The sequence below is a fragment of the Mya arenaria genome, chromosome 13 (assembly GCF_026914265.1).
Source record: "Mya arenaria isolate MELC-2E11 chromosome 13, ASM2691426v1".
NCBI classification, from domain to species: Eukaryota; Metazoa; Mollusca; class Bivalvia; order Myida; family Myidae; genus Mya; species Mya arenaria.
In genome coordinates, this window is record NC_069134.1 from 40,455,541 (window position 1) to 40,516,488 (window position 60,948).

Below are 60,948 nucleotides of genomic sequence, written 5' to 3' on the forward strand. Positions count from 1 at the left end.
TTAAAATGTTACTTTATGTCACAGTTGCCCTTCTCAACTATTGCTCGTATGGACAAAAGAAACGAATAAAAACAATTAAAACTGACAAGTCAGCAATGTTCTTGATAAAACGGAATGTAGGGACATTCCGTTTTATCAAGAACATTTGTTTACTCTATGGCGGATTTTACTCTCGTGGTGTTTTTTTCCGGAATTTTTGAATTCCAAAATGTATGTGAATTTGTTATTCAAATTCCCAAAATACCTATTTTAGACATATTTCACCGTATTTTTTTAATAAACTGGATACAATTTAATATGCGAAATATTAGCTTCTAACTTGATGGACATATTTGTTTTTGCAGATAAAATCATTTATTAAGATGTATTTTAATGAAGAGACAATAAGGTTGAAAAAAATAAGACTCCGAACTTTATGCTAAAACTGTTGACTGCTACACATTTTATGAGGATATTCTATATTCATATTTAATGATAAACAATCCTCGATCAACACAAACAAAATAAAAGTTCTTCCATGAATTATTGTAAATGAAATACGTAAATGATGGATAAGATTTTCAGCAGTTTAGCCAAACATAGATTTCATTTCATGACCTAAAGTCCGGATCGTGATATATAGGAGTTAAAAATGCGGTACCCTGAAATTACAAGAGCAGTATGCAAAAATACATTTTTTTCATACTTTCCAAAGCTGACACAATTACTCATATTTAAAGACACATGGATTAACTATTATTATTATTATGAAGAAAAATATTAATTGAAACATAAAAAAGGCTATTTTATGTGAAATCTACCGAGCTCTTGCTCTTTCAAGTTAGCATTGCAGAACTGACTGCGATATATCGAGCGATTCTTTTCGAGCAGGTTCGAACCCAGAAACAGAGGAGAGCCATTGCTCGACATGTCTAAGTGTCCTCTGCAAGCATGTTATACTTCTGCATAATTCTTAATTAATTAATTACTAGAAAAAAATATTACCATGCAAGTCTGGCTTTTTCTGTTAATCATGACCTGGATTCGAATGCGTTGATGGACTAACTCAGCATGATCCGGGAATAAATCAAGATTGTTCAATACATCATTCTAAAGGTCTTGTAAAAACCCAACCACTTGCAACATATTTGGATTTTTTATCTGTTAAGGTGGCCGACCAATATCGCCTTATTTGGATGATAAATAATTTAATAGTGAATAAATTTCAAATTAAGCCGAACTCAAGGCTTATGACAAGTGCATGCGCTTGGATGGTGGTGCAAAAGAAAAAAAACCGAGCTCAAAACTTTTCAAAATTGGTCAGGGTCACGGATCGGGGCAAGATCAGAAAAAATGACCTTTAAACATGTTCATAGCGTATTCGCACTCCATTGACTGCTTATTTTCTAATATCGCAGAGTCCGTTAAATTAAGTTGTCCCATGCATACTTTATATAAGGAACTAAACAACATTGCGGTTTAACGACGATTTAAGGTGAAGGTCACCGAGACCAACCGCCCTACCAAATTTCAAAAATATGTAATGTAATTTGATTTCCCCGTTCTGGAGCTGGGTAGAATACAACCGCAAACGTTAGCGACTTTGCACATGCCGCACAACCTGCCCCGACTTCGACCGATAGTCAAAACTCTAAATAATTTAATCAAATGGCTTCTTTAAGTATTTTCTTGTAGCAATAACATTTCAGTACAAATCATGTCTGTTTTATTGCCGTACCAGTGTTCGTTCATCTGAGCGTATGGAAATACATTCGCGAAACGGCACTTTTCATATGTTCCGTCTTCCTCGCCATATTTTTTAAATTGACACTGTTATTCAAAATCAATAAAAAATATTTATTACTTATAACAAGATTGTAAATGTGTATTTAAAAGCAGAAAGCGCATAAAATATTAAATGATTGGTGAATACTTAAAGATTTACTGTGGTCTACTTTAGTCTTATAAGGTAGAAATACCGTGTCTTTATGCTTATTGCTTTCAAATTAAACTCGGTATCCTTAATAAACACATTGTTTTCGACATTTCTTCATCCTTTTTGGAATATTAAAACAATATTATGAATTATGGTTAATCTTATTTGAGAGTAAGAGTGCATCTTTAAAGATGTCTTATTGCGGTTCGTTTTATTAAACAGTTTTAGTAGATTAGAATGTATATCTTCCTTTTATATTTACGTTGGCCATTAATATATACCATAATTTATTCAGCTGAACCCCGTTGACTCGAACTCCTCGTTGGCTCGAACTGGATGTAAAGGACCGATTTATTAATACTAAATGTAAGCATTCCCGCTTATCTCGATGTATTTTCGCCGTTTCCTGGGAGTTAAAGCCAACGAGGTTGGACTGGATGCGTTCTTTCATACAAACACACTTCCAGAGCTCATCATTTAATATTGTTTGTCTACAATTTTTGGTGAACCGGCGCATAGACCTTCGCCAAGACTATGTGATTATTTTTCATATTGTGAAAAGTTGACGACGACAACACACGCTATGCACAATATATATGTTTCTGATATATTTTCTTATTAAAGGATGTAAATAGGAAAATACGTAGTTCAAAGTTGGTATTTATTTTTCAAATAGTAAAAATATACTCACAAAAAGAAATATAGTGACATCGAGAATACTGTCAATATATCCAACATTTATAATTCACAAACAACTTTCATAGTAATTGACATTTTCCAAAAAGTTGCAAATCATACAAGTACAATGATATTTTGTTATATTTTGATAATGAACTTGTTTTCATTTTTGGCCTCCTCCATCCCCTTACAGCCAACCCTTTCCTCCTTTATAAAGTAATTAATACAGTGCCACACACAAGTCCCTTTACACTCACATGTGGTTTGACAGGACATATATATCTTTTTTAACATTGTATCTGAATAAAACACTACTGATTATAATTATGTTATGACTATGTCTACATGTTAAAGCAAGTAAAACGCTCTTCTACTTAATCAAAACAAATAGATCATTGACATTTAGAACATTTTTTTGTACCTCACCTTTAAAGCTGCTCTCTCACAGAATGACATTTTTGACTGTTTTTCTATGTCTATGAATCAGCTAACTCACAATATAACATATCAGAATTGATTGAAAAACGCATTATAAAACGCTTTTAGCAATAAAACATACATTTTCAAATGTAAATTTGAAAAACTGCAAAATCTTCTACCACTGGTTTCAAGAGACTTACTCAAAAATTTGCGAATTCAAAGACAAAAAATAACATAAAAACGGTCAATCTGTGAGTTTGCAGCTTTAGAACACTGTAAAAGGACTTGTGTTGGAACTGTATGAAAACAATAACTTTTTAGTTATTAAGATCAAAATTAATCAAAAGTGTATCCTATAAACGTGCAGAGCTGAAATGATTTAAATTTAACGAAGTTCTGAACAATCAGCACATTGTCTATGTACTGTTAAAGAAAAAATGGTCTTTCAAAATTTTAGTCAAACAATAACAATATTATTACACTCTATTTCATACAAAGTTTGTTGGCCAAAGATACAATCTATAATCTTAACATTTGCTAGTACATGTACATTCAATATGTAATATGCAGTAGATGAGCTAATAATGTTAACAATGATAATCTAAGATACAATTGGTATTATGTCGAAAAGGTTCTTTGATAGACAAATAGATGTATTCGGAAATGAAATATTGTTGTGGGCTAGCTCTGGCCCTACGTGTATTACAGTTCTGGCGCGGACTTTAGGCTGACATCCGGGTGATAAGTCACAAACGATAATAACCGTTAAAATATTTATTCTGTTTACTATGTTAACATCAACAAGAAAACATGCATGGTAAAACCGTCGTTTTGAGAAAGGCTAAAATGTTGTTATTGTTTATGACTAAAACAGTTTTATTTCCCTGTCAATCAAACACTAAAACAGTCAGCCATCAAGCGCCTTAAATTGATAAAATGTTAATAAAACTTTAGCAAAATCTTATAAATTACTTAAACGTTGTAAAACGGTTCCACTTATTATTTAACTAATGTTCTTTAATATTTCTTGATTCTTTTATGCTATAATTACTTTAAAAAAATGCCGAGATGTTAAACGCAGGCTTCCGCCACGAAAGAAAACTGGAGAACTCCTGAGCAAAAATCTACGCTCCTTATATATGCGTGATGCAGACTACTGCATCGACTCGTAGATCGACACCAAAAAAACGCATCGACTACAGCTGATCGATCTAGGAAAATGCGATCGATCGCCTAAAATTGAATCGACTAGTAAAACTTTGATCGGTCTAAAAATAGAACCGCTGAAAATATGGCGATTAAGATAGTTATGCTAGAATATACATTTTCGCCTTAAGTTTTCAGCGCTAAAGCAAAGCAAAACAACAATACAAGGTAAAAATATCAACCTCTAGAGTTTAAACTTCGCGGTTATAGCAACCTTGGTAAAAGGATGTGACGTAAATGTCAAATATCAATGAAACAAGATGGCTGACTGACTATGATATTGCAATAAGTTGCTATGAAACAGACAAAATTACGTGATATTCCTCATGTTTTAAAAGTAAGAAGCTTATGAAATGAAGTCATATAAGTCTGTTACACAATATAGCTAAGTTGCTTGCATGTTCTAAATCGGAATATACGTTGGATTAGCAGGAAACAGTAAACGAAATGCCGGGTGGGGTAATTCTACAGAGTAAACTCGTGTCTATAATTGGGTTTAAAATTAAGTTACCCCATCACGGACAACAACAAATTTGACATGACAACTGTGAGTACTTTGATAATAACACTTTCTCTTAATATAAATGTACAGTCAGTGTCACAACACCGGGGCACATCATCACCCCTGCCTTTAAAGGGCAAGCTCCTGCTGCCTGTTTAACTTTCAAGCGAGAGTTTTTATAACTATATGGAACTGTAAATTTATAATAATAATAACTGTTCTGTTCATATTGTTAATGCCTTTTTGGCTTTGTCACAACACTCTTTATGGTTTGTTCTTTGCTGACTGGTTTCACAGGGACCATTGTGGACATCTTCCTCTCGATCCGATAGACCTCACCTTTTAGCGCCTCGATGGATGACTGTACGGCTCGTGTGTTCCTGTCCATGCCTGCTATCATGCGGGTTGTGCACGCCTGCATGGTCTCCTCAATGATGCGTGCCAAGGCTTCCTGGGAGGGATCCCCTGCCGTCTTTTTTCGTTCTGGGGAGCCCGCAGGTAGCTGTGCCGCCCTCTTCATCCCTGGCTTGGGGGTCTGGTCTAGGCCCAGGAAGATCGGGTCCGCCTCATCTAATGGACCAGGCAACAGGAAATCGCTGATCCTTTCATCAAAGAGAGGGGTTGTTGGCGTATGCACTGCCGCCACCCTGGTTTGCGTGGTACCATTGCTCTCCAGTACAATCTATAATCTTAACATTTGCTAGTACATGTACATTCAATATGTAATATGCAGTAGATGAGCTAATAATGTTAACAATGATAATCTAAGATACAATTGGTATTATGTCGAAAAGGTTCTTTGATAGACAAATAGATGTATTCGGAAATGAAATATAGAGCAATCTCAGCTTTCAATGATCTGTCTATTAAGTTGTAGTGACAACACTAAATGAATTTAGAGACTAGATGTAAAGTCAATGCTAATATTTTTTTAAACACTTTTTAACATTTGTTTCTTGTTCTTTGATAATTATTATCACTAAGATTCTTTATAAGATGATGTCCAGAGAGAAAGATGAACTAAAGCAGTAAGTCGACACTGGTTTGGTTGATTCTCCCTGCTGTCATGGTAATAATGTGCTGCTCTCTGAAGAGGATTGAGGAAAACACAAAGCAGATGTTCAAAAATATATATCAAATATTCACATTACTTAAGACCAGCTAAGGCAACTTGCAACTTTTTCAGGTAAACCTGTCGCTTCCTCTTATTCCACTCATGTAAAAAATACTGTAAATAGAAGCAAAAATGAGATTGATTCATCTGGCGGGCTGACTTTTTTATACACTGAATAAAGCTATTGAATTGCTCACAAATTTCAGAATTAATGCTTTCAAAGCCCTGAAGCCTTGATGAACGGAAAGCAACAGAACACTTGTGGGCATAGCCATGAAAGATGTCATGAAAAAATCTTACATTTCTGAAGTAACCACTCTCCCGATTTAAACAATACTCCTGAAGATTACATGCAAAGTCATAAAATACATCAGAAGGAGGTTTTACCAGGTGTGAATACAGTGAAGCTGCTGGGTCTTTTCTTCCTTCTGCCCTTGTCATATGGAAGCCATAGCAGTGACCATGGTCTGCACAAAACCATAAAAACAAAGTACTTGTTCCTGGAGCTGAGACATTTACCTTGGTGAAAAACTTGTTGCATCGCTCAAAGTCATGAGCAGCATCATCATGGTCAGCATTCTTTTTGTTGACATTTTCTTCATCAATTGTAAATTTCCTTATGTCCCTTACCTTCAAACCAGACTGATTGAAGTAGTATGCACGGCCATATTTCTCTGGATTATATGTACCTGGTTGTGGAATGGCTTCTTCTGAATCATTGCAACTAACATCTACTGACCTATTGCTAAGATATTGAAGGAAAAGTTTAAAATCATCTGGAATAAGATTACCATTGCTTAACATAGACTCACCAATCAAATCATGGAGTTCAGGTGCATACTTTCTCATTTCAGTCATGCCAGAATTAAACCTAATGTTTAGTGCAGATTCACTATAATTACAATCATTAATTACCTGATCAAAGTCCTGACAATATCTTGCTGGCAAAAGACTTGTGACTGAAGCTGTTGTTGCCAACATCTTAAGAACAAAGGCATAAGCTGTCATTTCTAAATCAGACATATTTGAATTGAAACGTTCAAAGGATGGTTTTACCGCATCTGGCAGGACTAGCAACACTGCAGCAACTTTTTCAGAATCATCATCATTGCCAATTATTTCTCCTAATTGTTTCATAGAAAGGTAATCTAAATTGGTTCGAATAGAAATCAAATCAGCTTTATTAATTTATCTGACGTTTTGTAGGAAACATCTGTCCATGCGTCTATGTAATGTGCGTTGAACTGGAATTGAAGAATCTGGAATACTAATTTCTTCAAATGTGGCATGTCTGAATCCAACACCAACCCTAGTGCCATCACAACACAGTCTTTTTGGCTCAAAACCACATACCTCACAAGGCTGACGAAAGTCAATCTTCATATTGCTTGCCCAACTAAACCACCACCTAATAAAAACACTAGCGTCCATAAACTTTGCATTTGGGTGACGAAATTTGTAGAAGGCATCCTTTACCTGGCAAAATCCCGAAAATGTGCATCCGGTATTACTCATAACCATTGAAACATACTCCCATCCAATTTCATCACCAGCTGCTGTTTCTGAAGAAAGCACATGAAGGCATTCATCCTTACCCTCTTGCCATGTTAACTTACATGGATTTACCAAACTACAACATAACCTACTATAAACCATACATTTGACCGGAGCTGTACCTGTATAAACAGTCAAAGGTACTGGACGCTCCTTCAAAGTCTTACCCTGATTGTTCTCATCTAGCCACCCAGCGCCGCAATCACAATTACCTTCAGGAACAGATGGAGATAGCTCTACCCCATACACACATCCGTTTGCATCTCTCTCACGATCAGGAGTTGACCAGGTGTCACGATTGCAGGTATTAAGCATCAACTTACTGCTTCCTTGCTCACAGGGAAGATGATTGCTCTTTGCAGGAAAATTCCAAAGCCCGGTTTCTTCTTCAAAATAGTGTAAACTCCTACTACTACCACCACCACCACCACTATCACTTGGCCCAGTACTACTTTCAACTTCAAACGTTTCTAACCTTTCAACTTCATCACCATCATCAGTAAAATTTGCCACTGGAGTTATTGTAACCATGTCACAGTCTGAACTATCTCCATCACCAGCATCAACTCCATCCTCAAGAAGATCAAGCCAGTGCTCTGATTGTGATTTTAGAACAGACAGATGTTTACAAACCTTTGATGTGAGCAAGTTGCCGACATATTTCTTATGACCCTTTCCTGCCTTGCACTGGCCACTGTCACAAGTCACTATGTAGGTTCCCTTACTTTTATTAAAAGTTAACCTTACCATAACTGGCAAGCTGTCTTCACCAGCTAACACATAATACTTACGCAAATTCTTACCTTTGTACATTTCAACTAGCGAATTACCTACATACTGTAATCCTTGGTGGTGCTTGTAAGAGAATTGCATCTGAAGCATATCGACAAGGCAAAGTCTCAATTCAAGATGTCACAGACTTTTACAAATATGCTCATGAAAACGAAAAATTTATCTCTTACATCTTCTACACACAGGCTGACTATGACACTGCTGCTGCCAAAGTCATACGTGGAACTATGAAGCTACATGCAGTTCGGTCTGCAAAAGGTCAACTTATGTCACGGAAAACTTCTTGTTACTTAGCTAAAGAACTTCAGCGAACACATTATACATTACCTTTTTGGATGTGTTTAATGTGTTGTAAACATCAAAAAAATAAATATCAACATTAAAGTTATGGAAGCCAGAACTATTTGTTACTGTGATGTTTGTATGGAAGAATCCTGTAACACCTGGACTATTCATGAGCTCAATAGCAGTACAGATGCGGCACACAACAAAAATACTGCCTCTTATATCATAAAAGGAAATTACGTTGTCGCCATTTACGACGATGACTGGTATATCGGACAGGTGATTGATACTGATGGGTCGGGCGAAACCGCAAAAATAAATTTCATGACTAAAAAAGTGTACAGGGGCAAAGTTCAGTTCAGTTGGCCATCACGAAAGGATGTTTTGTGGGTTGAATCGAACAGAATTGTAATGGAAGCCAAAGAGCCTGCGCCACCTGATCGATTCCGTCGTTTCTTCACGCTGTCTTGTGCTGACCATGACGAAATAAGGGTAAATGTCAGCTGTAACTATTTCGAGAATCAGACAGCCTGCAACATAAATGTGTTGAGTATTACTTATTACACTCATGACATAATGCTTAAAAGAAATCATGTTGATTCCACCGTTGTACTTGTTACGATACTGTCAATGGATTTTTGCGCGTTCAGTTAATGTTTGTATGGTAACTTTTCCTGTGTATGGACCAGACAAATAATATAAGAATGTGTTCTAGATTTACATTTTATTCCACAGATACGTTATAAGCAAACCAAAAAACATATATAGACTATAAACAATTCAGAATTAATGTTTATTGACTTTAAACCATTCAAACCATTTTCTATCTGTTAATGTTACTATTGTTTTGACAAAATAGTTATAAAATGTTACATTGTTTTAGACTTTTAATTTGATTGCAACAGATAGGTTATGTCTACATTATACTTCATGTTAATGTTTAAAAGAACAAAGTTTTATGTATCTAATACAGATTTGATCTAAACAAACGCTTTCTTTGTTTTTCATAATATATTTGTTTGTTTAATTATAAATATAAACTGAAATAACAAATTGGCATACAACAACTGATACGTTACATTTTACACATCTTGTAAAGCGTTTTGTTAGCTTCAGATTGATATGTAAATCGCAATGACTACCAATTACAGTTCAAAATTATAGACTTAGTCTTACAGTTTTGCGTATAACAACGCTTTTAAAATGCTTCATGTTGATATAACCAATGAAAAATTGAGGCAATTATAAATGTGTTAATAAAAATCGACCCATGCATGTACAAAAGACAACATTTTTTTTCACTATCTATTTAAATTGACAAAGTTTTTATTTGCTAACAATGAAATTAAATTAACATTTTCAAGAGTTTGACATGCCTTATATCCTTATATGAAAATGTTCATAAAACTTCATATGTCATGTAACGTATCTGTCGGTTCTTTCAGCTGGTCTTGCTACCACAGTAACACAGTAAATTACCGTAGATTAACTAAATTATTTCTCAAAGGTGCCCTTCAAATATTAGTCTTTAACATGAAACATGAAAACATGTTATTTAAAGACATGACAAACTGGACCAAAAACCCATGTCGTTTAGGACCTGTATATGGAGAATGAACGATATAATAAAAAAGACGGGCCAATTTTATGACACTCATACATTCTGTATTTCTTATCTGCCTTAATCTAGCCATGCGTACAATAGATAGCTAAAATTGAAGGGTAATCCTACACCTCAAATGAGGTGAGAAATCGAAATAAGCCGTTTCGTGATCACGCATTGGTGGTGTCCTTTATAATCTTTAAAGTAATTGTCAGCGGTAAATACGTGAGCATAAATTAAGTTAAAATTAAATGATAGACACTTTCACATTGCATTGTTTTATAAAGAAAACTCGTATTTGTTGATATTTTGGAGATCACAGATATCTACTTTCGAAATATGCGCCACAGTTCGTAGCCGTTCGTAGCCAGCATCGGAATTGATCATTTTCATTATACATACATGAAGCGCCCGTATGCAAACAACCGATAGCGTCCTTCATTCAACTACCGACATGATTAAAATAAATATTTCTACCAGGGTCATTAAGGGTGAAGTTGCTTTTTAATGTTTATATTTACTTAGTTCTGCTATAATTCAAAAAGGCATGTTTAGCCAAGTATTTTCTTGACAGGCGACACGGTAGCCCAAAGAACTGGAGCTTCTTTACGCCTCAGACACATACATACTTTTGTGCATATTTTGTCGCCTCGAATTTTACAGGGGTTGTCTATCATATAAATCCAAGTAAGTTTAAAAAAAACTTCAGTATATTTCGTCAGTATGGGCAGTAATGTCAGGTGCGTCCATGCTTCCCGGTTCATTGTTTTGAGTGGAAAACGTCCTCGATTCGGTGATTATTACCACTGTTTTCTATATGTTTCAACGATAATTTTTAGAAACGACCTTGTGCACCGAATGAAAAGCAATTGCTCGTTTACGAAGACGCTTGTTTTAGATCAAAATAATGTCGGTATTAAAATATCTCGTGAAAACAAGCATGTTCTTACTAGGCTTCCCGACTCACTCAATGCATTTTTTGCTTCAAAACAACTATTTAATACCGTTCTCTTGCGTACAAACCCAACCCGAAGCTTTGTTTTGGTCATTTACAGTATTGCTATTGTTTTCCGAATGCAGACAGCCAATTTTGGAGTTAAATCGGCTCATTTACGATAATGCTTGCTGGTTCATTTTGTACATTTTTAGAACCTAGGTTCATCCCAAATCTGGAAGATCTATTGCATATTAAAATAACGAATAAAAGGCGTCGATTTTTAAAATGCATGTATATGTTCTAAAGCACGTCTAAGAAGGGTAATTTTGTTCAGGCAGTGTGAACGCACCTGACATTACTGTCCTTGTATCAGATATGAAACTGGATACAGAAACTGGGAAACCGTTATGCGCTATTTTTAAACGAGGAGACCTAAATAAGACAGTTGACCAATGATTGCGCTGTTTATTATTTTAATCATGTAAGATGTCTTGGGCTTGTTTTGAGGATATGTATGCGAATGTGAAACCACGTGTAAAAATGTAGCTCGTTGTCTGATTACTTTGATTGTGCTGTCGGTCTTAAACAAGGGGAAATAATTTCCTCGATTTTATTTGCACTTTTTGTCGATGATCTTGAACGATTCTCAGAAGCTTATCCTGTAAGCGGACGTTCCTTCGATGATATCACTGTTATACTAATGTTATTTGCCGACGATATAGTATTTTTCGGCAATACTGTTGATGAATTACAAAATATCTTAAATTTGTTGCACGTGTAACGGTCCGCTGTAGGCGGCGGATGTGCGTTCATAGTATAACATTCCATTATAGTCGGGAGTACGTTCATAGTACGTATGCTTACTTGGTTGGTAATATGCAAATTAACAAAGCCCGGGCTCTGTATGGATTGACAATTTGCGGTATATAAAGACTGGTGGACCCCTTCAGGGTCAGTATGCTTTACTCTGAAGTGATATGTTGGCCTTGTTTGACGTCGCACGTTACACATGTTTATTGTTTGAAATGGGGACTAGAAGTTAACATAGAAAAGACAAAGATAATGATATTTCGGAAAAGGGGCAATTTACGTGAAAATGAAAAATGGACATATGACAATAAATATCTTGAAACAGTTGATGATTTTAATTACCTTGGAAGAGTTTTTTTACTACACCGGGTCTTGTACTAAACCAAAAATCCATTGCAGAGAAAGGTATTAAAACTGTTAGGGCCACGTTGAATCATGGGTCTGAGATATGGGGATTTTCAAAATCGAAAGAGATTGAGCGAATTCATCTTAATCTTTTTAAATCTATTCTAGGTGTTAAAACGAGTTCATGCAACATGGCCGTTTACGGTGAAATAGGTAGATACATGTTAGGGAACCTTGATTATCGTAACAACTGGGCTAATAGGGTAAAATCTTATATGTTACATATGTATGGTTTCTCATATGTCTGGTTAAATCCAAACTCAGTTAATTTGAAAAACTTTCATATTGTGTTTAAGAATAGAGTGCTCGATGTGTTTAAGCAATCATGGTATAAAGGATAAGCAAAAGTAGTACTATATGCACAAATGAACTCATTAAGGATCATTTTGAAATTGAACTTAACCTAGATTATTTACCAAAGAAACTAAGATATCTTTGTCTAAGCTAATATTGTCATCTCATAAACTGCATATAGAAACCGGCCTGAATGGTATCTCCAGGGTGGCAAAACGGTATGACGGTGATGCATCCTGCCTGCCTGCCTGCCGGCCTGCCTGGCTGCTTGCAATAATGTACAGAAATACAGAATGGGATGTTATGTCCAGGGTGGCAAACAGTATGACGGTGATGATGCATAGCGGCTTATTTCCGTCCACATTTTTTATTTACGGGTTCTATCCGGAACCGATGCGAATTCTATCCGTAAATATCGCAACAAAGATGAGTATATGTCAGCTATTTTCGCCTTTTTATTGTTATCTAAAAGAGCTTTGGAAATTATCTTTATTTCAAAGAATGACCATAATATATGTTACTGTTAATTAATTGGTATTTGTTATGCTGTAAACAATTCATTAGTTTGGTGTAATGAGATTTGTTATTTTTTACGTTATACAAGTTTATGCATGAGTTGCAATCAATGAAGTATTTTTGGGGTTTCTCTAGAATAAAACGTTGTTTAATGTTTTCATAATTTTTGAAATATTTGAACCACGGTAGTTTTAACATATATTTTTGTCACTTAAGTTTATACAGAATATTTTTATTATCAATTAATTTATGTTGTCTCAAACAGATGTCAAATCTTAAGCGGAATTATTTTTGTAACAAATTATCATTTTAAAATGCTCAGCCCCTCGCAGCTTCTGTGTCCGGATGATTACTGCAACTTTATTGGCTACTTATTTGCTCAACTTTTTGTAACGCCCTTTTCAATTGGATGAATAAAATACGTGTATTGGCAAAACTCCAAACGTTGTGTCTTTAACCGTTGGAGTCACATTTGCTGTTTACTTCTCTTTTTCACCTGATAATAAATCGAGGAAATAGAAACACTTTTTTTTATCTTTTTCTAGATCTCGGAAGGGAGTAAAACGGAGTCGTGCGCATAGCACAAAACATTCAATTTAAGAGATGTCGTTTTACGATCGTGTCGATTAAACAAAAACAATGATCACATTTCACATCAAGAACACGTTGGCGACGAGCAGAAACTGTATTTTTTGTGTGTGTTATTTTTTAAATTATCACTTATTCTAACATAATATATATATACGCACGCATAGCAGTTTTATCCCAAGTACCATGCTTTAAATTGGCCTAAATTCATGTTTGAATCGTGTTTAAATGACTTTATTTCCTTTTTAACACGGAAACGGAATCTAGCCATTCTGGTCACCATATTCTATTGGTGTTGACACGTTACATGTTATCGTTTTGGAGTCTATAACTACGTTAATGCTAAATGATTTTGTGGGTATTTAATTAAGGTATACTCTGGTACGCTCGACTAAATAAAGGGTTGAGCCTTAAATAGGCCCAAAAAGAGAGAAAATTCTGTGTTAGTAACACATATATATCCTTGTAACAGAATCATATATACATTAACTTTGGTGAATCTATAATTTTATGTAACCTTAATTGATATGAAGGTCCTCGTAATTAAACATTTCAACTTTGACGTGGTTTTAATTTAAAATTTCAGCCAATTAAATTGCAGATAGGCAATTTCATTAAGTACTATACTTAATCATTAAGAGTTGGCAGGCCCGGCCTATTGCCACTGATACGATACAGTCTCCCTGCTTCAGATTTTGTATTGACAATGTAATACTGTTATAATGTTGTATTCTAAGTCGGTTAGATGACCTGAAGTAACATCTTTTAGATCTCGTTCGCTAAGCTCACTCTGCCTTTTCTTTATCATTTATATTTTCCCATGTCATTTGACAATTACATCAATTGAAAATCAACAATGTTTGGATGTTTAATGCATAATTTAAACCTAATACTAATACAGGTTTCGGTTTTAAATGAAGAGGTATTCCGAAATCCGATATAAAAAAAACTTGTTGAAGAACCCTCACAATCCATAGCCTTATAAGGTAGCATAAGTTCACTTCATGCGCACTATTTTGAAAAACTTACTACGATACGGTAGTCATCCGAACTATCTATGTATATAGACCTGTCTCGCTTTAGACTTGGTTCGTTCGTGGAATACCCGAAAATGCAAATGTACTATTGTTGCTTCAACGGCTGAGTTTGAGCGTGAAGTCACTTCAACCTCAAGCGGCTGAGCAAGTTGATGGTTTACCAGAACCAATTCTGCCTTTATGGGCGATCCAGGTATTCCATTTGTGTCACCAAAGATATTGTTTTACTGCTTTTGAAGAAAAACACATGTTATAAAATATAAATATATTTTCACATTTGTGCCCATTGTGTTTTTATTTAAATATTGCACATAATGATAATGCTTGGTAGTTTAGTAAATATAGTAATGCATCAATGCATAAATAAGTTATAGCGCAGCACGAGTATGTGTACTTTGACCTTTAAATATTCGTGTGACCTTGACCTTTGAGTTCTGGACCAAGGTCAAGGTCACTGCGCAGTGTCTTAATGAGGACAACATTTGTACCAAGTAATATGGTAATCCATCAATGCAGAAATAAGTTAAAGCACGGACAGGAAATGTTACAGCCAGACGGACAGACAGACTGACAGACGGACGAAGTGTTTCTATAATCCCCTCCGCACTCCGTCGCGGGGGATTTGAGATCTGATATTTATAACATAGTGAACTTCCATTTTTGCCATTGTTGTGTTTTACCATGATGTCAATTTATACAGAATTGTTCAGTGTCAGTTGTACCAATATCTTACAGTCACCATGTTTGACTTTAAGGAATCGTAACTTTATTTCATGACCTCACCATAATTATTATTTATCAGTCTATTGTTTTCTTAAATGTTCTGCAAATACAATAGTTATTTACCAAACAAGGTTCCTAAACTCAGAGACATTTGACAGTATTATAAGACTTCTTGTTCAAGGTTTTGTCTATTTTGAACACTTATGTTGACATACTGCTATGTACATTTTACTATGCCTTTGCAAAGTTTCATTCCCATTAACGTTTAAATTAATTTCTTATGTGTACATATATTTATCAATGTTCTGTTTTTCAACATAGTCCTTAAACATTTACAGAATGTTCATTTAAATGAAATATCTGTATTTATATCACTATGTCATTTTGCCATGTCACCCTTCTTTACAACCTGTTATGCTTAAAGCTGCACTCTCACAGATTTACCATTTTAACAACTTTTTTTTATTTTTTTTGTCTTGGAAAGAACAAATTTTGTGTAGATATCAACAAACCACTAATTTACGATTACTGACAAAAGATCAAATCACAGATGTTTATATTTTCATTCCAAAATTAATGTATTATGGCTTTAACCGTTACTAACGGTTTAAGACATATGCATAAAACAGCAATTTTTGAACTTAAGTATAAAAATCTGCAATTTAATTTTTGTCAGCAGTCTTATATAACTGGTTTCCATGGATTTTCGCAAAAAATGGCTCGTTCCAAATAAAAAAGCTGTGAGATTGCAGCTTTAACATTTAAAATATATCATTCAATGTCTCTTTTATAGGCACTGACTCTCCTTCCTTATTTACAAACATTAGAATTTATTATGCTTAAAAAAAGTATGCCTGTTTCAACTTCTCAACCTACCCTGCTTTTTTGGCATGACCATTAACCATTCGATTGTGTGTTGTTGTTTTTTTCCATTTCTGTGATTTATGGCTTTTCAAACTTTAAAAAATAATGGCTTTTTGGCTTAACAACCATACCAGCAATGGTTATACTGATAATATAAAACTACAATCATATCATTTATTGTTTTGGTTCTGACAACTTTCAACTTTAAGTTAGTAAATCATTTAACAAATATACCTACCTATTTTCAACCCAATTCATTCCAACATAACAACTGAAACTGATTCTTTTTAAGCCCCCCCCCCCCATGTAAAAGATATTTATCACCCTATAAATTGTTTCATTCAAATACTGTGCACATGCATACTAGGTATATATTACTACGTTTTCATGCATTTTCATTCATATTATTTTCTTTCATACCTGTTCATACCTATTTATTTGCTTATGTTTTTTTTGTATTGGCATTCAACAATGTGACTACTTCAGTGAAATAGTGGCAGCATATATTTTAGTATTGTATTAATTTGTACGTGTGCAGTTTTATTCCATGTAATGGTAATAATGTATATGTCGCACTCACGCCAAATTATAACAAAATAATATTTCTTTTGTTTATCACATTTTTAGTACAACTCTACCATTCCCAGCAAACATACTAACTCTGTATATTTTTTGTTATCATGCTTGTTACTCTTTGTTGCATACAAAATATCATATTGACCATGTTCTTTTTTGTTTGTACAAATGTTCACATTTCAGTAATACTCAATGCATTATTCATTCTTATATTTCAATGTCATATTTTAAAAAAAATGGTAAGGTTCTCTAGGCGAAATAACATTAACTCGCTTCCACAAACCTTTGTACAAATGCTTCACTTTTCATGTATTAAAACATATTCCTCACTTCATTTCATTGTATCCTATAATTTTCACCACTTTCTTCATAAATCTTTTGTGTCATTATATTTCCATACAAACTTAGTGATTCCACTTCCTAGTCATTCCACCATCAACCTGCGTCATATTCGGCTTATCATACTTTCTATGTCTTATGCCTTAAAAGTGCGTACTGCATGCTGAGTACATAATGTATATTACCTATAAGTGTCATTATATGCAAAACTTGTTTCCTTTGGAAAACTTAAAACTTCCTTTTCCTAAACTTTACCTTCCTATTGTATCATTGTATTCCTATTGTGTCATTGCATTTCTTTTGTTTCAAAATGCGCATACTTCTATTGCATGTGACTTGAATGTTGGCAAAAGTGTTAATTTCCATTTCTGAACCGTTCACATTTCTTTTTGATATCTTAAAATATTTCTGTCATTTAATCTCTTTAGACTTTAACAATTCTGTCATTTCGGCTATTACAAATACCAACAATTCAAATATTGATAGTGTAGTGTGTATGTTCTGTATATTATATGTTCTTAAGTATGTTCAGCAGCTTATAGTATGATTATTTTTCAATCACTGTTTTCTATGTCATTAATCTGTGTCAACATACTTTTAAACTACTATTCATGTTAATTTATTCTTATGTGTGTATGTTTCAGAATCAAGGTTTTCTTTTTCACACTAAGTACCATTACTTCGCACATTTTTTAAAACAGCTTTCTTGTTCCATCATGCATGCCTATAAATCATCTACGCCACAGAACAAGGAAAATGATATTATAAATGGTGATCGAACTTCTTTCTTAAATCTTATGTATAACCAACTTCTTTAAGTTTATGTTAAATGTATTTTTTAATTGTGTTAAATCTGTTACATAAACAAACATTTTATGTATTTTTTCAGTTAGAAACAATGGCTTTGTAACACTTAATTATAACGGTCAACTTGTTTCGCGGATTATTAGCCAAAAGTAAACATTGTTTTAGGCAGATGTCCTAAATTCGTTTTTCGGATAAACTTTGGTGCTACTCTTGTTTAAAGTCAACATTTCATCAACGCACTTTAAAATCTCAACGTTTCGAACTTTGCCCAGACTTTACAAAACCATGTTTTTTTTTGCATATTTAACATGTCAGCTATCATATCAGCCACTCCAAAAGAAAACCACACACTGATATAGTTCATGAATAAAGTTATTTTATACAATTATGGTTTCTGTCATAGTACTACCGACAGTTGTACAATTGTTAATGTGTCACGTTTTTTTTTCATTTCAAAATAACAGCCCAATTCTGTCATCGTTTAAGTAACTTCATTTTACTGACATCTACAGTCAATGTTAGCCTTTACTTTATTTACTTCGTTATGACCCTACATATATACTTGCATAACCAATAGTTGTCCCGCGCTAACATCCAATTGCTGCATCTTGCAGCAACTTTTGTACTTGTTTATTAATGCATTTATTTGCTCACTAATGTATGCAATACACTTATCGGCGTATAAGTCAGATGCAGTTACTCGTGTTTTCTTCATAAGTGTCCTCTTACAGACGTAAGAAACCGTTCCGCTAGGACGAACACCAATTTTATATTTTGAATCTATTACATAACTGATACTTATACTGTACACATTTAGGTGCATATATATGACTGCATATCACAGGGATATTTGAAAGAACTCAATAAGCTTCGCTAAAATCATATCAATAACTTATAATTTCAAGAATGGCGTAGTGAGAAGTTTTTTCAATGATGTTTTCTGCGTCATATGAATGAATATCGAAAAGAATGGTTCTTATGATGGATACCGAGTTTAATTAGAATGAAAGGTGCAGAAACACGGTCTTTCAACTGTATTTAACCACATTAGATCACAGCACTTTTAACACCCGCCTATCATTTTTTGGCGTTTTCACCTTTTAAATGCACGGTTACAATCTTGTTATCAGTTATTTATAGTTTCCATAAATGCATTATTTAGTAAGTAGTTAAAGGTTTATCAGTCAATATGTATGATGGTTATGCATGTGTATTTCGAATAAGAGTGCCACTACAAGGTCCATGTCGGCTTTCTAAAAATGAGGCAACTTTCCTTGCTAGATAGTGGTTGCGCGCAAACACCTCTCCTGTAGGGTAACCAATTCAAATTTAGACCTTACTCAATACCTTTACCTGGTATTCCCAAAAATTGAAATATTAGTTTATCAAAGCATTCAACATAACGATTTTTTCTAAAAAAATATTTATTAAGTACAAACCAAATCACGATAATTTTATAAAATGCAATACTGTAAAAGATAGTCTTAACGTCCCTCCGCACAAAAGACAAACACATGTTTGCATGAGGCACATGTTGGAGCCGTGTGGCACACCGAAACGCACACAAACAATTTTCTTTTAAAGCAAATTTCTACATGAATAAACAACATTGAAAAGCTAGAACATAGTGTTCAATTTTATCTAAATGTTGCCGGTCCCTCCGGCACATGCCCTGGTCAAACCTGTATACTACCAGGCGTAAACAATAAATAATTAGAAAGTTTCAAAGAGTCCTAATTGCGCCTCTTAATTCTTAACTTTTAAACGGTGATACAGATTTGATCATATATCCTTCATAGGAATGACAGCCGCTCACGAAAAACACCCGGTGGATGAAACGTGTTTACCGTAGCGATGCACACGGGGCTTAAAGGGGCTGTACTGTGTATGATAAACTAGCGAAAACAAGAAAATTGTCGAAAACTGTCATAAACTTGGTACTAATGTGTACAATGCATTGAAACTTACTAACTGAAGTACCACATAGTTTACAATTTATTTATGTTTAGCAGTTATTTCGTATTTTTCCATTAAAAAAGATTACTGGGTATGTCTACCAGGTATATTTTATTCCTTATGCGTGATTGGCTAGACGGTGTTTTCACCGAGTTAGGTATATAGCTTAATTATGTCACACACTTATTGAAAGCCTTCGTGGTTCAGTGGATACGACGCTGGACTGCACTTTTGGCGACACGGGTTCGAACCCAGTCTCCGACAATTCTTTTTTTACATTTTTGTACATGTTTTACAATTATGATATCAAAGCGTAACACATTCTATAAAATAATGTCCAAAGATTCTTACAAAAAAACAAACTTTTTTGGTTCCTTTCTGGTTTACAGCCCCTTTAACTTAAACAGACGACCCCTAATTCATTCCTCAGAATATAGGAACTACGGAATCTATCCGGACATTCATGCATATATAAACACAAATCAAACATGTATACAAACATCACTTCGATTTAAGAATGTCACATCAATATACTAATATCACATAAAAATTGAATTTTAATGCCACATCAATATAAGATTGGCACATAAATGTAAAAGTCTTATCAATCAACACAGTGCCTACAAAATAGAGCGTCAACGTATTGAATATTTCATTATCCATTGTGTTTCCCGTGAGAAGGCCAGATACAGTTTAGCAGTCAAATCATTGTGTCACCAACGAGGTGTTACCCATTGTGTCATCACTAAGTTGTCACCCACAGCCAAAAGTGCGTAATCGAAGACAGGTATGTGCGGCCTTCGGGCTGTAATTTGTAACAACAAACTATCAATCAGGTTAAGGTATCTTGATGACAAAATCATTATCCCTTAAAATAACAAGATCAGCATCATCACCAACAGCACCACTATCATCATTTAACCATCTTCATTATAATTTTAATCATTAACTTTAATATCAATTAATGCTTATATCTTTGTTGTACGAATGCTATTCGAGCGAACTAGAGTGAAATTTCAGTTATGATATTTCCATTAAATATTATCTTTATTTAAGTTCTAAAATTCAATAAGTAATGTTTTTATGAATTTGTACCATTGCAAATGCCACTGATAGAGCATCTTTCAGGTTGCAAGTGGTATCACGTGGAGTTGCAAGGTGGGAGACTTCCGGTTCCCTGGACTCTGAAATATTAAACCACATATGGGTTAAGTGAGTCGTTCAAGGGTAATAATTTGTAATCTTACTGTTAGATGGCCGTGTACAACTGTTAAGAATGAAATACATTTATCGAACGTCATTTCATATCCGAGTAAAAACCTAGTTTCTAAGTCGATAATATGGAGGTATGTAACGTTTATGTTTGATAAACAAATGTATCAAGTCGACTGAATGAAGGGTATAAACGTCATTTGAGAAAATCCCAACTTCCCTTATAAATTAACAAGAAACCCTGTTCTCAAAACATAAACCCGATGATCCTAAGTCTATCAGGGGTAATAATTTGTATTACGTATGATATGGAGGTATGTAACCTACTTGTGTGACAATCCCGCTTAAACAATAAGTAAAACCCTCCTTTTTCATGGAAAGGTCAAGCTAGAAATAAGTCGACCATTTTGCAAGACCAAATTGACATTCAATTACACTAGTATCCCCTGTACAGTGACTGGAAGTATTTTTCATCAATATTACAACTGACCATGTATGATCGAACCATTGTTATATCATTTATTTCAAACTCAAGTTTTATACACAATGCTCACCTGCTCTTGTCGAAGTATCATACGTGATATGACAAAGCTTAATGCATGGGGCATCGATTCCAAACCCTATGGTGAGACATATGCTGAAACATTGAACGAACGCAGTCACTTATATAAAACAACCACAACGTTAAATATATTAATTAAATCAAGTTTCATCATCAAATAAACAAATGCGTAATCGAGTTCGGTAAAAGAAATCTTGTGACAGGATGCTGGCACCTTTAGCATTTTCACTGTAAGATTTTTTAAACCAACAAAAATGCCTTTTCAATTTTCGTGTATTTTGGGGAAAAAAATCATTAATTCGATGAATTGTGCAAACAAAAACTTATACACAAAAGTGAGCAAAATAATACGTATCTTTGTTGATGAAGTTCTCCACATAACCTACGCAAACCTGACTGCATCTGTAGCCGCATTACGCCTCTTCGCCAACGCCACTGCAAAAGGCATCTCTTCCGGTTGGATAGTTGGCTAATTCAGGTACCGTGGACGCTGTACCATTGATATTTATATAAAAAAACCGATGCAGTAACTTATTTCAATAAATAGTTTATAAATAAAATAAGCAAGCATCATAATTAAATAAATAATTGTTAAAAATGTGAATTCATTAGTTATAAACAAATATCATTCGAAATCAATTAAATTATGTTCATTAAACAAGTTTGTATATATGAATTAAAACACTTTTATATTGTTTTGCACTCATATTTCATAAGCCTTTACTACCAGTTTAGTTATTAACCACGTTTACACCTAGACAAATGAAGTCCTTCCAATGTGAAACATTTTATTTAAACATATTCTATTTTGACATACACGAGAATAAAATCAGCATTTTCTGCTACCCGAGTTCGGTTAAAGAAATCTTGGGATAGAATGCTGGCACCTTTTAGCATTTTCACTGTAAGATTTCTAAAACCAACAGAAAATGCCTTTTCAGTTTTCATGCATTTGGAAAATAATGAATTTATTCGAAAAATCATTGATTATTTAATAAAATCATTTATTTAATAAGAACCTTTTAAAATGTAATACATATAATTTAATTAATTCATCATAAGGCTATGAAATATAAAGTGACATACTTAGTGAAAGCATTCTTTCAAGTTGAATTGTTTAAAAAACAAACAAACAAAAAAAACATTGCTGAGCCAAATGTTCAAACAAAAACTTATACAAAAAGTGAGCAAAATAATACGTACCTTTGTTGATGGAGTTGTGCACATACGCTTACGCAAACCTGACTGCAACTGAAGCAGCATTACGCCTCTTCGCCAACTCCACTGCAAAGGGCCTCTCTTCCGGTTGGATGGTTGGCCACTTCAGGAACCGTGGTCGCTGTAACATTAATATTTATAAGAAAAACCGATGCAGTTACTTGTTTCAATAAGTAGTTTATATAAAGGATTAGCAAGTATCATATTAAACAAATAATTGTTAAACATGTGAATTCAGTAGTTATAAACAAATATCATTCGAAATCAATTTATTTATGTTTATTAAACAAGAATATTCATATGAATTAAATCAGTTTTATATTGTTTTGCACTCCTATTTCATAAGCCTTTACTACCAGTTTAATAATTAACAACGTTTAAGCTTATACAAATGAAGCCCATTCAATGTGAAACATTTTATTTTAAAAATATGATATTTAGACATACACGAAAACGAAATAAGCATTTTCTGCTACCCGAGTTCGGTTAAAGAAATCTTGGGAAAGGATGCTGGCACCTTTTAGCATTTTCACTGTAAGATTTCTATAACCAACAGAAAATGCCTTTTCAATTTCCGTTTATTTGGACTTTTTTTTTAAATTTATTCGAAAAACCATTGGTTATTTAATAAAAAAAATCATTTAATAAGATCCTTTAAAAATGTAATCCATACATTCTAATAAATTTATCATAAGGCAATGAAATATAAAGTGACATACTTAGTGAAAACATTCTTTCAAGTTGAGTTGTTTAAAAGAAAACACAAACAAAAACAAAAACAATGTTGAGCCAAAAAGTGTGAACAAAAACTTATACCAAAAAGTGAGCAAAAATACGTATCTTTGTCGATGAAGTTCTCCACATAAGCTTACGCAAACCTGACTCCAACTGTAGCCGCATTACGCCTTTTATCCAACTCCACTGCAGAGGTCATCTCTTCCGGCTGGATGGTTGGCTACTTCAGGTACCGTGGACGCTGTACCATTGATATTTATAAGAAAAACCGATGCAGAAACTTATTTCAATAAGTAGTTTATATAAAGGATTAGCAAGTATCATATTAAACAAATAATTGTTAAACATGTGAATTCAGTAGTTATAAACAAATATCAATCGAAATCAATTAAACTATGCTCATTAAACAAGTATATTCATATAAATTAAATCAGTTTAATATTGTTTTGCACTCATATTTCATAAGCCTTTCCTACCAGTTTAATTATTAACCACGTTTAGACTTATACAAATGAAGCCACTCCAATCTGAAACATTTTATTTAAAAATATTATATTTTGACATACACGAAAATAAAATAAGCATTTTCTGCTACACAGGTTCGGTTAAAGAAATCTTGGGAAAGGATGCTGGCACCTTTTAGCATTTTCACTGTAAGATTTCTAAAACCAACAGAAAATGCCTTTTCAATTTTCATGTATTTGGAAAAAAATCATTATTTCCAAAAATCATTGATTATTTAATAAAATAATCTATTTAATAAGAACCTTTCAAAATGTAATCCATCTAATTTAATTAATTCATTATAAGGCTATGCAATATAAAGTGACATACTTAGTGAAAACATTCTTTCAAGATGAGTTGTTGAAAAAACAAAAAAAACATTGCTGAGCCAAATGTTCAAACAAAAAGTGAGCAAAATAATACGTATCGTTGTTGATGAAGTTGTGCACATACGCTTACGCAAACCTGACTGCAACTGTAGCCGCATTACGCCTCTTCGCCAACGCCACTGCAAAGGACATCTCTTCCGGTTGGGTGGTTGGCAACTTCAGGAACCGTGGTCGCTGTAACATTAATATTTATAAGAAAAACCGAAGCAGTAACTTTTTTTCAATAAGTAGTTTATATAAACGATAAGCAAGTATCATAATTTTAAAAAACAATACTTAAACATGTGAATTAAGAAATTATTAACAAATATCATTCGAAATCAATTAAATTATGTTCATTAAATAAGTATATTCATATGAATTAAATCAGTTTTATATTGTTTTGCATTCAAATTCAATGAGCCTTTACTACCAGTTAAATAATTAACCACGTTTAGACTTATACAAATGAAGCCCCTCCAATGTGAAACATTTTATTTAAAAATATTATAATTTGACATACACGAAAACGAAATAAGCATTTTCTGCTACCCGAGTTCGGTTAAAGAAATCTTGGGAAAGGATGCTGGCACCTTTTAGCATTTTCACTGTAAGATTTCTAAAACCAACAGAAAATGCCTTTTCAATTTTCATGTATTTGGGAAAAATGAATTTATTCGAAAAATCATTGATTATTTAATAAAATCATTTATTTAATCAGAACCTTTTAAAATGTAATACAAATCATTTAATTCATTCATCATAAGGCTATAAAATATAAAGTGACATACTTAGTGAAAACATTCTTTCAAGTTGAATTGTTTAAAAAACAAAAACAAAACAAAAACATTGCTGAGCCCAATGTTCAAACAAAAACTTATACAAGAAGTGAGCAAAATAATACATACCTTTGTTGATGGAGTTGTGCACATACGCTTACGCAAACCTGACTGCAACTGTAGCCGCATTACGCCTCTTCGCCAACGCCACTGCAAAGGACATCTCTTCCGGTTGGGTGGTTGGCAACTTCAGGAACCGTGGTCGCTGTAACATTAATATTTATAAGAAAAACCGAAGCAGTAACTTTTTTTCAATAAGTAGTTTATATAAACGATAAGCAAGTATCATAATTTTAAAAAACAATACTTAAACATGTGAATTAAGAAATTATAAACAAATATCATTCGAAATCAATTAAATTATGTTCATTAAATAAGTATATTCATATGAATTAAATCAGTTTTATATTGTTTTGCATTCAAATTCAATGAGCCTTTACAACCAGTTAAATAATTAACCACGTTTAGACTTATACAAATAAGCCCCTCCAATGTGAAACATTTCATTTAAAAATATTATAATTTGACATACACGAAAACGAAATAAGCATTTTCTGCTACCCGAGTTCGGTTAAAGAAATCTTGGGAAAGGATGCTGGCACCTTTTAGCATTTTCACTGTAAGATTTCTAAAACCAACAGAAAATGCCTTTTCAATTTTCATGTATTTGGGAAAAATGAATTTATTCGAAAAATCATTGATTATTTAATAAAATCATTTATTTAATCAGAACCTTTTAAAATGTAATTCATTCATCATAAGGCTATAAATATAAAGTGACATACTTAGTGAAAACATTCTTTCAAGTTGAATTGTTTAAAAAACAAAAACAAAACAAAAACATTGCTGAGCCAAATGTTCAAACAAAAACTTATACAAGAAGTGAGCAAAATAATACGTACCTTTGTTGATGAAGTTGTGCACATACGCTTACGCAAACCTGACTGCAACTGAAGCAGCATTACGCCTCTTCGCCAACGCCACTGCAAAGAGCATCTCTTCCGGTTGGATGGTTGGCTACTTCAGGTACCGTGGACGCTGTAACATTGATATTTATAAGAAAAACCGATGTAGTAACTTATTTCAATAAGTAGTTTATATAAACGTTTAGCAAGTAATATATTAAACAAATAATTATTAAACATGTGAATTCAGTAGTTATAAACAAATATCAATCCAAATCAATTAAATGATGTTTACTAAACAATTATATTCATATGAATTAAATCAGTTTTATATGGTTTTGCACTCATATTTCATAAGCCTTACCTACCAGTTTAATTATTAACCACGTTTAGACTTTTACAAATGAAGACACTCCAATGTGAAACATTTTATTAAAACATATTCTATTTTGACATACATGAAAACGAAATAAGCATTTTCTGCTACACAGGTTCGGTTTGAGAAATCTTGGGAAAGGATGCTTGCACCTTTTAGCATTTTCACTGTAAGATTTCTAAAACCAACAGATAATGCCTTTTCAATTTTCATGTATTTGGAAAAAAATCATTATTTCGAAAGATCATTGATTATTTAATGAAATAATTTATTTAATAAGAACCTTTCAAAATGTAATCCATATAATTTGATTAATTCATTATAAGGGTATGTAATATAAAGGGACATACTTAGTGAAAACATTCTTTCAAGATGAGTTGTTAAAAAACAAACAAAAACATTGCTGAGCCAAATGTTCAAACAAAAACTTATACAAACAACTGAGCAAAATAATACGTATCTTTGTTGATGAAGTTCTCCACATACGCTTACGCAAACCTGACTGCAACTGTAGCTGATTACGCCTCTTCGCCAACGCCACTGCAAAGGGCATCTCTTCCGGTTGGATGGTTGGCAACTTCAGGCACCGTGGACGCTGTAACATTGATATTTATACGAAGAACCGATGCAGTAACTTTTTCAATAAGTAGTTTATATATAAAATAAGCAAGAATCATAATTAAACAAACAGTTGTTCAAAATGTGACTTTAGTTGTTATAAACAAATATCATTCGAAATCAATTAAATTATGTTCATTAAACAAGTATGTATATATGAGTTTAAACACTTTTATATTGTTTTGCACTCATATTCCATAAGCCTTTACTACCAGATTAGTTATTAACCACGTTTACACCTAGACAAATGAAGCCCCTCCAATGTCAAAATTTTTACTTAAACATATTCTATTTTGACATACACGAAAATAAAATAAGCATTTTCTGCTACCCGAGTTCGGTTAAAGAAATCTTTGGAAAGGATGCTGGCACCTTTTAGCATTTTCACTGTAAGATTTCTAAAACCAACAGAAAATGCCTTTTTAATTTTCGTGTTTTTGAAAAAAAAATCATCAATTCGTAAAAAATATTGATTGTAATAAAAAAATTGATTTAATAAGAATATTTTATATGTAATTCATATATTTTAATAAATTCATCATAAGGCTATGGAATATAAAGTGACATACTTAGTGAAAACATTCTTTCAAGATAAATTGTTGAAAAAAAATGCTGAGCCGATTAGTGCAAACAAAAACTTATACAAACAACTGAGCAAAAAAATACTTATCTTTGTTGATGAAGTTCTCCACATAAGCTTACGCAAACCTGACTGCAACTGCAGCCGCATTACGCCTCTTCGCCAACGCCACTGCAAAGGACATCTCTTCCGGTTGGGTGGTTGGCAACTTCAGGAACCTTGGTCGCTGTAACATTGATATTTATATGAAAACCCAATGCAGTAACTTATTTCAATAAGTAGTTTATATATATAACAAGCAAGAATCATAATTAAACAAACAATTGTTAAAAATGTAAATTAAGTAGTTATAAACAAATATCATTCGAAATCAATTAAATAATGTTCATTACACAAATATATTCACATCAATAAAATCAGTTTTGCACTCTCATTCATGAGCCTTTCCTACCAGTTTTATTATTAACCACGATTAGACTTTTACAAATGAAGCCGCTCCAATGTGAAACAATTTACTTAAAAAATATTATATTTTTACAATAAAACGTAATAAAAATTTCTGCTACTTGGGTTCGGTTTAAGAAATCTTGGGAAAGGATGCAATATATAAAATCGTTCGATAGAAAAATTTTTAGATAAAGCTGACATTCTTTAATATTGGACTGTTAAGCTGGTACCTTTTTAGTTTTTAATGATCCAATGTCCTGAACGATTTGTTTCACAACCAGCAAGTGAAAGAAACGCGAAAATTAATGGAAACAGTTCCACATAATCCAACACAATATTAAATCTAAGCACAGTCTAAAAGAAATACCTGGAAACAGACAAGATTTTCCGCATGGCAGTCACTATTTCCTGCCCACTTCAACTGACCATGGTAAAGCTAACACATGTATATATTTGCAAGGTTGACAATATATGACTCCGTTCACTCAACCCTAATTGTACACATGTCCGGGGGCTAGAGTACATTGTTTGAATACAGTGTATTCGTTCCACCGTCTATTTTGTTAGGATACTTAAATTTTAGAGTGGTTGCTGTCCTGGCACTGATTAGATAAATTATGTTAATATAGCGCGAACAGTCCAAGTAGAGCGAAGTTAAAGTATGCATTTATTTTGTTTCAACAGGTCACAAGTTTTTATTGGCCAATCAGCATTTTGCCTTTGGCCGATTACACAAAATAAATATTGATATGACTAAGACACAAACGTACATGAGCAATAAACATCATAGCATCTGATATAAATTATTAAATTTAACTAAGCTATGCCAGTTTGATTTAATTCCATGTTTTCCACGTATATCACTTAAGTGGAACAACATAGTAGAACTTCTGACTGAAAAGGATTTTGTGGAAATAATTTACATTTACGTTCTGCCCTTATTTGTTGACGTCTTGTCGACGGATCTGCCTTGTCTCGAGAGACGTCTACGTAATAGATACAGTACGAGTTTTCCTCAACGAAATAACGAAAAAACGAGTAACTGTATCCAACTTATACGACGACAAGTGTATTGCATATATTAGTGAGGAAATAAATGCATACGTGAATAAATACAGATTTATAAGTTGATAAATAGATACATTTTTCCGAAACATAAACATTAGATTATTATTTTAGCCTTTCTGAAAAGATTGTATCGGCTAGTGGAATTACCCGAAATTGTCGTGCACGATCCGCTTACAAGCGTAAGAAGACATTTTTAGCTCGACTATTCGAAAAATAAGGATGGCTATTCTACTCGCCCCGGCGTCGGCGTCTGGTTAAAGTTTTAGGGCAAGTTGGGATTTTCACTTGTAAGTCCAATAACCTTCATTCAATTGACTTAATACTTCACACAGTTGTTCAGGACCATCACACAATGAGGCTAGATAACTCCACATTATCCTTTATGCAAATTATGGCCCCTGATTGACTATAGACCTTAGGTTAAAGTTTTAGGGCAGGTTGGGATATTTATTGATAACTTCTAAATCCTTCAATCAATTGACATAATGATTCACACTGTTCAGGACCATAACACAATGAGGTTACATTACTCCATATTATCCTTTATACAAGTTATGGCCCATGATTGAATTAGGTTAACGTTTCAGGGCAGGTTAAAGTTTAAGGGCAAGTTGGACTTTAATAAAAAAAAAATATTGCCATCATTCAATGCACTTAATACATCGCACAATTAATGACGACCATCGTACAATAAAGTCACTTGTGTCCCTTGATTATTATTTTTTTAAATTTTACTTTTAACTTCTTTTGACAGGCATATTTTCATATTTTTAACCAATTTTTATAAAGGGTAAACAAGTTATTTGGGTGACTGGCGTCATTGTTCGGGCAGGCTGGTGGGCGGGCAGCTTCAAAGTCATCTTATGTATAGAATAACTTTTGCTAAGTTTGACTTAAAGAGACCAAACTTGGTAGTTACTAAGAGTTTATAGAAGACTTTTATAGGAATGCATTTGAGACCCCTAGGATCAAGGTCAAGGTTATTATTTATAGAAAGGATTGGTATTGAATATCTTAAGTAAGGGTCTAGATATTGTGACCAAACTTGGTATAAAAGAAAAGTTTATAGAGACCTTTTCTGAGATTGTGTTTTAGTCCCCGAGAGTTGTATCTTGATATATTGTAAGAGTTTATGGAGGACTTTCGTGTGATTGTGTTTGGGGCACTTAGGATCAAGGTCACTATTACAAAAATAAAAAAAAGCAGTTGAACCTGAATCTCTTCTGCCAGTCATTAAAAATCTGATTCTTGTTTACTTTTTTATTTGATTGTTTTATTGCTTTTGACAGGCACATATCTCATCATTATTGTATTCACTTCTAAGTCAAAGCGGCGAAGTCGAGCGCGCTCTCTTACGACAGCTCTTGTTTCAATAGCTCTGCTGGGGGTATAGTCGTATAACTGCAGGAAACAATGAAGCATGTAACATCGACGCGTCAACCCTTATATTTAAAAACTATCTTTGCAATAAAGGTGATAACTATTTTGCAAAAAGTCGAACTGTTAGTGCCAATCGTACCATTTCTAGTGAAGGCGATGCAAATAAAAAAAAATTGCATGATAACGGTAGCTATACTTGAACTTGGCATTTTGTGTTTCATTGTTGTAACTTTATTTTTCAACTTTACATGTACATAAAAAAAAAACTAACAATATATAGAAAATATTTTCAAATGTTTAGAATCATGATGTAAAAGTTAAATTATTAGTGTAGTAAAATGCTGTTTAATTTCGTTACTAACGCATTGTTTGTTGCCACTCTTACCTTGTAATTCTGTTTTCCAGACCTTACCATGCACTCAACTCTCGATCTGTTGTGCGTAAAGGCAATTTCATGAAACATTGTAGCAACGTTAAATGTCGTACCAACGAAAATTGTCGCACTAAGCGTTACATGTCACATGGCTGACGCTAAATGTCGCAGCCAACGTTATATGTCGCCAAACCGAATGACACATTGTCGCATCTGTAACGCAAAATGTTTATGCGTATTGTTGAGGCTATGATGATGTGTATGTTGAGGGTATGATGTTTTTGAAGGCATTTTATGTTATGTTGAGGGTATGATTATGTATATTGTTTAGGGTATGCGTGTGTGTATTGTTGAGTTTAAGCTTGTGTGTGTAATGTTGTGAGCATAGAAGCTCACCACATTCACTACACATGTTGGTCTAAGACGTTACAAAAGACTAAACTTTAGATTAACATGTGCATCAGAAGTTTTCCAAAATGCAATACGGACCTCACTTGAAGGACTTGAAGGTGTACAAAACATCAGCGATGACATAATCGTGTATGGCAATTCGCAGGAGCAACACGACAGTAGACTGGCAGCCGCCCTACGACGTCTACAGGAAAAAGGCCTCACACTGAACAAACAGAAATGTGAATTCAACAAGAAAACGCTTGAATTCTTCGGCTATATTTTCAGTGAAAACGGATTTTCTGCTGACAAGAAAAAGTGTGAAATAATCAAAAACACACCTGCTCCACAAAACGCATCAGAAGTACGAAGCTTCCTCGCAATGACAAACTATGTCTCCAGATTCATACCAAACTACTCCACAACGACAGAACCTTTGCGAATGCTCGTGAAAAAAGATGCCAAATTCGTTTGGGAAGAAAGACAGCAAAATGCTTTTGATAAACTCAAATCGGATCTAAGCAGTGAAACTGTAATGACATATTTCGATCCAAAATTGACAACACAAATTGTTGCAGATGCAAGCCCCGTAGGCATAGCAGCAATCATGCTGCAAGGAGGGAAAGTAGTTAGCTATGCAAGCAAATCATTAACAGATACCGAGAAAAGGTACTCTCAGACCGAGAAAGAAAACTTAGCTATCGTATGGGCAATTGAACACTGGCATATATACCTCTTTGGACACAAATTCACCGTCATAACAGACGCAAAAGCGCTTGAACACATATACAAAAACCCGAAGTCCAAGCCGCCAGCCAGACTGGAACGGTGGCGAATGAAAATGCAAGCCTATGATTTTGATGTCATATACAAGCCAGGTGAATCGAACATGTCAGACTACCTAAGTAGGCACCCTGATGTCACAAAGACGCAAGCAAGCAACGCAGGAAAAATCGCAGAAGAATACCTGTCATTCATTACATACCATGATGTTCCAAAAGCGATGACGTTGCATGACATAATCAATGAGACAAGCAGTGACAACGACCTACAACAGGTGATGCAAAACGTCAGACAATCCTCGTGGAAATCAAATTACAAAGCAAATACGGTACTAGATACACTTGCACGTGTGAAAAATGAACTGACAGTTGTGACGTTCAAAAACGGCGAAGTTCTCTTGCATGGAAATAGAATCGTGTTACCTAAACAGTTGCAACAGAAGGCTATTTCATTAGCACACGAAGGACACCCAGGAATAGTTAGGACAAAACAACTATTGCGCGAAAAGGTGTACTTTCCAAAAATGGACAAAGTGGTTGAGGACTTGTGTAACAGTTGTATTCCCTGTCTCGCAGCAACTGATAAAAACTCCAGGGAACCACTTCAAATGACTGAAATGCCAAAACAGGCATGGGATTCAGTGAGCATGGATTTCTGTGGACCATTTCCTGATGGAAAATATCTTCTTGTTTTGATTGATGACTTTTCAAGATTCCCAATTGTTGAAATAATAACATCTCTTAATGCAAAATCAGTTATTGAGAAGCTTGACAAAATATTCTCAGAATATGGAATACCTGAAGTACTGAGAACTGACAATGGACCGCCGATGAATAGTGCAGACTTTCAAAACTTTTCAAAACAATTTGGTTTCAAACACAGAAAAATAACCCCTATCTGGCCTCAAGCAAACGGAGAATGCGAGCGTTTCATGAAAACAATAGGAAAAGTAATTCGTGCAGCAAAAACTCAAAAAGCAGATTGGCGCACAGACATGTATGCATTCGTACGCAACTATAGAGCTACAAAACATGCGACTACAAAATACAGTCCAGCAGAACTATTATTTGGAAGACAGATTAGAATAAAATTACCATTTGCACCATCGAAACCTTCAAAGGAAAATGTGCAAGTCAAAGCTCGTGAAAATGACGCATATCAAAAAGCTAAAATGAAATCGTACGCGGACGCAAAACGGCATGCAAAGCCGGCAACATTTAACGTTGGCGACTCTGTACTTGTCAAACAACACAAAACAAACAAATTCTCCACACCTTTCGACAGTCAGCCATATAAAATTACAAAGATAAACGGTTCGATGATAACAGCGAAAAGAGGAGACAAGTCAATCACCCGTAATTCGTCCTTTTTCAAGCTGATAAGGCTACAAGACTCCGACAGCGAGGACGACTTCGACGACTTCTACCGTCCTGGCAGATGCTGAAAGTTTAAATCTGAGAAAAATGGGATGTAATGTTGTGAGCATAGAAGCTCCGCCTCTATATGCAAATTAGTAACCGCCTGTTTTCGATGGAAAACGGCCGAATGGTCTCGAATGTAGTAAAGATTACTCTCTTCAGCGGAGGTAAGATTGTGCGTATCTGACTTTTGGCGGGAGTTCAACCAGGAAGTGATGTGGACCTAACAAGACTTATATATATATGAATATGGTATAACATGGTAGTAGGATTACATTATTGGTCCCAGGTATAACCCATCAATCTATTTTCTTAAATGAACAGTAAAGAAGATAAAATTGGTCCTAATTTAATGCATATAAAGATTTATAGCTAGTAGTCATATCAGTAATTTTATGCACAGATTTAGAACTTATATAGTCATATCAGAAAAATACCTGCAAGTAATATATTGTATTTTTGATCTTGTAATAAAAATAAAACTTCATCTCATTATCGATGAAAAATATTTGTTAAAAGATAAATAGAGTAAGGAATTGAAGAGATTAATTTAATATTTCACTTTTCATTTGAGTGAATCACAGTAGGTGCTACTCTAAAATAATAGACGTGTTATACTGGATTCAATAACTTGGCCACCCTCGACAATCTTCGAGAAATCGTAAATACCATTGTAACAACTCGCCCATGGCCGGAGTGTTCCAATTGTTGTAAAACTGAACTGCAGCCTTGCAGGTGCCCTTCATGTATATATTGTTATGTTTTGACAGAATAAAATGGAAATTCGTTGGATAATTATTTTTTATGTACGGATCTAATATGAAATAACATTTTCTCGTAATATTTCTTGTTTTTATGATATTTTATGGACACAATATGCTGTAACGTGCGACGTCAACAAACACCAACAGATCCCTTCAGAGAAAAGCATGCCCGACCCTGAAGGGGTCTGCTGGTCTTAATTTACACTAACTTCTCTATTCCTACAGATCCCGGGCTTTGCTAATTTGCATATTACCAAGTTAACATACATACTACAAACGTACTTCCGTCTATAACGGAATGTTATATTATGAACTCACATCCGCTGCCTACAGCGGACTGTTACAATGCTTTAACCCGGAATCCCAATCAGAATAACTACCCACTTTTGGTACAAAACAATTTGTTTGTGAAAGATTTGCCATATCAAAAATCGTAAAAAAAAATAATCAACGTACAATTATTTGGACTAAGTAGGTGCATGATCAGTTCTTGACACTTTCTGAGATTGTCTTTTGAATTATGTAGTTTTCTAAAATATCTAAATAATTGTTTCGCTAAAATAGACTTTAACTCATCTTCTCTTCAAAGATAAAAGGGGTATAATACATGAAGTATCACAGTAGTATTTCTTGGATGCTTTCAAAATATTAACAACAAACAGGAATATTTTCCTTCAGGTATTTCTAAATTTGTTATGTGTTATGCACCAGTCAATCGTAACCACGCCCCTAAACCCCCCCCCCCCCCCACCACCACCACCAGATCCGGGGAATAGCTGGGACTTAACCTTATTGTCAAGTTAAATCCCCGCTCTGCAGAGACAAACTGTTTGTGAAATACCCACCAAATGCCTCCGCACCCCAGGGACATCCTAGGTAAGGCCCATTCCCAGCTGTTTTCGCCGCAAAAACAAAACAACTGCATTCACTCAGCACTGCGGGACCACCTGGAAGGTCAAGAAACCCGAACGGGGGGAGGGGGGGGGACTTGTGACTTGTGCATTATAGCTTAATATTTAAAACAGAAAAAAATATCCTTTTGAAGCATAATTTTGCCATTAAAATAACTTGAATAACTTTGTTAGGCAGAGCATACAAATATATTGTATACTGATGAACATTTCATTACAGTTATAGCATATCATGACTCTTGTTCATCTGATTAGCCATTTGATTACAGAAATTACCTCAAATCGGTCTCATTCTTTTGTAACCCTTATCCAATCATCACCAAATTTGGTCAAAATGAGTATGGGCATACTATCTCAGACAAGTTAGATCACCAGTAATGTAGATTTAGTCACTGAAGAGTTATCACCCTTTTATTCTAAAAATTACCTCAAATTGTTCATGTCTGATCAATAAATTTAGAAGCAATCCAATCATCACCAAATTTGGTCAGAATGTTTATTGGCTTAATTTATCTGAAAAGTCGATAACCAGCCATGTCGCTGTAGGCGCTCAAGTTATCGCCCTTATATCATAGAAATTACCGAACATTGGCCTTGTATGTTCAATAATTTTAGAATTCTTAGTCCAGTCACCACCTTATTTTGTCAGAATGTGTATCGGCATAATATGACAATTTTGATAACCATCCATACCTCTTTAGTCACTCAAGAAGTAGTGCCCATCAATTTATATTATCTGGTAAATTACTTTAGAAGCCCTTATCCAATCATCACCAAATTTGGTCAGAATGTGTGTTTGTAGAATATGTTGGTCAGATTCGAAAACCAACCATGTTACCTTTGTCACTCAAGAGTTGTGACCCTTGAATTGGCAAAAACTTTATTTATAGTGTCCACTCTCCCAATTTGGCCATACATCCCATGGATTACAACGCAAGCATATTTCGCAGCTTTTGTATATTTTTCCAGTTAGAAATGTATGGCATCGAAATATGTATCTGTACTAATCATGTGACTGTCACATGCCAAATTTACACACTATAAACTGGGAAACCATTATGCACTATTTTTAAAAGGTTAAACTCAAAATATTCTTTTAATTGTGTTAAATGATGTATTATTAGCCTCATACTACTTGGTATTGATAATTCTAGGCTTGTCTTGAGGAAATACTGTATTTGCCGAAATTTGGACCATGTGTTGTCTAGTCCCTTTAAGATATCGGTGCCAATTTGATTTTTTTTCAGAACTCTCCATCAAGCGTGTGACAATTAAAACAAGATGAAGGGCAATATTTTCCTACATGTTGTGTTGTCTTGGCTGCTGTTAGCTGTATCAGCTGACACTGAGGATACTGAACCCAGTATTGAAGTGGACGGAAATGGATACCTCATATTCTGTCTATGCATGGGTAAAAATTAGATTATATTTATTGCCTTTATTGGAATGGTAACAAGAAGGTAGAGCTTAACTGTGCTATAACTGTGCTATAACTGCTGTGCGAATTAATTACAACCTTATTCACTTATATGCACACTAGTTATTGAATTTTACCCTTTACAATATGGTAGAGTAGCCTTACTTCATCCACTTTTTTCATGGATCAGAAATAGAACAGATTTTAATTGTTGGTAAACTGCCGAAAATTTCATTTTTCTTAAAGCGCTAGTAACACTTTTAGCAAAAAAAATCAATATTCAAACGTAAATATGAAAACTGTGATCTGCTCTTTTGTCAGCAGTCTTGTATCACTGGTTTTCATGCATTTTCACAAAAATTGGCTCGTTCCAAGATAAAAAAAAAAAATGTCAAAATGTTCAATCTGTGAGAGTGAATCTTTAAGATCAAAACAATAAATTGTATCCATTGTCACTGTTGGGACATCTTTGAAATATCTTGTCCACTTGTCTGACATGTAAAATTGATATAACATTTACCATTTATTTTCTGTGATCTGCTCTTTTGTCAGCAGTCTTGTATCACTGGTTTTCATGCATTTTCACAAAAATTGGCTCGTTCCAAGATAAAAAAAAAATGTCAAAATGTTCAATCTGTGAGAGTGAAAAAATTGGCTCGTTCCAAGATAAAAAAAAAATGTCAAAATGTTCAATCTGTGAGAGTGAATCTTTAAGATCAAAACAATAAATTGTATCCATTGTCACTGTTGGGACATCTTTGAAATATCTTGTCCACTTGTCTGACATGTAAAATTGATATAACATTTACGATTATTTTCAGGGAGATTTGGAAATCAAGCAGAGCATTTTCTTGGTGGCTTGGCGTTTGCAAAAGCCGTGAACAGAACACTAATTCTGCCATCATGGAGAACATATGTGAGTTCAAACGCAAGATGAAATACTTTCAATAGGATGATGCTAGTAATAAAAGTACATGGTCTCCTGTTGTATTTAAATCAAGGGGTTGCTCAATATGAGGTAGTTCCATGCATGTATGCAGTGGTTGAAATAAGCACAAGCCCGCAAGCCCTGAACTGGTAAAATGTCGTCTGGGCTTGCTCAAATTCTGAATATTATATAGCAGGGCTCGTTCAAAAATTTGATGCCAAGCAATAGTATAAGAATTTGAGCTTGTTCATCCAATAGTCTAATACAGATGACTGTGTATTGTCATAACCTTGGTGCAACTGTAACTGTTTGTTTGTTTCATGAAAAAATACGCATGAATCTTCCTCATGTCTTAACAACTTGGATTAACTGTATAGAATCTTGGTAAACCTGATATTCTTGACATAATATATCTACAGAAAAATGTATAAAACTGGTTATTTTTGTGGTTGAGCCAAATTGTTCATTGATTGGTCGATATTTATCCAATAACCACTATCGACCAATCAAATCTTTTAAATGTACCAACTGGCTCTAAGACAGCCTGTGGACAGGTTTTCAAAGTTTTATACTGAGGAGCCAGTTGAGATTTTAAGTCCCTCAACTATAGATAGAATACTTGCAGAGACATGCCTCTTGGGCAACTGGGAAAGACATTTATAACAGGCCTAAACTTCTCAAAACTTCTTAAACCCTTTCTAACAGTATTAAGCTGAGCTCACTATTTTTGTTTTTCAATAGTTTGTGTTATATTTACTTCTTAAACAGTTCTTATACTTTCGATAGAAATTATCTTTATAATACTTACAATAAACCATTTCATTTAATGAAATTCAATTTAAGTATGTAATTTTGGCTTGTTGAAATAAGCTTCTTAAGCACGTTAACCTTTTAAAGAAGTTTCGAGAAATTTGGGCCGTAGCTTCTTAAGTTAATCCTGAAATCAACATTGAGAGCTTTTAACTACAGACTATATTACAGTTGTATCATCCTCGGCACCCCAGCGTATAATAACCTATATGATAATCTGGGCAAATCATCTGTAAAAATCTCATACTCATGAATAAGGTGAAATCCAGCCGCTTGATAGGTTGCATGAGACACACCTCATGATATTTTTAAATATGCCGGTGGCTCTTCACAAAGGAGATTCTTTCCTTTTTGTTTTCGGCCATTTCATTGGTCGGAAAATGCTTATGAATATTCAAGATTTACGAAGTTTCCTTAGCCAATTTTGCTCAGGGTATCTTATAGGTTATGATACGCTGGGGTGCCGAGGATGCAGTTGTATAGGTTATGTTTTGCTCCGACATTTGCATCAAAAATAGTTGGACGTACATTGAAAAGAATACAATTGATTTTAGAAACAAAAGCCCCTTGACCCTTTTTAAAAATAGGCATGAATCCCTCATACTCAAACATAACACTCGCTTTTTAAGGATTTGCAATTATCAGCTGTTAGAACTCCAAATATATACAGGTTGATGTTCATCTGCGGTTCGCTAACTTTCAGTCTCAAATTTTAAGAATTTGTTATATTGTTTCTTCTGATTTCTGTTTTTATTGCCCAACTGTACATTCATACTATTCATTCATATACTGTTTCTTGGAGTGACATTTTGTCATAGTCGATTAAGTTCAACCATCATTTTCAGAAAAACATCCCCTTCACAGACTGGTTCAAGATTGAAAAACTAGCTCAATACCACAGGGTGATACTTGCAGAGGATTTTATGCGGGACCTTGCCCCCACAGTGTGGCCCCCCGGACAGAGGACCGGGTTCTGTTTCTCCTTTGATGAGAACACAGAATGTAAAATGAAGGAAGGTAAGTATTAGGGTTTTAGCCAGGATATAAAAAGAACAGGGTGCTGCAGAAAAGGGACAGGGTGCTAAGAGTAAATGGCCACATTGAATCTTGCTATGGTATGTTTAAACTGCCAGGTATGTTAAGGGTGTTTGTATTTATAAATTTTTTATAAGGTTTAGAAAATACAAAAGAATATTTGATTGTCTTGAGCATTTAATTCTATGAAGGCAGAAGGTTGCCCATGCTGGTCTGCATGAGGAAAGAAGGGTGCTACCGAAAAAAGACAGGGTGTAGCACCCTTCCATTACCCTTCAGCTAAAACCCTAGTGAAGTGCTCTCAATAAGGACTGGCTGCCGGCCAAATTGACGGTTCAAATGGCAATTGCGCTGGTACAAATTTGGAAAAACAAATGAATTTTGAGTAGAATAAGTAGTAACTGTTCGGTTAATATATACTATTTGAGATGGTTCAACCGAACCTTATTGCGAACCCTGCTATTGTGTGTTGATCTTTGGGTTTCTTTTTGTTTAACCTCGAGTAGGAATTCAAGACCCTTGATAGAAAATAAACGTATGTTATGCAGTAGTTGTAATCAAACTTAACTTTACTATCTATTGTCATATTTAAAATCAGACCAATGGTTGATTAATAATCCAATTTGTAGGAACACTTCATACCGGTAGTTTGCATATTTTCATTTTTCTACATCTACAGATATCTTAAGTAATATCTGACTTGGTTATTTTGTTACTTTCATTTATGATGATATAAGTTAATAACAAATTCAAGAATTTGAAATGGATGATTCATTTGGGTGAGAAGTTAGAGGAAAGTTTCTACATCGAAACCTTGTTGGATTGAACTTGATGTAAAGGACCGATTTTGTTTTACCCTGTGTAAGCATTCCATCTGTGCTTAATATTCCCAAGGCCTAAAAAAAAAAATTGTTTGGTTAGGGTTACATCCTTTTCAAAAATAGGTAGGGTAGGTAGGCTTTTTTTGTTTTTGTTTTTTTGTTTATTAGGCTTTATATAAGAATATCATTTTTATCATTGGAGAATATTGTTAAAGTTATCTTCTGTATAAGCATTTAAGGTTTAAACTACATATTGAAAGCAATTTAAAAAAAACAACCCGAAAAATATAAAAAAAATTTTTAGTTTTTCATATTTTTTTTTCAAACTGACTATAAAAATGGTAGGGTCGGCGCCTATTCCGTAGGTAGGGTCGGGTAACCCGAACCAAATGTATTTTTTTTTTTAGGCCCAAGGCTCAAAGTATTTTGGCCTGTCCCTGACATAACGAGCAAACACATTTTGATGTGGTTTTTTTGAAAGAAATGAAATGGGGTAAAAATGTTTTTTAAACAGCCAAGATATTCCTATGTGGATCTTTAGATCTTACTGACAAGTTAGTTCTACTAAGTTACACTCTTTCTTACCCCCTAATTCAAACATTTGTGCCAAGAAGGCACCTAAATTTTAGGGTCAGGCTGGTGAACTCAACTAGCCTTATTTCATTTTTTTTGCCGCAGTAGAGATAATTTAAGGCCTTATGGCCCTGCAAAAAAAACAAATGGTAAATATATACTTTGCTGTTTGTTTATTTTCTCATCTGTAACCTGCTGATCAGTTTTTTAATATTTTGTTATGAACAGGTAATCCATTTGGACCATTTTGGGACGAGTTGGGTGTGAACTTTGACTCCATGAAGGCTTTCACAGTCGCTTATCATGAACCAGAGCGATGGGTTCAAAGGTATTAAAATAGTTTAGTGTCATTAAAATGTATTATAAAAGTTTGACAGTAATAACATGTACGATGGCATGTATATTTCATGAAATTTGTATCTAGAAAGATTGATACATACATAAAGATTATCATACTATGAGCAGAAAGTATAGCTGCCCTTAAGTATCTTAGTCCCAAGTTCTTGCGCACATTATAATTTGAAATTCAATACTTGATTTTAGAATACATGTAACATAAGCCATTTGTGTACCAAATATGAAACTGTAACAGCAGAAATGGCCCCAATTTCTCAAAGGTTCTGAGGTATATCAGGCTTATGTATTTTATTTCATTTGTAAAATTCCTGTCTTAAACTTGATTTACAAATGCAAAAGAGGTTATCATGATAATCATGTCTCAGAGCCCTTAAAAATGGGAATTTAAAAAAAAATAATATCAAAACAAAAATTGCAAACTAAGCTTGATCCTGACTAGAAAGACTTATGATTTTTTGGGATACTGGGGCCTGGTGATTGTTTTAATTCAGGGAGGTCCTGTTTTGCAATTTCTTGGTTTTTGAAAGTTTGAGGTTTGTGACCAATTTATATATAGTTTGTAATTGGCAAACATCTTTGAATTTAAGCTGAACTCTCACAGATTGACCGTTTCGACAACCTATTTTTTGTCTTCGAAAAAAACAATTTTTGGGTAAACATCTAGAAACCAGTGATGTGAGACTGCTGACAAAATATCAGATCACAGTTTTTCATATCTATGTTCTAAAATTGATGTTTGATGGCTAAAAGCATTATATATACTTAAAGAAAAATTAGACAGTTTTCCAAACAACTCAGATCTTGTTTATTGTGAGTTATCTTAAATGACTGAATTGAAGGCATTGATACCAATATTAGGTGATTCTGAGACAAAAAAATAAAAAAAAATGTCAAAACTATCATTCTGTGAGAGTGCAGCTTTAAAATTGTATCCCCATACCAGGATATGTGAAAAATTGTGAATATTCAACACTCTCAAAATGAGAACAAATTATTTTACAGTAACAGTTTCAATATGAACACGTATGTTGAGTTTAGGCATGTAGCTCCCATTATCTACTTCAGATTTTCACCTAGTGAATACCCAGTCGTTGCCCTGAAGGGAGCACCTGCCTCGTTTCCCATGGCAACAGAACACCGTGCCCTGCAGCAGTACATGGAGTGGTCTGACAGCATTGTTGAACAGGGGCAGAGGTATATACAGCAAAACTTCCCGGGGCGAAAATATGTAGGGATACATCTCAGGAATGGTCCAGATTGGGTGAGTTGCTTGTTTGAAATTGTACGTACAAATTGTATGTACATATACTACATAAGTACATATAGCTCGAAAATAAGCCAATTTTTGTGTAAATCTCTGGAAAACATTGATATATCATTGACATAAGACTGCTCACAAAATATCAGATAGCAGTTTTCATATTTACGTTAAAAAATGTTTTATAGCTAAAGGCGTAACTAATGCTTTAAGAAAAATGTGTTTTTGGGCAATAAAAAACAGAACTTTTTATGGAAACCTGCAATCTGATCTTTTGTCAGCAGTCTGGTTCCAGACATTAACGCAAAAATTGACTGATTCTAAGACAAAAAAAAAAAGTTGTCAAAACAGTCAATCTATGAGAGTGCATCTTTCATGTCCAATATTAGGTTTAAAGAAAAAAAGAGCAGTGCTGCACCATATGCTGGTGGTCAACACTCGTATGATAAGAAAGCGAAAAAAAAATAATACAGATTGAAACAGAAAAGCTTTCTCTCTCTTAAATGTTGAGAGAAATGTTAAACCTTGGTCAATGGTTTAATGGCATCTGTGTGTCATGACATTTTCCCAGTTTGTAAACCTACAGTCAGGGGTGGTCTAAGGAAATATCCTACACGTGTAGTTAGTACCTGGTACGTTAATGCCTTCTCCCCGGTGTGTTAACTGTCAGTCAAGGGAGGCTACTCAGGCTTTCTGTTGTATGCGTAGAGTTAGTAATGGATATGTTTCTTTCTCTAGGAGTAGCAATGCAGCCACCTTGAAGATGGTCAACCATTGTTCATGCCTTCTCTCCCATGTGTTATCTGTCAGTTATGGGAGGCTACTCAGGCTTTCTGTTGTATGCGTAGAGATAGTAATGGATATGTTTTATCTCTAGGAGAAGGCGTGCAGCCACCTTGAAGATGGTCAACCATTGTTCATGCCTTCTCCCCAGTGTGTTAACCGTCAGTCAAGGGAGGCTACTCAGGCTTTTTGTTGTATGCGTTGAGTTAGTAATGGATATGTTTTATCTTTAGGAGAAGGCATGCAGCCACCTTGAAGATGGTCAACCATTGTTCATGCCTTCTCCCCAGTGTGTTAACTGTCAGTCAAGGGAGGCTACTCAGGCTTTCTGTTGTATGCGTTGAGTTAATAATGGATATGTTTTATCTCTAGGAGAAGGCATGCAGCCACCTTGAAGATGGTCAACCATTGTTCATGCCTTCTCCCCAGTGTGTTAACCGTCAGTCAAGGGAGGCTACTCAGGCTTTTTGTTGTATGCGTTGAGTTAGTAATGGATATGTTTTATCTCTAGGAGAAGGCATGCAGCCACCTTGAAGATGGTCAACCATTGTTCATGCCTTCTCCCCAGTGTGTTAACCGTCAGTCAAGGGAGGCTACTCAGGCTTTCTGTTGTATGCGTTGAGTTAGTAATGGATATGTTTTATCTCTAGGAGAAGGCATGCAGCCACCTTGAAGATGGTCAACCAAAGATAATGCCTTTTCCCCAGTGTGTTAATTGTCAGTCAGGGGAGGCTACTTAGGCTTTCTGTTGTATGCATAGAGTTAGTAACAGGTATGTTTCTCTAGAAGAGGCATTGCAGCCACCTAGTAATGGATACATTATATGTTTTTTCTCTAGGAGAAGGCTTGCGGTCACCTTGAAGGTGGTTTGTCATCATTTATGGCATCTCCGCAATGTATCAACCCTCGGTCGAGCGAGAAGGTCACTCAGGAAATCTGCTTTCCATCCACAGACATTATTCTCAGGTAAGAGGGTTTTCATATTGGCCTTAAAAAATACATTTGGTTTAGGTTACTTGAACCTACCTACGAAATAGGCACCGACCCTACCGTTTTTATAGTCGGTTGGTACAAAAAATAAATATTTTTTTAGTGTGTAAAAGAAATTATGTAGCTTAAAACTTTTGAATACTATATTCCGAAGAATAATTCAACACCATTTTCTCATGATGAATTTTACGTTCTTATATAAAGCCTAATAAAAACTAAAAAAGTTTACCTACCCTACCTGTTTTTGAAAAGGATGTAACCCTAACCCATACATGCCATATTTCTGAGAGCTTCCCAGGGGATTTTGGTCTGAATTCCAGGGGATTTTTATATTACTCAAGGTGATTTATAGCCAGCAAAATTTAGCGCAATATCTACATTTATGACATAAGAATAAATACAGAAACACACTCTATTTACAAATTTTTGGACTTAGTCATCATGGTCCTTCATCGATTTCACACTCATGATTATTATGGATGCTTTCCACTGTCAACCTTGAACAAGTTTCTAAAAAAATAAAATAATTTAATTCGGCGCGGGACCAGGGGATGGGTTGGAATTCCGGCGGATATGGCATGAATGCTTTTTTTTGGCTTAATTAGATATAATGTATCATATCACATGATTTACATGTATAAGGTTATGCCACATTGAATTTATGTTTAATGTCGTTGGGTAGTTTGAAAATCTGTCATTATAATGAAAAAGCAAACTTTTATATCTATATTATTCAAAGAAAAATGAATTAGATCTGCATGCACTTAACTAATGGATTTGAGTCAAGATATATATCATGTTCATCTTTCTAGGTGTATGGGCTGCAAAATCATGTATATGGTGCTTTCTTTATGCAATGCATTAGTGAAATTTGTTGTGAAGAAAGGATTTGTTCTTTCTAAGGAACTTTTGATGGTTTCGAAGTTGGAAACTGGTGCTGAAACGTAGAATCAAATTGGTATTGGTGTTTGTAAAATTTATCAATTTATCAAGATTTCAAATTCAATTCAATTAAGCATTTACAACAATCAGGGATGATGATATAGTTTGGGAATGAGGGATTCGGGCCCAAAACAGGATTAAGGGGCTAAGACTTGCATTGAAATTGCTTCTTACCATATTATACTGTGTATAGGATGCTAGCATAGATAGGGCGCAGGCAAAACAACACGTAAGAAAACGGGAAAAAACCTCAATCCCATAGTTTAGTTTAAACTTATTTAATTTTACAACGATTGTGAAACAAGCTATTGCAACTTATATTAATCGCTCTAGTTGGCACGATGTTGCGCGAGAGTGTGGTCTTGTGTTGTGGGGGAAACCGGAGTACCTGGAGAAAACCTACTTGTCCGGCTTGGTGACCACTAACCAAACTCACATGTGCCCAGGCCGGGAATCGAACCCGGGTCGCCTTGGTGAGATGCAAGTGCGCTAACCACTGCGCTAACTGGACAACGCTCAAAATCCCATAGATAGGATGCAAAGAGAAAATAAGAACGCCATTTTTGTTTTCACGAAATAACTAAATCCATCAATCGATGTGAGAAAAAAGAGTCTAGATAGGGCACAGGCATTTTTTCATTAAATTGAATTCCAGGGCAAAAAAGTGTGTCGTATACACAGTTTAATACAGATTCATACAGTAATTGCCATTTCTATCAATTTCAAGACATTTCTAGATTTATACAATTGTTCGCCTAAAAAATAAACTTCACAACTGTACATTCGTCTGAAATATGTCAGTCCTGATTTCAGCACTCATTCATATATTGACCCCATACAATGTAACATAAGTATATGTAAGTTTTAAAATGTGAAGACTAATGCTACTGGTACTGATTTTCATGTCTCAATTATGGTAAACATGTATATTTTTGTATTTGCAGTCAAATTAAGGAGCACGTAGAAGAGACAGGCGCTACAGTTGTGTATGTAGCTACAGACAAAAACCCTCTTATACATGAGATAGGAAGTCATTTGGCAGATCTGAAGGTAATCATTCAAATTAATTATTTCTACATGTATAAAAGTGTTGCCAGAAACAGTTTGGCTTTTTCTGTCCATCTTTCGGGTCAGAATGTCTGACCCTTTCTCAATGCCAAATATATATATATTTTTTCCCATTTGAATAAAAAAAATCTGACATGAGATGAAATCGCTGTAACGAAAAGCCTGTCATCTCCACTCACACAATATGCCTTATTGCAACTATGGAGTTTTTACCCTGGGAACCAATCTTTCAGTGCATTTGTTCATTTACATTTTAAAATTTTATTTAGCAGCACTTCCAGGTGATGTTCTTGGTTTACATAATAGGCCTTAAATATCTTCCCAAATTGATAATTTTACAACGCAAATGTTCCCAATTTGCCTAGGCACATTTTCCCAAAATGGACAGAAACACTGGCTTCTTTTTTTTATTTGTTTAATGTTAGTATAGGCTTTGGGTTTATTCATGTTGGTTTTCCCAAGTTCTTTTAAAGGTTCATTTACACATGAAGTTCAGCGACACACTTCCCATTCTCTGGTGACTCTCATTTGCTGTTTCCTCGCATTAAAATTTTCATTTTCCTCATTCTACCCAGGTGTCGGTATTCCACCAAGACCCCTGGCTTCCCCAGTTGGACCTGTACATTCTCGGTGAGGCGGACCACTTCATTGGAAACTGTGTCTCCTCTTTTACCTCATTTGTAGCACGTGCCAGAACTGTACACAATAAACCAACATCATTCTGGGCAGTCAGATGATGCAGGTTATCATTCTAGTATTTTACTATTCTTAATGCTGAAAATGTGTGTTAAAGTGTGATTTTGTTGTGATTAGTGCCATTATTGATTTGTGAATTTTATAAATAAAAGACTAGAAGTGCCCAACCACTTTATTTATCACAAAGTAGCAGTGTTTATATTCCAAAAGTGAGCACAACAAACGTTCTCCACTGATAGGCAATGTGTTGCATACAACACCCTGGTTGTTAAGTTCCAAGTTCACAATCTTATGTTATATTATAGTTTCATTTTACATGTAAAAAAAATGTTTTATAAAATTTGAAATAACATTGCACAAACTATGATTATAGGTATTATGATGTATCTAATACAACAGCCAGGTCCAACGTCACGTTCATTTAGTTGTTGATTAGCCTTTATATAGTAGACACACATTTGTAACTGCTCCAAAACTTCCAACAGTAAGAAACTAAACACAAACGTTTGTTTTTGAATCAAAAACAGATTGTCTCCCTTATGTTTGTCTCATTCAGAGATATGTAGCAGACACGAAATGTAGTCATATGATCTTTGACCCATAAGAGTGACCTTGAATCGAACTGGTTGTAACATGGGTTCTGCACCTCATCTAGTAATGGTGAACATTACTGGCGAGTTTTTTCAAAAGTCTTCAAGCGGTTCATGAGATATGGATGGGACACAAAATATAATATGAACTTTGACCTCTATGTGTGATCTTGACCTTGAACCAAGCTGGTTGTAAATTGTGCTTTGCTCATCATATCAATATGGTGAACATTTGTAGTGAGTTGTTTTTCAAGCGGTTCACTAAACATGGAGCGTTTAGAGCAGACATGCAATGTAGTCATATGACCTTTGACCTCTATGTGTGACCTTGAATCCAGCACTCTGCACATCATTTCAATTTTTTTAAACATTTGTGGCAAGGTATTTCAAAATCCTTTAAGCAGGTCAAGAGATATAGAACGGACATGATTTTTGACTGACGGGACAGGCAGACAACTCAAGCAAAAACAAAATGTCTCCCCTTATAAGGGGAGGGAGACATAATAACTTTGATGATATACCTACAATGAGAAATGAATTCACAACAGGCAGATCTATAGTGCCTGGGTGAAGGTAACAAACTAGTTCGTATTCTTAGTTTCATATGATATATAATTTCTGTAGTTCTGTAGCTTCAACAGTGTTGAACTAAATTAAATCAATGCAACTTGGAGCAAAATTTAGTGTGATGTGTTACATACAATTCAATTCCCAAGACTGGTTCCATGAGCCAAGTCAATGTTCAGAACAAAAAACTATCAGTAAACACTATCCAGCATCAAACTCAATTCTGCAAGGTCAAGTTTGTGTCATATAGCAAAACTATCCAGCACCGAACTCAATTGTACAAGGTCAAGGTTGTGTCATATAGCAAAACTATCCAGCACCGAACTCAATTCTGCAAGGTCAAGGTTGTGTCATATAGCAAAACTATCCAGCACCGAACTCAATTCTGCAAGGTTGTGTCATATAGCAAAACTATCCAGCACCGAACTCAATTCTGCAAGGTCAAGGTTGTGTCATATAGCAAAACTATCCAGCACCGAACCCAATTCTGCAAGGTCAAGGTTGTGTCATATAGCAAAACTATCCAGCACCAAACTCAATTCTGCAAGGTCAAGGTTGTGTCATATAGCAAAACTATCCAGCACCGAACTCAATTCTGCAGGTCAAGGTTGTGTCATATAGCAAAACTATCCAGCACCGAACTCAATTCTGCAAGGTCAAGGTTGTGTCATATAGCAAAACTATCCAGCACCAAACTCAATTCTGCAAGGTCATGGTTGTATTCATATAGCAAAACTATCCAGCACCAAACTCAATTCTGCAAGGTCAAGGTTATGTCATATAGCAAAACTATCCAGCACCAAACTCAATTCTGCAAGGTCATGGTTGTATTCATATAGCAAAACTATCCAGCACCGAACTCAATTCTGCAAGGTCAAGGTTGTGTCATATAGCAGGACTAGACATGCCGCAATGCAATGCAAACCAGGTTTTCAGTGGAAAAGGGTGAAACTTAATGCATTTTATATGCTTCTAAACAAAAAGCCAACATTGTCAAGCCCACTGCTGAATAGAAGTCACGAAACAGTTCTATGACATTAAATATCAAAGAGTTTTCATTAATAATGGTTTTAGTATTGTTTTACTGGCTTTGTTTACGTTTAGGTGACAGGCAATCTACTCATGGTGAACATTAGTGCCAAGTTATTTTAAAATTCCCAAATAAAGTTTCACTGAAAAAAACTCCTTCTGAACCCTTTTAGCCTGTAATTCACTTGAAGGTGATGTCATACTGTGTAACAGTATTGACTTGCCTTGTTTGTAAATTTATTTCGTTCTGAATTGTATTTCGTTCTGAATTGTATTGCCATTACATTATCTAGGGATTCAATGTACTTAGTACCTGCATTTGGTAGATGCAACATAACAAAATTAAGACTACATTTTATTCATAAATATAGATAATTACAAAAATTTTACTCAAATGACGAATGTACATGTTTCACGCTTCTTTATGTATCTTACATATGAAATACATGAACCTACTACTGAGTAATGTCATGACTTGTACTTATTGATTAGATATATATAAAAAAAAAAATGAAAACAAGGATTATTGATTGGCAAAATTGTGTAAAATTCTGATGAAGTTTATATTAAACTTGTTCACACAAATGCGAACACCAGGATCAGAATTTCGGTGTAAATAACATGATTTAGGACACAACCCATGCTGTTCATTTTTTCTCACACATATCGTTGTTATGTGTACTACATATTTATATTTCCATGTTTTCATATTTCCATGTTTATTCATTTTTCCATGATTTTGATCAGATCTATTTCCAATAGTTAAAGCATATGCAAGTCTTTTTAGATATTGGTAATAAAATACAACACTATGACATGATCTGTGCAATTCCAAATTCTATGGCAGTGCTGCCTAATCAGTTAGAAAAACTGGCTGCAGATCACAAAACACAACCACAACTGATAGAGTGGTTGGTCCTCCAGTGCTTGGCATGCTACATAAATAAACATCACAACTAATGTGTCCTTTCTGATGTCAGGTAAGCGGTTTTCTGGAGTTGTACACCTTGATTCCCTTCGACATGGACGCCCGGGCGACCTTTGTCAACATGGCAGTCACGTCCATCTTGTCTGTCTCTAAATCTCTGAAATCACAAGGAGAATTCAGATTTACAATAGTAGTTTTTGTCATCATTTGAAAGGAGCAATAGTTTTATGAGTAAAGAGTGTTAAACTTGAACATTATGGATTTAAAAAAAAAATATGGAAATTGTGTTCATTGAAGTAATAATTAGGGTAAACTGTCAAATATGTAAAGTTTGTACGTATTTATAAACTTAATATAAGTTTTAATAAAATATTTGACAATCTTTAGCATTTGATACTATCAAAGCATAAGGGTTTTCATGCTGGTCTCCATGAGGGCAGAAGGGTGCTTCCAAAAAAGGACAGGGTTCAGCGCCCTTCCAGAACTCTGGCTAAAACCCACAAGAAACCCGCAAATACAAGTAACATATTGGGCAATGAAACTTAACACCAATAATAATTGCCTTAATACATCTAAATGCAAAGAAAATAAGATTTGACCTTGTGACCTAAAGAGTTCATCAAAGAAAACATTCTGATTAAGTTTTATAAATATTTGACCATGTATAATGCCTTTAGTATGTTCTAAAGATTTTTCTAAGATTTGACCTACTGACCTAGTTTTTGACCCCATGTGACCCACTTTTTTAAGTGGTCCATATTTCATCAAGGTTTACATCATGACCAATTTTGAACATAATTTGACCAATCATTACCATGATATGGTTCCGGACAAGATTTTTCTAAGATTTGACCTAGTGACCTCATTTTTTATCATATGTGACCTTGTTTTATTTATGACCAAGAGTTCATCAAGGAAAACATTCTGATAAAGTTTCATGAATATTTGACCATGTATAATGCCTCTAGTATGTACCAAACATTTTTCTAAGATTTGACCTACTGACCTAGTTTTTGACCCCATGTGACCCACTAACTTAAGTGGTCCATATTTCATCAAGGTTTACATCATGACCAATTTTGAACATTACTTGACCAATCATTACCATGATATGGTTCCGGACAAGATTTTTCTAAGATTTGACCTAGTGACCTAATTTTTGATCATATGTGACCCAGTTTTATTTACGACCAAGAGTTTATCAAGGAAAACATTCTGATAAAATTTCATGAATATTTGACCATGTATAATGCCTCTAGTATGTTCCAAAGATTTTTCTAAGATTTTTCTAAGATTTGACCTAGTGACCTAGTTTTTGACCCCATGTGACCCACTTTTAATATAGGTCGAGATATTATCAAGGGGAACATTCTGACCAAGTTTGAACATTTTCTGATCAATGCCTACCAAGATATGGTACCGGACGGACGGAATGACGAACGGACAACGCCAAAACAATATCCCCCTCCCGAAATCTTCGATTCGGCGGGGGATAATAATATGAAGAGAATAATTAGAGAAAATAGGCTCACTTTATGTACGGTGTAATATCAGCCAAGCTCCACTTTTCTTTCATCCTGAACAGAAAATTAAACCTGAAATGGAGTCACAGAAATGTCATATTGAACCATTTGTAAATTTACATGTGCATAAAATATTAAAGATCTATAGCTAGCCATTAAAAGAGAAGTAATACGTTTGAACTTATTAATTCTACAATTGTCAACCAAGATATTACAACATTCTATTAATGGCTATCATTGACAAGATGTTCCGAAAGAGTGTGGTCTTGTATTGTGGGGAATTAACAGAAGGCTACTGTAAAAATGCATTGTCTAATTTGAATTCAGATACATTGAACTTCAGAAGTGTCAGGAAAATATTATCTTTACCTTTCATCCATATCTTCAGGTAGAGTGTCCACTGTCATGTAGGATATCACCTCTGGAGTACTGTCACGGTCTATCAACGCCAGACCCTGCAAATATCCACATTCAATAGTTTCTCTTGCAAAAAATATGCAAATTTAAAATGTGAGTTATTAAGTATGGTAACATACAGTAATATACAAGTTAACTGAATATTTCTTTTTTTTTAAAAAAAGGTCTGGTCTCCCCAATTGTGTGGTTGTAGGCGAGTAATAATCAATGATGTCAGATAGACATGAAATTTGTACTTTTGGACTAGAGACAAACAAACATAAGGGTCATCTACTGGTCATGACCAACCATCATACCAAGTATGAAGTTCCTGGGTCCAATCATTCCTTAGTAATTGAGCGGAAAGAAGTGTGACCTACTGACTGGTGACCAGTTAATTGTTTTTCACCTGAAGGTCACTGTAACCTTGACCCACTGACCTCAAAATCAACAGGGGTCATCAAACTAGCAGAACAAATATGTAGTTCCTTGGCCCCAGCGGCCTTGACCTTTGACCTACTGATATCAAAATGAAGCAGAACAAATATGTAGTTCCTGGCCCCAGCGGCCTTGACCTTTGACTTAGTGATATCAAAATGAATAAGGGTCATCAACTGGTTATGACCAACCTGTATACCAAGTATGAAGTTCCTGACCCAAGCATTTTTTAGTTTTCAAGCGGAAATGAAGTGTGATGTATGGATGGATGGATGGAACAGGGCAAAAATAATGTCATGGAGAAATAATAATGAATGTACAAGTATAACCTGCAGGGTTGTGATTGACCTGGCAGCTTAAGGACTGACACTATTTTGGCAATGGGTTTTGGGGGTCCTTTAGGCCCCACATGGGGGTGAAGCATCCTGCCGCAGAAGCAAAAATGTTTTGAGAAGCCCTTTCACACCCTTTGAGAAACTCCTGATGTCAAACTGGTGTGTCAATATTTGCATTAATAACAAATGAAGTAGCAACCAAAATATACCAGTGAACTTTATTTCATCACTTAAAAAAATGTCCCTGGAGCCATAAGATCCATGTAATTCTGGGGACAAATCACATCCCTGACATTGCTAATCTTCATGATGGTATAATTTGTTTACCCTTTCATGTCAACTTTTAACCATTTGCAAAAAAATTTAAAACATGTTAACCTCCATCAACCAAAACTGCTGCCAAAAATGGATTTTCTTTTCCACTTTTGGTTTAAACGTTGAATTATTACAACTGTATAAAGCAGAAATAAAATCATATTTAATGACAAGAAAGGTTCAAAAGTGCTTATCAATCAACATACTTATATCCTGTCATAATCAAGTTATATGAATGAAAATGGGCATTCAAAATTTAGTGTGAATTACCTCTAACTGGTAAAGACTTGTCTTCATTCCTTCTGGAACACTCTTCTCCCAAGTTGATAGAAAATGACTCAGATTGAACTGAAAACATAACCAAACACTTTCCAAAGTTCTGTTTGGATCTAGTAGCATAAGCATTGACAACAAAACCAAATGTTATTCATTGTTTGCATAATGAACTTAGGATCTGACAGTTTTAGAGCTGACAGTTTTAGAGCATATTGCTTCGTCAAATTACACCAAATGAACTTCAAACCAACTGCAGCATCTACAATGTATAGCCTGTCAACACACACACACATGAAAGATGGCTGGCTGCAACTGCCAGCAACTAAGAGTATTCTTTTTTCATATCAATATGAAACTTGCCACTAAGGGTAGGGCTCATACACCCGCAAAGGATCTATACATGTACAGTTAGTATTGGTTTCACATCAACCAAACAATTAATTCTAAGCCTTAAGCTGACTGGTCAAAATCACTTTTGGGATGGTACAAACTGTCTCTTCTTAAAGGCCTAGTTTAAGCCTTCTATAAGTGACCCACCCACCTCCCCCCAAAAAATGTGTACCGTACACAACCTCTGTTTATTGATCTTAATCTACTTGCTTAATCCCTCTCATCAGATCTCCGATCTAAGTATCCTGCTGTGAGTTTTGGAAGTTTTATTATTAAATTGGACCATAAATGGCCCTGAGCCAATAAACGAATACTCAGGAATTTCGCCCCTAGTGACACCAGTGCAATTAGCAGGAGATGCACAGCAGGGGATTATCATGCCTTAAACATTCCTTAAACTAGGCCTTTAACAAACAGTCATTACAAACACTCAGTTGCAGATTGACAAGTATGGAGTTAACCTTTGTAAATTCCCAACAACCAATAATACTATTTCTTGAGGATATAATGGTAATGACAAAGCTTACTAAATCTAATCATGATACTAAATCTAACATACCTTTCTTGCATGTTTAAGAATTTGTTCTGCAAAGAACCTACACACTTTGTCTTCATTTAGTTTGTGGTAGTCAATGTCTGTTGGGATAGAATGATATAATCATGTAGTCAAGTTGGAAAAAGTGCATGTTTTTTTTCCAAATACTTATACATGTTTCTGAAATTTAAAAACCCTTAATTTTTATTTGACTGAAATAAAGTTGAGCCATGTTGGAAAAATGTTCAATATATTTATATATTCACCATGCAAGACATAAAAAATGTGCTCATACTCCGAAATAAGCAGAACCACAATTAATACAATTGTTTTAAATAACCGAAAAGGATGAATAAATATCGAAATCTAAAGTCCTTATAAAGGATACCACGTTTAATTTGAAAGAAAGATCCAGAAAACACAGTATTTCTACCTTATGAGACGATAGTTGATCACTGTAAACTTTTAAGAACTCACCAGTCATTTAACATTTTCAGCTATTAGATACACGGTTACAACCTTATTATCAGTAATTAATATTTTTCATTAATGCATTATTTAGTAAGTAGTTAAAGGTTTATCACTCAAAATGTATGTTCATATACATGTGTATGTATTGATTTTAAGTATGAGTATCACTTAAAACGAAATTGATATCATGACAATAAATATTGGTTACCTATCTGCATCCTGTTTTCTTCATCATCGTCCCCAGAGACAGTTGGCACTGCCTTGTCACAGAAGTTGTGGATAACATGCTCCACTACACTCCTGAAACAGGGGGCATAGAATGGCCAATTCAATCATGTCAAGTCAATCATTATTTATTGTTGGGTACAATATACATCAGGGTAACATTATCATTGTATTAATTTGTAAATTCATTGATAATTTTGAAATAAGCATACAAACATGTGCAAAAGGTGGGTTAGCGCAGCTGGGCAGCAGTTAGTGCACTCGCTTCTCACAGAGGCGACCCAGGTACGATTACCAGCCTTGGCACATGTAAGTTTGGTTGGTGGCGCTGGTTTCCCCATGACCCAAGACCACACACTCGGGCAACATCATACCAACAAGAGTGTCTTAGTAGAAGTTAATATAACTGTTGTTCACTAACGTTGTAAAGTCTAAACTGACTGCTTGTTAATGAGCTTCCTTACCTGGGATATAGCTCTTGTAAGACATTGAGACACTCTTCTATGGGAACGCCAGAGTGAGTCCAGTCATTCTCGTCACACAGCTGTAGAAGGTGTCCCATCACCTGTACCAGAAAGTCAAAGTCCAGAACTCGCCAGTAACCTGCAGTATAACAAGTTTTAATTCATATTACATTTAAACACCATTAATCAAACACACCATCATTATTCTCTAACGATACTGAAGTTACTATAAAGTTTATTATTAGTGTATTAATAGCTAACGATGCAACATGTTTATAATGTGCAGTCATCGAAATTAGTCTTTTTGATGAACAAGCCCGAATTCATATACTGCTGCTTGGCATTACATTTTTGAACAAGGAATGCTGTATAAAACCCAGAATTTGAGCAAGCCCGGAAAGCATTTTACCAGTGGTGGGCTTGTGGGATGAAATTTTATTTCTAATAATTGTTAGTCCGAAATATTGCTAATCCGAAATTTTAATCTGGGTCCCTACGCCTTAGGATTAAGGGTGTTTTAATGTATAATAATTATCAAACATTTTTCTCCATATCTAAATCAAGCTTGTTGATCCATAGATTGTGGCCTTCTGCTGTAAAGAAAATGGACGTACCCGGAGCCACTTATCTGACTGAAACCAAACTTGCATGGAAATGGACGAACACTACACTTGTAAAATTCAGGAAGGGAATTATACCCTTAAAATAATTTAAATTTAAATATTATTACCAAAGTCTCACTTCTTACATGCTGTTAGTAAAGCACCATGCAATTCTACTTAACCATACCATCAATAATTAGAGCCTGCATCTTGTGAAGTGCAGTATTGATCTCATTTTCACTGCCTTGAACAAGGTCGAGGAGCTCGTTGAATGTGAACTGAAATAAACGCAACAAATATTCTCAACTACTACAGGTAAATGTTACATAATTATTAAACAAAAGCTGTTGCAGCGACAGTGCGCTCAACTATTCCACCACTTTAAGTACATGTATAAAATTATGTATTGCAAAGTTTTGCTGAAACATGCATGGATCATTGTAAAATTACAAAACATGCAAAACCTTATTTAACCAGTAAAATAATAATGGGCAAAAATTGCATATGAAAGATACCTGACCCTACCTATGAAAAAGGGACTGACCCTGCCACTTTTAATGTCTGTTGGTAAAAAAATAAAAGTGTATGTAGTTTAAAACCCTTTAAAGCTGGTTATCTAACTCGTCAGAGATATTATGCCTTAACACATTCTATGAACTGGGGTATAAAAATTGAACAAGCCCCCCTAATGCCCTCCAAATTAACCACTTCCAGGCATGTGCTAATTATACAACAAGAGCTGTCAGTAGACAGTGCGCTCGACTATTCTCAGTGATTTTATTTGATAAAATTAACAAAGATGGAAAAATAAAAAATATTAGAACTGAATGTAAATGAGTCTCTACAGGGGATAATTATGTCAAAATGCTTGATGCAGTTACCTCCCACTGTACACAGGTTCGGATCATGATGGTGAACAAGTGTGCAAAGTTTGAAAGGCATATGTCAATGGACTTTGAAAATATCTGAGGTAGTACGCAAACTTTAACGTAAGTTCTAAGTAAAAAAAGGGGCATAATATTGTAAAAAAGCTTGATAGAGTTACCTCCTCCTGTGTACAGGTTGGGGGCATGATGGTGAACAAGCGTGCAAAGTTTCAAAGCCAGATGTCAATGGACTTTGAAAATATTTGAGGTGGTACGCAAACTTTAACGTAAATTCTAAGTAGAAAAAGGGGCATAATTTTGTCAAAATGCTTGATAGAGTTACTTCCTCCAGTGTACAGGTTAGGGGCATAATGGTGAACAAGTGTGCAAAGTTTCAAAGCCATATGTCAATGGACTTTGAAAATATTTGAGGTGGTACGCAAACTTTAACATAAGTGGTTACGCCAGCGTCAACGCTCGGGTGACTAGGATAGCTCTCCTTCTTCTTCAAATAGTCGAGCTAAAAATACTCACCTTTTTGCCCTGGTGGTCATCATCCCCCTCCTCAGCCTGACCACTGTATGGGTTTTTCTCTAGCAGCTGTCGTAGTTTCGCAAGGCGAGGCTTTACTGGACGTAGCTCGAAGAATGAGTGCATCACAGAATTCACCTAGAAATAGGCACCACATTATTATTCATATCTACTATTATGAATGCAACATCGCTCTTAAATATAAGTACAGTTTAAGCCAAACAGTTCTCGGATGTGCTGCACCCTGTCCTTTTTTAGTAACACCTTTCTGCCCTCATGAAAGCCAGCATGTGCACCATTCTACCTTCACAGAAATTAATGCTTACGAAAATCAAATCTTCTTTTCTTTTATTAAAACTTATACCGGTACTATGAATATGAATAGATTAGATACAAATTAGATAGATTTAAAACCTAAAATTACTTCAATTAAACACATCTTAGCGCTTTTGTCATTTTTTAAATTATAGAGTTATTCATAGATCAAAACAATTGCGGCTTATGTGCCCTTTTCACCTTTAGCACCCAGTCCCTTTTTTGCAGCATCCTGCCATTTTTAAAACCTAGCTAAAACCAAAGTAAAATTTAGTATACCGGTAAATCAATGTCAGAAATAATGATCTTTGTTGGCTAAATATTGAGAAAATACTGCCACATACATCATGTATAAAATTTATTGTTTACAATACTAATAACTCTTTCAATTTATGGGCTTCAAAAACTTGACACAAAGTCCTACAAAGTACTATCACCCACCTCGTTATACCGCACAGAAGGTTCATCATTAGTTGAGAGTTCCGGCCCGAAATGAATGTTTGGTAGGATGAGCATGGCGTTGGAGATCTCTCCCTGCTTGACCTCGAATGTCTGTGAGTCTGTACACAACACTGCACAGTCCTCCTTGTCGCCTCGCAACACCACTCTGAAGTATATCAGTAAGCATTTTGAAAACACTGTAAAGATCTTGAAATATTTATTTGTGTTTTCAATTGGACAATTCCTTTTAACTTTTTATTGATGTTTCAGCCTTTTTCAAAATATTAACAAAGAATTTCTTTTAAAATGGGCAAATGTAATACAAAGAATGATGTTATGCAGAACATGATGCCATAATATAAAAGAACTCCAATCGACACTGCCACACATGATGTTACATTGCAAATCAGCATAGGCAGAGTATGTATGGTACTATGTTAAAAGATAATAACAACAAAGTTCAAATACAAACATACCGGTACTTTTAAGGAAACATAATATGTATAATAACAATTGGATAAATGTTTATAGTTTCATATTAAATAGACTAGACACCAGATGATACAAGTGCAAGAAAAATTAAAACTTACATCAAATTTATACCTGTACAACGCATTGAATCTTACTTTATACTGATGTAAATGTATCACAATGCTTACTACACATGAATCTTTCACAGTTTTGCCTATTTTTCTATTTTGAAATTACCTGGGTTTGTCTACCACATAAATCCCTGTTAATTTAAAAATAGCGTCAGTATATAAGTACCTGTACTAATAATGTGACTTTCACACGCTAAATATACACATCATAAACTGGGAAACCATTATGCGCTATTCTTAAACAGGTAAACTCAGCTGAAACAGCGACAAAATATTCTTTTAATCATGTAAGATGATATATTATGGGCCTCATACTAGCAATTCTAGGCTTGTTTTGTCGCCGATTTTGGAACCATCATTCTCGTGTCTAGCCCCTTTAATATGAATAGTGAAACATGTGAAATCTGTCTTTAGAACAATTCAGTCTTTTTAGTGTGCATATCTTCATTGGTGTGAGAAATTTCAAGCAGAAAGTACTACCAGTTCAAAAACAAAGTACACCTTACTTTTCACCATTCTCAATAGCTTCCAACACAGCTTTGTCCAGTTCAAGCAGACGAAAGCTCTCACTATCCAAATGTTCTGAGAAGTAGACACTCTGGGTTTCAGACTTGATCTCACTTCTGTCTAATTTGGCAAAGTCTAACACAGACGCAATATCTTCGAGAGACCTGAAAAGGATCAACAAGAGATATTTTTATGGTTTTTTAATCACATTCTGGCAACTGAGGGGCTCATATCAATTTGGCAAGGGGTTTAGGGAGCACTTAAACAATGGAGAAATAAATCAGGATTTTTTTTAGCTTACATAAAGTGGCCCTAGTTTCTTTGGTTGACAGCATAAACCAACCACAGAAACTAAATGTAAATTAGAAAAAAAACTCATTTTTTGACACCTGCTTTCTTGAGGCATAAAACCTAAAAGGTAATCAAATAAACAAATTAGTATTCAATTCTTCAGATTCAGCAACTTAAGGTTAAGCAATCGATTTCGCGAAGTTATGTGACAACTTCAGTTTATACGAACAATTTACTTTTTCATTCCTACGTAAGCCACAGTTTATATATTTGATTGACCATTATTATAATAGACAGCAAAGTTTTGAATTTCGTCACTTTATCTTGTAATTAAACTTGTTTTACCTTGTGTTTATACTTTCGTTCGCTTCCATTTCCCGCTGTTGTTTAGATAATTGTCAAATCGTCTCGATGGCAAATGGGAAAACGCATCACTACCAAAGTAACCGCAAATTACGTGGGTGTGGAGACAGGCCATTAATTGCAATAAGAAACTATATAAAAATAGGGTTGAAACTATTTTCAAAAGAAGGTGTACAAAAAAATGAGTTTTGCTCATAACATTAATATTAATATAACCTCAACTTTAATATACAACCTCAACTTTAATATACAAATGACTTCTTTTCCTCAATCGTTCTAACCACGGAAATGCAATGCTTTATATGCATATTGCAGTATTTAACCTACTTGTATGAAATTTTTGGGTTTGTGGTTCTTACCTTGGAAAAATCCTGTCTGACAGTCAATTTGCGCTTTCTGTATAATGAGAACACGTACCTCCATGAATATGTATGGTGACAACCACTAGGTGTAGTTGAGTTATGACTATAAACACTACATTTGTATAATATATATATAAAAATAGAACCGATTATCATTTGACTCCCAGCTTGACTGTAGGAGTAAAGTCCGTTTCAATACATATATGTAGGTTGTAAATTAACCATACCTTTGTGCCATATTTCGTTATGTTTACGCCAGTTGCTGCCATTAAGAATAGAGATTTTAGATTTTTTTAAGTAAGGACCAACACCATTTGTGAGACGGACTCAAATAGGATTTTATTGACCTCCATAAAACAATAGTAACCCGATTCGCTAGCGTGTCACAGACTTGTAATGACCTCCATGTGCGACCTTGAACTTAAACAGTAGGAGCCTAAAACTGATGAGTGACACAGATTGAATTGACCTCCATTTCTGACACTGATCTTAAACAAAGGAACATAATTCGTAAGATAGGCACATGATTTAATTGA

At 34.7% G+C, this 60,948-nt stretch overlaps 3 protein-coding genes across 3 annotated transcripts; 2 read left to right on the top strand and 1 right to left on the bottom strand.

Annotated features, from left to right (window-relative positions):
- The first annotated feature begins 31,331 nt into the window (after positions 1–31,331).
- On the top strand, positions 31,332–33,723 carry LOC128215260 (uncharacterized protein K02A2.6-like). The gene is made up of 2 exons (XM_052921968.1): positions 31,332–31,365; positions 31,574–33,723. The coding sequence occupies exons 1-2, from the start codon at positions 31,332–31,334 to the stop codon at positions 33,721–33,723; spliced, it is 2,184 nt and encodes a 727-aa protein (XP_052777928.1).
- A 141-nt stretch (positions 33,724–33,864) lies between these two features.
- On the top strand, positions 33,865–47,211 carry LOC128214637 (GDP-fucose protein O-fucosyltransferase 1-like). The gene is made up of 9 exons (XM_052921203.1): positions 33,865–33,986; positions 36,620–36,783; positions 37,611–37,705; positions 39,373–39,544; positions 41,185–41,284; positions 42,379–42,574; positions 44,193–44,320; positions 46,231–46,336; positions 46,930–47,211. Exons 2-9 carry the CDS (start codon positions 36,654–36,656, stop codon positions 47,089–47,091), a joined length of 1,089 nt encoding a protein of 362 aa, XP_052777163.1. The 5' UTR covers positions 33,865–33,986; positions 36,620–36,653; the 3' UTR covers positions 47,092–47,211.
- Positions 47,212–49,585: 2,374 nt separating this feature from the next.
- LOC128214760 (sister chromatid cohesion protein DCC1-like) lies at positions 49,586–60,114 on the bottom strand. Its single transcript, XM_052921397.1, has 12 exons — positions 60,033–60,114; positions 59,396–59,560; positions 58,288–58,453; positions 57,535–57,669; positions 56,322–56,412; positions 55,533–55,671; positions 55,052–55,143; positions 54,397–54,473; positions 53,442–53,519; positions 52,057–52,142; positions 51,697–51,759; positions 49,586–50,321 (listed from the first exon to the last, which is right to left on the bottom strand). The coding sequence occupies exons 1-12, from the start codon at positions 60,059–60,061 to the stop codon at positions 50,213–50,215; spliced, it is 1,230 nt and encodes a 409-aa protein (XP_052777357.1). The 5' UTR covers positions 60,062–60,114; the 3' UTR covers positions 49,586–50,212.
- Between the last annotated feature and the right edge of the window lie 834 nt (positions 60,115–60,948).

What these genes read in the sequence shown, in the direction of transcription:
- LOC128215260 (XM_052921968.1), top strand. Translation starts at nt 31,332, where the DNA reads ATGTTTATGCGTATTGTTGAGGCTATGATGATGT. An exon ending in TGTTGAGGCTATGATGATGT is followed by an intron (nt 31,366 to 31,573) that starts GTATGTTGAGGG and finishes GTGCATCAGAAG; the next exon opens with TTTTCCAAAATGCAATACGG.
- LOC128214637 (XM_052921203.1), top strand. Translation starts at nt 36,654, where the DNA reads ATGAAGGGCAATATTTTCCTACATGTTGTGTTGTCTTGGCTGCTGTTA. An exon ending in CATATTCTGTCTATGCATGG is followed by an intron (nt 36,784 to 37,610) that starts GTAAAAATTAGA and finishes GATTATTTTCAG; the next exon opens with GGAGATTTGGAAATCAAGCA. An exon ending in CCAGAGCGATGGGTTCAAAG is followed by an intron (nt 41,285 to 42,378) that starts GTATTAAAATAG and finishes TATCTACTTCAG; the next exon opens with ATTTTCACCTAGTGAATACC.
- LOC128214760 (XM_052921397.1), bottom strand. Translation starts at nt 60,061, where the DNA reads ATGGAAGCGAACGAAAGTATAAACACAAG. An exon ending in GCTATTGAGAATGGTGAAAA is followed by an intron (nt 58,454 to 59,395) that starts GTAAGGTGTACT and finishes GATATACTTCAG; the next exon opens with AGTGGTGTTGCGAGGCGACA. An exon ending in CTTCTGTGCGGTATAACGAG is followed by an intron (nt 57,670 to 58,287) that starts GTGGGTGATAGT and finishes GCCTATTTCTAG; the next exon opens with GTGAATTCTGTGATGCACTC.